The sequence below is a fragment of the Lactuca virosa genome, chromosome 8 (assembly GCF_052849685.1).
Source record: "Lactuca virosa cultivar CGN04683 chromosome 8, Lactuca_virosa_CGN04683_v6, whole genome shotgun sequence".
Taxonomy (NCBI): domain Eukaryota; kingdom Viridiplantae; phylum Streptophyta; class Magnoliopsida; order Asterales; family Asteraceae; genus Lactuca; species Lactuca virosa.
In genome coordinates, this window is record NC_136433.1 from 237,355,774 (window position 1) to 237,427,862 (window position 72,089).

Below are 72,089 nucleotides of genomic sequence, written 5' to 3' on the forward strand. Positions count from 1 at the left end.
ACTCACATATACATGTGAACAAGGAATTAGTCTTAATTTTCCAAAGATGAAAATTCTCGTTTATCATACTATACAACTTGCATGATTCCAAGTTTCTATCCAACTGAAACTTGGGTGATGAGAATCTTTCCTTATTTGGTAAATTTAGACACTACCACAAATGAAAGAATCAAGTCCATTTTTTTCCTTAATATTGCTATCAATGGAATCATATAAACAACGATTTTTCACAAATGCCACTTGTAGGGATATTTAAAATAAATATAAAATTAAAACCTTCTATTTTATTTCAAAACTTTGCGGAAAAAACTTATCCTTACAGTGCAAATGCATATGAAAAACTTGTTGTTATCTATTCCTAAGCAATATATCATAACTCCTAAGTAACAACTTCAAAAATTCTGATCACCAAACCATGTGATCGAAATCCATCTTCGTGATCAGAATCAGCATGTACTTCCTTTAAGTTTCTTCACTTTTCTTTGATTCTTAAAGCATCAACATGTGACCCAGTCACATCATGTAATGAGAATCTCATAATAGAAACTTAACAGAGTTAGATAGTGGACTTTTACCTGAAGAAGAGTCAAACTTCTTAACTTGATCAACCTTATGATCTTTCAGGTAAATAGGCAGCTTCGCAATCAATGCCCCTTCCTTTGGCAAGATAAACATATGGACTCTTTGGTAATGGGACTATCTCAGACTTAGCCTTTCTCTTTACCATTTGGTCAACCGGGTTGACTATGGCCAATCCCTTTCCATTGGGAAGAGAATGCTTTTTCTGGGTATCCAATGTTACCATTGTCAATGTCCATTGAAGGTTTTGGGAAGTTGATCTACTAATCAGATTTGCTTTACTAGCCTTCCAAATCATTGCTGATTCAGTAGTACTAAGCAAATAGATAAGATCATTAAGGGTCTTGTCATAGTCTGTTTCATAGGAGTCCCAAAGGAACTCAATATGTGACTTAGAAAGTGATTGAACCACCAACTTTCTCAAGACTTTGACACCCAACTCTCCCGGCTTGTCAATATGTGACTTCATCTCCAAGATGTGATCACATCTAGACCTTGCCTTGCCAATAGGGTTTGAGTGACCTTGAACTTGTGGGTTAGGGAGAATAATTGGAGGAGGTGGAGGAAGTAAAGTTCCAAGAGATTTGGGAAGATCATAGATGTCTGAGCTAGACATCTTTTGGGAGATATTCAAGATAGTTGATTCAAAGTCCTTAATATAACACCCAATATGAAATATTAAGGCTAGGACCCAACACACTATTTTATAACTGGAAGAGGGATGCCGTAATCCGAGTTATAAAATAGTTGAAGGTAGGTAACTGACGATTTACCAATTTCCACCATGAAAAACGAAATAATGTAATTAGGTTTTTAATTGGATTTGAAACTCCTAGATCTTTTGAGATTCATTGAACTTTTCAATGGCATGTTTCAATCTCGAGTGTGCCCTTCAGGTTTTGTGACTGGGATGCCGAGGATCACAAAACAAGGTGTGAACTAACCATGCAAATATTCTTGGTACCCTTAATATTTACCCCTCAATCGATGTGCCGGTTAACCACACGAGCTCCACTGATACTATGATAAATATTAAGTTACCCTTTGCCTACTTTGTTAAATCCAGGTTAGTGTGCCGGTTAACCACACACGCTCCACTAATGGTTTAAACAAAGTGCAAAGTGTAATTTCATGTATTAGCACCTTATTCACATTTTCCTAAGTAACTAAGATTGGGAATTTATAAGTGTTTAGTTACTTAGTATTTATCATTAATACTTTTAATGAAGGGAGAATTATAGTCCTTGTCCTACCCGTTCGGCTAACGACCCTCCACCAGTCAAGGAAGCGGTGGGTGAGAGTGGACACCCATTAAACTGCCATTTTATAGGCAGTAACCTTATACCCCCCTTATAGACCGGCTTCGTGAATGAGGCCTACTAACGGTAAGACTGACTTGCTCTTATACATATATTTATTATTAACTTATAATACTATAAAGTATAAGGGTTGAATTTTAACTATTAAAATTCTGAGGGCTAACTTGGAATTAAAGTATTCATGGGGAAAACTTTACAAATTCCAAAACTTGAGGGCAAGTTTTGAAACTATTCAAAACTCTTGGATTTTCATAACTTATGAGTTTAATTAAAGTTAAACATTTTATTTAATGAAGAGACTCTTGAACCTCCACAACTTGATGACAAGTTATGGAGTCATAAAACCATTTAATGAGGGCAAAACTCTTCATTTTGTAACATATGACAATTTTTATGAGGTTTAAGATTCATAAATGTGACTTTTCATATAACTTGAGGACAAGTTACAAAAACACATTTTATGAACTATTTCTAGATCAATTTGGATTGAAAACAACTAACACACAATTTTTTTCATTAATCTAAATTAACTCATAAAACAAGGTAACACAAAAAAAACTTTTCATGTTCCATAACTTAAGAACAAGTTATGGAATTCTTTAAAACATTAAGTCCAAGTTTTGTAACTCCATAAAAAACTTTGAATCAATTTTTTTTAAAACCTTTTCATATCCATAACTTCTGGAGGTTTCAAAAAACTCTTTAGATCAAACTTTTAAAACTAATAAAATAATCATATCATTTTATCTTTTACTAAATTTGACCTAATTCAACTCATATAGCAAATGATTCAAATTTTACAAATAATTAGTTTTTCACAAAAACAAGTAATTATCTTAAAATTTGACAAACGTCATGTTTTTTTTTCTTTTTTTCAACTTTGAAAATAAAACATTTGCATCAATATAACAGAAAACAACCAGTCTCTGATACCACTGTTGGGTTTTAGTATACTACAACATCCTATGGTGCACATACAACCCTAAATACATTGGATCTATGTTTTCTCTATTATACATGCAAATATGAAGTTTCCAAGATATTACCCTATACTAGCATACAAATATCATATACTTGGGTAATAAAATAAATAGAATACATACCTTTTTTTTGATGTAACTTGTCTTCATGAAGCTTGAGTGCCTAGTGCCCCAAGTGTGACACCTCAAATGGTTCACACAACACCATGAACACTTGGAATAACCTTGAGAATAAGGATACTTTGGTTCTCTCTAGTGAAATCGGCCTTGCCCTTTTTGTGTACACACACTAATGCCAATTTCACCAACCAAGGACATCTTTATATAGTGTGGAGATTAGGGTTAAACCCATGACCCTTCATTTCATATGATCTATGGGTTCAACACTCCATGGACTATCCATGAAATCTTAGCCCAACCTAAATGAACTTGGCCCATCACACATATATATATAAGAGTCCATATTTAATTAGTTCCTTTTAATCACTTAATTAATTATAAATTAATTCTTGATCAATACTAATTAAATAATATGATTATATATTAATATATTAGAACTTATAATATATTAATATAAATCACTAGTATCCTTTTTTTTCCTCATCTTGTCTATCCAATTGTCCCGATGCCATGCAACCCAAATGGACCATGCCGGGTCGGGTCAAGTACATACCAAATATAGTTATGGACTTAGACATTAATCCAACACTTTGACGAGTCCAATTTCAATGATTGGATCCACAACATCCAAATGGTCACTCGCTACGAGGACAAAGAGTATGTCCTTGATGAGAAGCTGAAGGAAATCAACCTCAACACTGCCACTGCTGAAGAAATCGATGCCTTTGAGGCCCATGAGCGTGATGCCACGAAAGTCCATTGCATCATGCTAGCGACCATGACTGCAGAACTCCAAAAGTCCTATGAGGACATGTATCCCTATGAAATGCATCAAGACTTGATGGATCGGTACCACCAAAGTGCGAGGCAAGAAAGGTATGAGATCATCACTTCGATGATCACTGCCAAAATGGGTAATGGAGAGTCCCTTACCGCTCATCTGCAAAAGATGCAGAGATATGTTGATCGTCTGCTGAAGTTAAATGTTAACTTCGACGAAGAGCTGGAAATTAACATCATCCTTCACTCCTTGCCTCCCTGCTACAACCAGTTCCGCATGACCTACCACATGAACAAGGAAGAGGTCAGCTTGAGCAAGCTTCAAGGCTTGCTAAGGACTGCTGAGAGCAATCTCAAGGATAAGTCTGTTGCACCAAATCCCACTCCCACTGCTGCGCCTGTCTTGGCAATAGGTCAAGGAAAGGGCAAGAAGAGGAAGGCTCCTTCGAAGAGCCACCACAAGGGAAAGTCCCAAGATGGCACCTCTTCTAGTGGAACCAAATTTGGTTCTGCTAAGCCCAACTCCAACCCTAAGGAGGCAGAGTACCACCACTGCCACAAGATAGGGCATTGGAAAAGAAGCTACCTGGAATATCTGCAAGCCATCAAGGATGGGAAGATCAAGCCATCTTTCGCAGGTATTTACACAATTAAATCTAATGATTCATCGCATGCTATTTCTTGGGTTCTTGATACAGGATGTGGTTTTCACATATGTTCTGATTTGCATGGACTAAGAAGAAATAGGGATGTGGAGCAAGGAAGGATAAATCTAACCATGGGAAACAGAAGATCGTCGTCTGTCACCAAGATTGGAGTTTATTCCTTAGTGCTTAGTAATGGATTAGGTTTAGATTTAAACAATTGTTGCTATTCGCCAGATATGGCAAGAAACATCATTTCATTTCATGGTTTATATAGACAAGGTTTTAGATATTCATTTGATAATGAAAAGGGTTCTATTTATGCTTATCTTAATAATGTTTTATATTTTAAACCATTGCCTTGTAATGGAATATATGAGACTGTGATGGTTGTAGATAACTTAGGAAATGATGTGTTGTGTGTCGATTCTTCCAATAGTATGGATAAAGCATGCTTGTGTCATTGTCGTCTTGGACATGTCAACAAGAAACGGATAGCCCAACTCCAAAAGGATGAAGTGTTGGAGTCATTCGACCTTAGGGACGATGACGTGTGCGAATTTACTTGGAAAGATGACCAAGTCACCCTTCACTGGCACTTGTAAGAGGGGTGAGGGTCTATTGGATCTCATACACACCGATGTGTGTGGGCCCTTTATATCCACCACAAGGGATGCGAACCGATTCTATGTGACTTTCACCAATGATTATAGCAGATATGGGTATATCTACTTAATCAAGCACAAGTCGGAAACCTTTGAAAAGTTCAAAGAATTTAAACAAGAAGTGGAGAATCAATTGGGCAGGAAAATCAAGATGCTTCAATCCGATCGAGGAGGAGAGTACCTAAGTCTTGAATTCCATGACTACCTCAAGGAATGCGGAATAGTTTCGCCATTAACGCCACCTAGGACACCGCAGTTGAATGGTGTAGCTAAGAGGCGTAATCGAACCTTGCTAGACATGGTTCGTTCCATGATGAGTCGTGCTTCACTACCTATCTCATTCTGGGGGTATGCCTTAGAGACTACCGCCCATATCCTGAACTTAGTCCCTACGAAGAAGGTTGCCAAAACACCTCACGAAATGTGGACAGGGAAGGCTCCCTCGTTAGCACATATCAAGGTTTGGGGTTGCGAGGCTTTCGTAAGACGAGAGACTCACGACAAGCTCGAACCTCATAGTAAGCTGTGTATTTTCATCGGCTACCCGCAGAAGTCCTTTGGATATCTCTTCTATAGACCGGGTGACAACGTTGTCTTCGTTGCGAGGAGAGGGGTTTTCCGAGAAAGAGAACTCATAAGCCAAGCGGACAGTGGGAGGCAAATCGATCTTGAAGAGATTCATGAGTCGAGCGATGAAGGAACCTCTAACGCTGGCGTTCAACCCGAGGAGGAAACTCCGGTTGAACCAATTGACGAGTCCTTACCTCTTAGATGTTCCGATAGAGTTAGGGTTCAACCCCAGTTTTATGGTTTTCATATTACTACCGAAGGGGATACATTCATTAGTGATAGTACACTAGTGAATTTGGATGAACCTAACAGCTATAAGGAAGCCATGGCAGGCCCAGAGTCTGCGAAGTGGAAAAAGGCGATGGACAGCGAGATTCAGTCAATGTATGACAACCAAGTTTGGAATTTGGTTGATCATGTACCAGGTCGTAAGACGGTCGGTTGCAAATGGATCTTCAAGAAGAAGACTGTGACATCCCCATTTTCACGGCCAGAAAAGACCGATTTTTGTTTATGCTTTATAAAAATCAGAGTACTTCTTTTAACAAAAATGTTGCGAAATTTGTTCCCAGAAAACATGATAAATAGGTTATCAAAGCATTTCCGAGGAAATGTATTATTATTCATTTTCAAAACATTGGGATGTCGTTGTCAATATAGAAACATAAGCATAAACACAACTTACATTATTTACACTAGTGATCTACATCTCTTTTAAATCTCTCAGTGTAAAGTAGCTTCGTATCGACACCTGTGATACAAATAAGCTTGAGTGGGTCAGGTTGGGAAACCTGGTGAGTACATAAGGTTTTCAACCCACAATAATATAATTATTATGTTTAAACATCAAACAATCAACCCAATTACCCATCCCCATTATCTTCCTTACTCTCAAGGGTCTACCCTAAGAGTCATCTATTCGTTCATTCTGAAGTCCCTTGCCTCCTAGGGTTATAAGACAGGCACTAAGTCCATAGCTGCCAATGCTCGTTCGTAAAGCACTAAATCCATAGCTGCTAAAGTTCATTCATCGGGTACTAAATCTATAGCTACCAGTGTTCATCTAATAGGTACTAATTCCATAGCTACCAACGTTTATCAGGTACTAATTCCATAGCTACCAACGTTTATCCATCAGGTACTAAGTCCATAGCTACCAACATTCATCTATCAGGTACTAAGTTCATAACTGCCGATATTATTTAGGCACTAAGACTATAGCTGCCAATGTTCATTCACATCATCTTTCATCCCTCATCATTCATCTACCCATGTTTCACCCAACATATTTGTAGATATAAAATACATATACAGTTTAAATCATATAAAACTTGTATAAAATCGTTCATCCGGCATAGATAGCAAGTATACCGATAATATGCACACATAGCAGGTAGTTTATATAAAATACTTCATATCTATGTGTAAGATGAAAATAACTATGCACTCACCTGATTAGGTGGTGACTTGGCACTTGAACAGCACTTCGTTATCTCAAAACAATTTTTCCTCGACCAAAACCTAGTATAAATACCACTAGGGTTTAGTTTTAACGTTAACCGCGACTAATTAATAGTCTAACTATTATTATTAATATATAAGCGTTAAATAACACTCAATATAACTCATAATAATAGCCCAGATAATTATTTTAAGGACCTAATAACATTACTATAATTATTTAAAAGTTATATTAAAAATTGCGTAGACGTAGCTCACTTACAGCGAATTTTAAGGAAAACCGGGCTTTGCTCGGAGCAGCGTTTCCGAACCGAAAGACCCTTTTTCTCGGGACCCCGGGAGCCTCGGGGCTTCCTTTAGGTGCTAGGGGTTTTTCCTAGAGTTTAGGGGGGTTAGAGGGGTAGTGAGAGAAAGTAGAGAGAGAAAGAGTTGAAGAAATGAGTGAAAAATTCGGGACCCTTCGCAGCCTATTTATAGGGCCGAACTTCGGACCTACGCTGCGCGTACCACTCAACTACGCTGGGCGTAGTTCGGATAAGGTTGCCAGGCGTGTTCCAGCTGGCTCGCATTTGGACAGGACCCGGATAAGACCGAAGGTACGCGGGGCGTAGTGCGAAGCGACATGGCGTTCATCGGATGCGAGGTTGGCCTTCATCGGACGGCTCAGATCGAGCCACGTCATCCATCTCTCATCAGACTTCGTGATTTCGATTCCAAACTTCAGAAATTCGTATCTTCCTCATACGAGATCCGTTTTTGACGTTCTTTATATCCATGCGTAGGCGGGAACGTACTCTACAACTTTTGTTTAGACTCCGTCGGCTAATTTTGACTTTATTTTAAAAGTTATATTTTTAACAGGTCGGGACACGATTGGTCCGTCAAAAATTCATAACTTCTTCATCCGATGTCCGTTTTCGTCTGTGTTTTTATCGCTATGCTACTATTAACGAGATCTTCGATTCTCGTTTAGGTTGTGTTGGCTAAAAACCGCTCGATCTTATATTCGAATTTCGGGCTGTACACTGCTAAGCCGAAACTTCGAAAAATCATAACTTCCTCATACGAAGTCAGATTTGGGCGTTCTTTTTATGGATGCTCGCGGTTTAACGTATTCTACGTCTTTTGTTTAGATCGCTAAGGCTAAAACTCTCTCTATCGTAAATTCACTATTTACGTCTCCCGGTGTCGTGCCGGTTTTGCCGTAAAACTTCGGCGGGTCATAACTTCTTCGTTATAACTCGGATTTCGGCGTTCTTTATATGTACGGAAACCTTGAGACATATTCTACAACTTGGTTAAGATTATTTATTCTAAAAAATCGTTTGTCGAAAAGTCGTTTTCGACCCTTATTATCTCCAGATTGACTAGCCCGGATCTACGGGCGTTACAATTATCTCCCCCTTAGGATGATTACGTCCCAGAATCATCAACAAAACAAGGCTCACATGATGACTCCATCTGGTATCTCTTCATCCTAAGTGATAACCATAACTTTGATGTTTCTTCGAACGAGTATCTAACTCTTAGACTCCTTGACTACAGGCGGTGCTCGATCTTGCACCTGCTCCCTATCTCTCTTTAGACTCCAAATTATGACCTTCAAGTCACAATCTCGATTCTTACTGGAGACTCCTTCTTCTTCTTGACAAACTTAAGAATAAATTCTTTGATTTCTATAATAGATTGACGTGCCTCGTTCTAACGACCTCTCGTCGTATGTTGCAATACTTAGACTCAGGTCTCTTAGAGTCAAATTCCAGAACAGACTATACCTTCCTTCATGTTCTTATCACATCTTAAAAGGTAGCATTTTTAGCTACAAGCAACTGTCGTGATACATGTATTGATCGCTTTGATTATCTTTCATTTAAATCTTTCGGCTTAAGTCAGATGCTACATCGAACTTGGTTCTCTCAACCACGTAACATACTCACCGTAGTCAGACTCAATTCGGTATGACCACTAGGGTCGGAATAACAACAATCTTCTTAGTTATTACTTAATCGATGGTAACAACATGTTTGAATAAAACGGAATCAATTACTAGTTTCTTGGTAACCTTGTGACTTTCCCTGATCCAAGTGTGAGTCCTGTGCTTCCGGTAGTATATGCATCTACTACCTTTTACACCTACTCATACTCGTCCCAAGTATTGTCTCGCAGTCCCCAAGTCACCATACAAAAATCACATAACAATTTAACATACCAGTTAATAAAACGAAGGCTTTATTATTTCTTGAAACTATTACATAGGTGTTCGAGTTCACCCTATACTATGCCTCTAACAGGTTACATCATACGATACTATGGATACTGCATAAGTCAATCTTCATATATGAAGTCCTCATCCTTGATTCCTCGCGTTGTTTTCTGCTTCGTCGAGGATCATGTGGAATGCCCTTGGCCTTGGTGGTGCTTCTGGCCTTGCTGCTTCGTTTTTCCTTGGGCAATTTCTAGACAGGTGCCCCTTGCCTCCACATCCGTACCACACCTTATCATTATGTATACAATCCTTGGAATAGTGACCAGCCCTTCCACACTTGTAACAAGTCACTTCTTCGTTGCATTTCCCACAATGCTTCTTCTTGCATTTATCACACCATCTTGCTTCACCTCTTTCTCCTCCCCCAAGCTTTGAGAATTTGCTCTCCTTGCTGGACCTTGAAGATCCTTCAAACTTCCGCTTTTCTCCTGCCTTATCGTTTTCTAGACCTTTTTCTCTTATTTGGGTCTCTACGTTCTTAGCTGCACTAACGGCTGTTTTCAAAGTAGTTGCCATTTTGACCATTGGGCCAAAGTCTGTGGGCAGTCCGTTAGCAAACCTATCAATCTTGGAGAGTTCAGTAGGAACCAAGTAGGGAAATAGCTTCATCCTCTCGGTGAATGCGGTGTCATACTCATCAACACTCATCTTCCCTTTCTTCAGGTTCTGAAACTCGTTGTTTAGGTCTATCAGATCTATCTCTGAGCAGTACTGCATTTTCAACTGTTCCACGAATGCTTCCCAAGACATTCGCATGGCTTCTCCTCGTGGCATTGTATCTGCCAACAACTTCCACCAACTTAGCACTCCAGTCTTTAGTTGTCTGACTGCAAAGACGGTCTTTTTCTTGTCGTTACAGTCACAGCTCTCAAACACCATCTCCATTTCGGAGATCCAGTCCATAATCTCAACCGGCTTTGGGCTTCCAGAAAGACTTGGTGGCTTGGCACCCAAGAAATTCTTATGCATTCGCCCATCCTTGTTGTTTCCCTTTTTTGGGCCATTTCTTCGTTCTCCTTGAGTCTCAACTTGACTCGTTTGGCGGCTATAGTTCCCTTCCTCCGATTGCTCGGGACTCAGTTCAGGTTGCTCAATGGGCATGGTAGGTTCGTCCCTATTCTCATGCAACATCTACCTCATTTCTTCCCTTTGTTCAGCTAACATAGCCCGAATCATGGCTTGTACTCCAGCCATGGTGATTGGTTCAGGTGCAGCTTCTACTACAACAGGTATTTGCTGAATCACTGGGGGTTGATTCCTATTCCCATTCGTATTCCCAGCTCCACTGCGGGTTCTTGCCATCTTAATCTATACACCAAATACGGTGAATTTAGATCCTTATTTAGGATAGACGTTTATATCATCCTTATCTCTCCAAAACGTTTACATGCTAGTTCTAATATCATAATCGTACGTTTCGAATCCTAAACACATAAGGTTTCCAGATCCGGTCGGCAACAGACCATAGATCCGATCAAACGATAGCATAAAGCATCACAAATCATTTAGCACATAATAGCATGTTAGGCATTTTCCCTAAATAAGCTGGTGCTTGTGTCTATTCAGGTGTATTACCTAAATTTTATTAGACACACTCCTCACAATCATCGCTTAGCATCCTAAGTTTAAGTCTAGAAATTTCCTACAAATTCCTAGTTCGCTTAAATTAATGCTCTGATACCAACTGTGACATCCCCATTTTCACGGCCAGAAAAGACCGATTTTTGTTTATGCTTTATAAAAATCAGAGTACTTCTTTTAACAAAAATGTTGCGGAATTTGTTCCCAGAAAACATGATAAATAGGTTATCAAAGCATTTCCGAGGAAATGTATTATTATTCATTTTCAAAACATTGGGATGTCGTTGTCAATACAGAAACATAAGCATAAACAGAACTTACATTATTTACACTAGTGATCTACATCTCTTTTAAATCTCTCAGTGTAAAGTAGCTTCGTATCGACACCTGTGATACAAATAAGCTTGAGTGGGTCAGGTTGGGAAACCTGGTGAGTACATAAGGTTTTCAACCCACAATAATATAATTATTATGTTTAAACATCAAACAATCAACCCAATTACCCATCCCCATTATCTTCCTTACTCTCAAGGGTCTACCCTAAGAGTCATCTATTCGTTCATTCTGAAGTCCCTTGCCTCCTAGGGTTATAAGACAGGCACTAAGTCCATAGCTGCCAATGCTCGTTCGTAAAGCACTAAATCCATAGCTGCTAAAGTTCATTCATCGGGTACTAAATCTATAGCTACCAGTGTTCATCTAATAGGTACTAAGTCCATAGCTACCAACGTTTATCAGGTACTAATTCTATAGCTACCAACGTTTATCCATCAGGTACTAAGTCCATAGCTACCAACATTTATCTATCAGGTACTAAGTCCATAACTGCCGATATTATTTAGGCACTAAGACTATAGCTGCCAATGTTCATTCACATCATCTTTCATCCCTCATCATTCATCTACCCATGTTTCACCCAACATATTTGTAGATATAAAATACATATACAGTTTAAATCATATAAAACTTGTATAAAATCGTTCATCCGGCATAGATAGCAAGTATACCGATAATATGCACACATAGCAGATAGTTTATATAAAATACTTCATATCTATGTGTAAGATGAAAATAACTATGCACTCACCTGATTAGGTGGTGACTTGGCACTTGAACAGCACTTCGTTATCTCAAAACAATTTTTCCTCGACCAAAACCTAGTATAAATACCACTAGGGTTTAGTTTTATCGTTAACCGCGACTAATTAATAGTCTAGCTATTATTATTATTATATAAGCGTTAAATAACACTCAATATAACTCATAATAATAGCCCAAATAATTATTTTAAGGACCTAATAACATTACTATAATTATTTAAAAGTTATATTAAAAATTGCGTAGGCGTAGCTCACTTACAACGAATTTTAAGGAAAACCGGGCTTTGCTCGGAGCAGCGTTTCCGAACCGAAAGACCCTTTTTCTCGGACCCCGGGAGCCTCGGGGCTTCCTTTAGGTGCTAGGGGTTTTTCCTAGAGTTTAGGGGGGTTAGAGGGGTAGTGAGAGAAAGTAGAGAGAGAAAGAGTTGAAGAAATGAGTGAAAAATTCGGGACCCTTCGCAGCCTATTTATAGGGCCGAACTTCGGACCTACGCTGCGCGTACCACTCAACTATGTTGGGCGTAGTTCGGATAAGTTTGCCAGGCGTGTTCCAGCTGGCTCGCATTTGGACAGGACCCGGATAAGACCGAAGGTACGCGGGGCGTAGTGCGAAGCGACATGGCGTTCATCGGATGCGAGGCTGGCCTTCATCGGACGGCCTTCATCAGACGGCTTAGATCGAGCCACGTCATCCATCTCTCATCAGGCTTCGTGATTTCGATTCCAAACTTCAGAAATTCGTATCTTCCTCATACGAGATCTGTTTTTGATGTTCTTTATATCCACGCGTAGGCGGGAACGTACTCTACAACTTTCGTTTAGACTCCGTCGGCTAATTTTGACTTTATTTTAAAAGTTATATTTTTAATAGGCCGGGACACGATTGGTCCGTCAAAAATTCATAACTTCTTCATCCGATGTCCGTTTTCGTCTGTGTTTTTATCGTTATGCTACTATTAACGAGATATTCGATTCTCTTTTAGGTTGTGTTGGCTAAAAACCGCTCGATCTTATATTCGAATTTCGGGTTGTACACTGCTAAGCCGAAACTTCGAAAAATCATAACTTCCTCATACGAAGTCAGATTTGGGCGTTCTTTTTATGGATGCTCTCGGTTTAACGTATTCTACGTCTTTCGTTTAGATCGCTAAGGCTAAAACTCTCTCTATCATAAATTCACTATTTACGTCTCCTGGTGCCGTGCCGGTTTTGCCGTAAAACTTCGGCGGGTCATAACTTCTTCGTTATAACTCGGATTTCGGCGTTCTTTATATGTACGGAAACCTTGAGACATATTCTACAACTTGGTTAAGATTATTTATTCTAAATAATATTTTGTCAAAAAGTCGTTTTCGACCCTTATTATCTCCAGATTGAGTAGCCCGAATCTACGGGCGTTACAAAGACCGACATGGATGGGAATGTGCACACATATAAGGCGCGATTGGTCGCGAAGGGTTTCACTCAAACTCCCGGAGTTGACTATGATGAAACCTTCTCACTGGTTGCCAAGATAAAGTCTATTAGGGTGATGCTGGCCATTGCTGCATTTCATGATTATGAAATATGGCAAATGGATGTCAAAACCGCTTTCCTTAATGGGAAGTTGGCTGAGGATGTTTACATGGCTCAGCCAGAGGATTTTGTCAATGCGAAGCATCCCAATAGAGTGTGTAAGCTTGAGAAGTCCATTTATGGACTTAAGCAAGCATCCCGCAGATGAAATCTTTGTTTCGACGAGAAAGTCAAAGAGTTTGGGTTTTTGCGAAGCGAGGATGAATCATGTGTATATGTCAAAGCCAGTGGGAGTATAGTGAGCTTCCTCGTACTGTATGTGGATGACATACTACTCATAGGAAACGACATCCCGACACTTCATGAAGTTAAGTACTGGATCGGGAAGCTTCGCTATGAAGGACCTCGGAGAGGCTGCCTATATTTTAGGAATAAGGATAGTGAGAAACAGGAGTAAAAGACTAATAGGACTTAGTCAGAATACTTACTTGGACAAGGTACTAAAACGCTTTAGTATGGAGAATTCCAAGAAAGGGGAGTTACCGATGCAAAGTAATGCCAAGTTGAGTAAGACTCAAAGTCCGAGTATCGAAGCCGAGATAGCAGAGATGAGCCGAGTACCTTACGCTTCCGCAGTTGGCTCGATCATGTATGCTATGACTTGTACTCGCCCTGATGTGGCCTTCGCTTTGAGCATGGTCAGCAGATATCAAGGGAACCCTGGCAAATCACATTAGACCGCAGTCAAGAATATTCTTAAGTACCTTCGAAGGACCAAGGAATGGTTTCTAGTCCTCGGTGGGAGTGATGACTTAAAGGTGCAAGGGTACAGTGACGCCAGTTTTCAGACCGACAGGGACAACTACCATTCGTAGTCGGCTTGGGTCTTTACCCTTAATGGAGGAGCAGTGACTTGGAAAAGTTCCAAGCAAGAGACCGTAGCTGATTCAACGTGAGAGTCAGAGTACATTGCAGTGAGCGAAGCATCAAAAGAGGCAATATGGATAAAGAATTTCATTGGAGACCTTGGAGTTGTGCCAGCCATACAGGAGCCTATGGAAATTTTCTGTGATAACGAAGGGGCGGTTGCCTTGACCAAGGAACCGAGGGATCACGGTAGATCTCGACATATCGACAGAAAATCTCACTTTATTCGACATCGGGTAGAAGAATGACTCCTCGTAGTAAAGAGGATATCGTCGGAGGATAACCCAGCAGATCCGCTTACGAAGGGACGGAGTAGGGTTAAACACTTGCAGCATGCTAGGAGCATTGGGCTGAAGGACGATGTTAGTTTGGATTAGATAGTTTAGAAACGTGTAATAGATAAATGTAAATTAACATTTGATGATTAAATAAATGAGTATTATTTATTAGTAAAGTTACTGTCTTATGTTGATTGTTTACCTATTGTTTCATTTTGCATGTTTTGACTTCCTGAATAATACGATTATTCGAACGGTCCACAGTTGTTCATATGTTGGAAGTAGGTATGAATGAAGACTGTCATGAATTGGTGTGTAGATTGTCTGAAAGGTATTAGACATAGCAAAGGTTTGCTACAACGTTCATGAGTGCTTATGAATAAGTTTTGAGCATTGGAATAAACCCACGCTTGCTGGAATCACTTCATGGAATTTATCACGAGTGATCGCAAGACGATAATATCATATGGTCTTAAAACCTAGATATATGGTTTATTGTTTGCTGATTGGTTGTGCATTGATAATGCGAAAACGCATCAGTAATTTGATGTTATAAAACGCATTGTTGTGTATGATTTAATTAGTGAATATTAAATGCATAAAAGTCGAATTTTATCTGTTCCTTTTATCCTAAGAGGGTAAAAGCGATATCAGGGCCCCTCGATGATTTGGTTTGACTTATGTATCGGGGCCGGTCAGGACTAAATTGATGTGTTCAATTAAGTTCTATGTCAAACGAATCTGAGATCGGAAAACAAATTGTTGGACAATAAGTATGACTATGTTTCATGTGATTGTCCACACGATATCTAGAACAGAGGATCATACGATCCCTTATCTAAAGGACATGTTGCTGATAAGATCAGAGTTCGACAGCGTCTTTGAGAGCTACGATTGCAAATCGGATTCTACTTGCATTTATGGTTACTAGACTTATCCAAGTGGGAGACTGTTGGATTAGTGTCTAAGCTCGTAACCATATTTGGTAAGTACTTGACCCAGTTGTGCATGGTCCTTTTGGGTTGCCTTCACCAAAGCAACTTGACTGGAGAAATAATAGAGAAAGAGGTTATTATGGTTTATTAATATATTATAAGAATAATATATTAAAAGAGAAATCATATTTGTTTATTTAACATTGGTCAAGAATTAATTAAGAATTAATTTTGTGATCAAAAGAAGTTAACTGAACTATGGGGACTAAACTGTAATTATGTGATAGTTACAAAGTAGGGCAAAGGATGCCCTATATGATAGGGTGGACGAATTCAAGGGGATAAGGCCTTACAATTCGTCCATGATAAGGTTTCTAGGGTTATCCTTTGGACTGCTTGGTGGGCAAGTAATCAGATAAGGATAAGGACTGAAACCCTAATCCCTACACCTATAAAAGAACCCCTTGGCATAGGAAAATCGGCCACTTGATCCCTAGAGTCCCTAGAGCCGATTTTCTACCTCTCCCATCTCTCTCTCTTGCCTCTCCATTTGCTCTTGGTGTTTGTGAGCCATTAGAGGTACTACACTTGTGGTACTTGCTTTCAAAGACAAGAAGATTCGAGATACAAGTTGTTATTACAACATAACAACAAGAGGTATGTAATCCTTTTCTCCTTCATGAATTTCGAAATTACTAGGAGCATGCTAGGGTTCTTCATGTGTTCATAATGTTGTGTAACTAATAGTGAAAACATAGATCCATATCTAGGGTTGCATGCACACATAGGATTGTTTGTATAAAACCCATCATAAACCACAAATAGGAATAAAAGAATCGTCTCCCATTTTCAGCACCGACTCATCTTCAAGCGGAGTTAATGTTTCAAACATCTGTTTATCCACTGGAGTCTATCCACCAAGCAACATCATCATCCTGCACATAGAATGATTCAGGGATAAATGAAACATAATAAACATAATTCTGATTAGAATTATCAAAATTAGTAAAAAACCTACCTCCTTTAACTTGGGTCGAAGACCCGTTCACTTTCCCATTGGCTCCACTGTTTCCAGCACCATTGTTGCCCAAATTCACACGACAATCACGCTTGCAATGCCCAACTTGATTGCACCTCCAACAAACCAGATCCTTTATCTTTTTGTTGGAGTTGCTTGGGACATATTCCTGCTTACGTTTGCCATGTCCTTTGTGGTTCTGGTTCCTTGGTTTGTTTTCAACCATATAAACCGAGGACTGCCCAGGTTAAACTTTTCCTTTGGGTTTTTCAGATTTGTCACTTTCCTTCGCACGAAGAGATTCTTCAATACGAATGTGACTAGCAAGTTGAACCAATGAAAGTTCCTCCTTTTGATGTTTCAAGTTATGTTTGAAGTCTTTCCAGGATGGAGGCAGTTTGTCAATGATAGTGGACACATCAATGGATTCATCTATATTCATACGGTGCAGTTTAAACTGACCGTATATGCCAAGGAGTTCATTGTACTGTTCAGTGACAGACCTTGAATCTTCCATCTTATAATTATTAAAGTCACTGACCAGAAACTTCTTGCTAGAAGCATCCTCAGTAATGTATTTCAGTTCAAGGGTGTCCCATAACTCCTTGGCACACAAGGCTTCACTATGGATATTAAATAATGCATCAGACATACCGTTCAGAATGTGACCTTTGCAGATGTAGTCATCATTATCCTACTTCTGTCTCTTTCTTGTCTCTTCAGCCGTCTCAACAACACCTTCTGCAGGCTCTGCTGGTCTTAGAGTAGTCAGCACGTATGCTGCTTTCAGAGTAGTCAGCATGAAGTGCATCTTCTTCTTCGAACGCCTGAAGTCGACACCTTCGAACTTCTCCAGTTTGGCAAACTTGGTTGTCATCTCGCGCATTGAGTCACCCATCTCCAGGAACAGAAAATATCAGTTTGATTGTAGGTAATTAGGGTTTGTTGTGGAGATCTGGATACCGACTTGGATCGTGATATCACTTTCCGAACTGATATTTCTACCCTATGCCTGGGTTACAAGAAATTCATCCTAGGATAATCCAAGTGGACACTTACGATTCTAGGCACAGAAATCGTAAGCCAAAATGCTAGAGGATTATGTGAAAGTGTGATGAAAAACGAGAGCTTAAGATCGTAACCCTCTTCTGAAAAGAAGAGCTGTTTATATAATAAACGATATTAAGGTTTCATTAGGTTGGGCCGTCATTAGTTGCTTTAGAAGCAAGTAATAGTAATCCGGATTTAATGAGGATTTAGGGTCACCAAAACTAACGAGTTTCGTTAGTTTTACCATAAACACCCTCAAGAAATTGAATTTTCCACGAGTTTCGGGACCCCAGCCAGGGGCTCTGCCCCTTAGACCCCGCTAGGGGCGCTGCCCCTAGACCCCACCAAAGGAGCGCTGCCCCTTTGGAAACCCCGGACACGGGGGCACTGCCCCCGGACCCCCAACTAGTCGTCGAACCGGCTTCTAATTCGATCTTATACATGCGTGCACTCCGCACAACCCCGTACATATAATAGAGTACAAATTATGAAGCCCCTTAGCTCACATGTTAGTTCCAGTTACTTAAAATGACATGGTGACACTAAAATCACCAACATTTTTTTGCATGTTTCATATCAAACTCCATTTTTAAGCAACTGTAAACATCAATGATATAAATTTTTATCAACAAGTGCTCTTTAGTCTTTTACAGATTAAAAGGAATCCTACTATAAAAAATAACAACATTTTTAGTATTTATCATGAAAAGACCATGCATTTTGCGGAAAATAATTTCCCAATTTGCAAAAAGGGACATTAATGGTCCCTATATATGTAAACGAACGATTTTGTTGTTGATTGACACCATTATCCGAAATTTGTTCGAATCCCTCCCAAATTTCTCTAGAGTCCACTATATCTCCATGTTCACAAAACTTTCTGCGAATTATTTGCATAACGAAATATCAACATATCAAGAAGACAAGTAACAAATAATTTCTTGAAATTCTCTTAGATTTTGTTGTAGATATTTGTTCCTAATGAAACCTTAAACCCTTCACGAAATGACATTTTTACATTTTTCAAGTTATGCTTGGTTTTTAAGGAAATATGTGGAAAAATCCCAAAGTTTTCGAGAAGTTTATGATTTAGTCCCAAATAAAATTTTATTAACGAAAAAAGATATGAAACCGACTATTGTAATCACTTTAACCTTTACTAACTTGTCGAGGTGGCATGCAAAGTGGACGAACGTGGCATGCCTTCCTTTACAATTTAAAAATAAGCCCTCTACTAAACCAAGTTCTTAATACATTTCCTCCTTCACATTTATATATAATGTATTAAATACTTAAGTCAAATTAAAACATTTCCTCATTCTCATTTATATATAATGTATTAAATGTTGAAACAAAATTTAATAAAAGACGAGGACGAGGACTCAAACTAATGGCCTCCCTCAAAAAAAAAAAAAAAAAAAAACTCTGAACAAGTTAGGCTATAAGAGTTTCACTCATTACCTTCTTCACATTTATATATAATATATGAAAAGTTAAAGATCTAAATATTGTTGTTGTTGTTGCTGTTATTTATTATTTTAATTTTTTTTGGTAGTAAAAAAGGAAATACATGAAAGCCTTGTAGCCCAATTGGTTACGAGTTTGGTTTTTGAAGAGCGAGGTTATGGCTTCGAGTCCCCCTCCTCCTATTTTATTTAAATTGACTTCAACATTTAGTACATTATATATAAATATGAGCAAGGAAATGCATGAAATTCTTGTAGTCCAATTAGTTAAGAGCTTGGTTTTAGACAGGGAGGTCACATGTTTGAGTCCCCCTCCCCTTATTTTCTCCTCTAAATTTGATCATTTAAATTATAAAGGAAGGGCATATCACATCATTTTATATCATTTAAATTGTTAACTGTAGTCCAATAATGCACTTGGTTCCCACCTTAGCAGGTAACCTGCTGAAAAGGTAAAAAAAATGGTTAAAGTTATTACAATAGCCAAGTTCTTATCATTTTTCGTTAATGAAATTTAATTTGGGATTAAATCATAAACATACCCAAAACTTTGAGACTTTTCCACACGCTTCCCCTTTTTCGTACAACAGTTTGTGCCAATATGGTCGTGTCTTTATTAAAAAAATGTTGGTTTAGAACATTTTTGGAGTGTTTTTTACCAAGGTATAATACTTTGAAAAAGTATATTTTACCAAAGTATTGTATTTTGAAACTTAATTTCCAAAAGATTGTAATTTAAAGCTTTATGGGGTTTTTATTATAAATTTTTAAAAACTTATTACTCATATAACTTCATTACGATCGCCAACATTGATGTCGGTTACCATAATTTTTTCCCGTAACCATCTTTTTGGGGCATTCACAATGTATTGAACTCCCTATGGTTTAATGGATTATCACATCATCTTTCTATTCATACAACTTCATGAAATTTTTCCTACAATGTAGTGAACTCTATAATTATTATTTTTATAGTGACATATAAAATGTTCCACAAAAAACATAATATAATGGCACAAAACGAATATGCCACTAAAAATTTGTGCTACTAAATGTTATTTTGTATGTAGTAAAAGTTCAATAGAACATTACAAAAACTAATCTTTATCATACATACTTATAAAGCTAGCATTTTTCCTTGAACCTCATGCATTTGAAACCCCCATAAAAATTTGCAAACACCTCATGCATTTGAAACCTCCTATTTTAATGAATATCACTCAAAAGTCTCTTAATAATGATTAACAATTCAAAGGTTTATAACTTATATAATATATTTAATAAACAATTAATGGATACTCTACTATAAAAAGGTCAATCTTTTTTAGTAGACACACAAATACAAATCACATACAAAATTCACAAAGAAAACAAGTTTAAAGTTTTTTGTGTTGGTTTGAGGGCTTTGAACAACTTTTCGAGCCATGTTATTATGTTGAAGTTTTTAATTTGTAAGTTTGTTATATACAAATTCTTTTTTGTATTTTCTTGATTTAAGTATTCTTTTAAAAATATCATTGTATGTTGTGGTTGAAATTTTAATGTAAATTAGATTAGATTCATGTTATCGATCATATGTTATGGAAGATGATATATATATAATGTTTAATTAACTATTGTATACATGTTTGTATGTTCATGTTGCTTCAAAACAATAGTTAATTAAAAATCATGGATATTTCATATTATCCATATTATCCGTGTAAGCATTTTTTAAAATGCAAATTGTCTATCTTATCATTTTATATTTTAGTATGTTTAATATTTTAATTATAACAATAAATGTTTTTTAAAAGTTTCTTTCACTTATTAATAATAACAAGTGGTTTTAAAATTCATAAACAATAATTATAAATAAGAAAATCAAATTACATGGATATGTCATATTATCCATGCAAGCCTCTTTTGATATATATAAATTGTCTATCTTATCACTTTATTATTTAGTGTATGTTTCACATTTTAATAATAATATTAAGTGTTTCTTAAAAGTCTTCTTTCACTTTTATTAATAATAAGTGGTTTAAAACTAATGAATAACAATTTTAAATGATAATAACATCAAATTATAAATTACATTTAGCTATAAATAAATTGTATTTTAAATGAACATCATTATTGAAATTAGAAAATGATCGCATAAGTAAAAATATAATTAATCAATAATAATAATTGTTAAAAATAATACTAAATAGATAATTATATTTAATTCTATTAATGAGGAATGTGGGTTCATGTCAATGAATATTATTCTTCAAAATAATAGAGATTATATATATATATATATATATATATATATATGTATATTAGTGTAAAAATATTATCTCAAACTTAATGTCAATAACATAACCATTTTAAACATATATCTTTCAATATTTTAACAATATATTTTTAATCTTCGCTGCGCAACGCGCGGGAATTCGTCTAGTATACTTATAAAGGAAACATTTTTCCTTTCACCACATTCATTTGAAACTCCCATGATACATTTTACTCAAACTATATTCATTTGAAACCTCTTATTTGAATGAATATCACTCAAAAGTCTCTTAATAATGATTAACCATTCAAAGGTTTTATAACTTATATAATATGTTTAATAAGCAATTAATTGATAGTCTACTATAAAAGGGCAATTTCTTTGAGTAGACACACAAATATCAATCACATATAAAATTCACAAAGAAAACAAGTCTAAAGGTTTTTATGTTGGTTTGAGGGTTTTTGACCAGCCATGTTATTATGTTAAAGTTTTTAATTTGTAAGTTTGTTATATACTAATTCTTTTTTTTTTCTTGGTTTAAGTATTCTTTTAAGACAATCATTGTATGTTGTGGTTGAAATTTTAATTTAAATTAGATTAGATTCATGTTAGCGATCATATGTTATGGAATGTGATATAGATAATATTTAATTAAATATTGTATATATGTTTATATGTTTGTGTTGCTTCAAAACAATAATTAATTAAAAATCATGGATATGTCATATTATCCATATTATTCATGTAAGTCTCTTTTAAAATGCAAATTGTCTATCTTATCACTTTATATTTTATTATATGTTTAACATTTTAAGTATAATAATAAGAGCTTTTTAAATGTTTTATTTCACTTATTAATAATAATAAGTGGTTTTAAAACTAACGAACAATAGTTATAAATAATAAAATCAAATTATAAAAATCATGGATATGTCATATTATCCATGCAAGTCTCCTTTGAAATGCAAATTGTCAATCTTATCACTTTATTATTTAGTATATGTTTCATATTTGATTAATAATATTAAGTGTTTCTTAAAAGTATTCTTTAACTTATTATTAATAATAAGTGGTTTAAAATTAATGAACAATAATTTTAAATGATAATAACATCAAATTATAAATTACATAACGTTAGTTACAAATAAATTGTATTTTAAATGAACATCATTAATGAAATTAGAAAATAATTGCATAAGTAAAAAATTAAATTAATAAATCATAACAATTATTAAAAATAATACTACATAGATAATTATATTTAATTCTATTAATGAGGAAGGTGGGTTGATATCAATGAATATTATTGTTCAAAATAATTGAGATTATATATATATATATATATATATATATATATATATATATATATATATATATATTAGTGTAAAAAATATTATGTCAAAGTTAATGTCAATAACATAACCATTATAAACATATATATTTTCAATATTCTAATAATATATTTTTAACCTGCGTCGCGTACCGCGCTTGAATTCGTCTAGTTTATAATATGTATTTAAGAAATAGAAAACTTTTTTTTTTCAATCGAAAAGTTCAATGACCATTGAACTCCAAATCCATTGAATTTCAATGTGACATACTACAATGATAGAATTTATCCATTAAATGACAATTATACTTGTCATCTCATTCAACTCTTTCATTAAACTCACCATTGTGGATGCTCTTATGTTTATTAAACCCACAAAAAAATCAAATCAACAATAAAAAATAAACCAAAAGCAAATCCAACTTGAAACTGCTAAACCTAGTGGAACGGGGTTGATTATTGATGCTATCGGGCGAACTAAGAATGGGTCAATAATGATCAAGGGAGTTGAGCATTTTTTTATTAGAATACGAACAAATATAGGGAAAAGATTGATTTGAGATGAATTATTTTTTCATAGCATATAATGGGCTTCTTGTATGTAATTTGTAGCTTCTTCGTTGCTATCGGGTTAAGCTTGTTGTTGAATTTTAGTGGGCATTATCTGTATGATGCTCCGACTCTTCCAATGTATGAATTGTCATTTCAAAAGAAAACTAGATGAATATGTCTACAAAATCAAAATCAAAAGTTGTGTTTACTATACATCTCAATATTCATAAAATGACTATATTAATTGTCATAACTATATCAAGGTTGTCTAGATCGGGATCCTATGTAAGATCGTTTTTGGGTTTACAATATCAGGATAAGGATCCTAAGATCCTAAAAAACATAATTTTAACTTATAAGTTTAAAAATATCTCCAATATTTAGTTTTCCATTCAAAACCTATAAAAACTTCTAAACATTAGTCACAACAATAAAAGTAAACGGCAAATCGGTAAAGAGTAAAAGTCATAAAGTGGTAAAATTGAATTTTTATAGATTTTTTATACTTTTTTGTAATTTTTTTATAATTGTTTTTTGATTTTTTAATTTAAAAAAAATCAAGGGAGGTAGGGCTCGGATTGGATCTCAATTCTACTATCCTACCTACAATCACACAATCTTACTTTCGATCCTACCTCGGATACGATCAATATTCGTCCCAACTTGTTTTTCATACTTAGGATCGTACGATCGTACGATCCTATGATCAAAATCACAATTTTGAAAGCCTTGGCCTATACCTTTAAAATCTTTCACCATTTTGTACATTTTAATGGAGCTTATTAGATGTAGATTCATTTCATATGTCATTCACAATCTTTCACCTTTCTTTCCTCATTATAAGTTCCTTCATCTTTTTTCTTCAAAAGTCAAAGTTCCTTCAACACTTGGTTATAAGGTATGTATTTTTTGTTTAAAAATCTTTGCATAAATTCATTTTAAATATTATATATGGCATTATATATATATATATATATATATATATATATATATATATATATATATATATATATATATATATATATATAGAAGTAAGTTCAAATAAAAACAGTAAATAGTGTGAGAACGTAAAAACACTATGTTTATGTTATTATTCTGTAATGAATTTTGTATATGTGTATTGTTGAAGTAGTTCTAATATAAATATTAACTTTCGATTAGTCATATATTCATTACAATGTTATTATTCTATTATAAACTTATGTATGTGCATTTTTGTAGTAAATTCTAATTTTAATTTTAACCTTTGAATATTCATTTGTTCTTTGCTGAATAATGACATAAAGTTGTCGATACAAAATTCATTGCAGAATAATAACATAGAAAAGTGTTTTTACGTTCTCACACTATTTACTGTTTTTTATTTGAAGTTCAAATAAAAACAGAAAATAGTGTGAGAACGTAAAAACACTATGTTTATGTTATTATTCTGTAATGAATTTTGTATATGTGTATTGTTGAAGTAATTTTAATATAAATATTAACTTTCGATTAGTTATATATTCATTACAATGTTATTATTCTATTATAAACTTATATATGTGCATTTTTGTAGTAAATTCTAATTTTAATTTTAACCTTTAACTATTCATTTTTTCTTTGCTGAATAATGACATAAAGTTGTCGATACAAAATTCATTGCAGAATAATAACATAAAAAACTGTTTTTACGTTCTCACACTATTTACTGTTTTTATTTGAACTGTCCCCTATATATATATATATATATATATATATATATATATATATATATATATATATAATATCTTATGATTTTTTGTGTAATGCCATTTTCATATATATTATCATTATGAGTCTAAATCGTTCGTTTTTTATCGATTTATATTGGGATGGTCAGATTGAATATGATAATGGGTTCATAAAGGGCGATCAATCAACTTTGACCACTTCAAATATGGTTAGACATAAAATAGGCTATGAAAAAAATTAAAGATTTGATTTATGCACATGCTGGAGTTGACAATATAACTTAAGTTGTATCTTACTATGTTACAAATTTAGTTGCATATATAATACTTCACAAGTCATAAATGATTCAAGTTTAGAGGTGATGTACTATTTGACTGAGAATGAGCAGATATTGTAGGAAAGTTATTGTTAAAGCTAAACAAATATCTCATGAACAATCAAGGATGCATATAAATACCGATTTTGTAGATCTTCTTCGAAATTTTGATGCATCACAACCGGTACAGTCACAAGTGACCAACTCCTCAAATATATCATTTTCTTTTCCCAATGATGATAGATTTGAGGCGGGAGATCACTTTGGGCTTGATGAATCCAACTCACAAGATAATGAAGATAATGTAAATGAGTCACAAAGAAATTTTGAGGATGAGTTAGATGATGTGTGTGAAACACTAGTTGTGAATTTTATGAATGGTATTAGATGTAGGAGATGATGTCATAGAAACTTCTCAAGACATATAGATGTTTGGAAAGAATCGGAAACCGAAATAAGGTTAGGAATGCAATTTGAAGTAGGGTGGAAGTAGAAAGACAGTAACGCTTTGGTTGATCTCCCAAAACAGAGAGTTCAAACTGTACGGAAGGAAAATTAATTTATAGATAGAAAAATGCAAGACTCTAGGAAATGAAGGAAAAAGTTCTGGTGTCACGTCCTATACACCAGGTTATGTATGGTATTTTAGTACAGTTAAGAAGAAAAATTATCATATGTGGAAGATTAAACGTTTGGTGGGTGCACATAATTGTTTTGGATCATGTATAGGTAACAGTAACAGAAATTTAAACTTTGCAACTAGTGTTAAATGGTTTCATAATACAAATGGCTCATCAGATGTAGTGACATTTAAATACGTTTTTTGGGCTTTGGCTCACTCAAAACTTTTTGTTAGCCGAGATTGAAGGCGTTCAAATCGAATACGCAACGAGATGGATGTTCTTCATCCTAATGAAACTCAAAGATATGGGCTATGTCATCAAGCTGATCATAACTGAAGAAATTGTTTAAATTTTCAACCAAGATTTAATGCAATGTGAATCATGTTTTTTTTAATTAGTCTTTTCATTTCCTCTTCAATTTGTATGATATTTCTTTTATAATTTTGTGTTCGTTTTTTCTTGTAATTTAATGTTTGGTTGAAACTTGTCTTTTCGTATCATTGTAATATATTTGATATAGTATCAATTTGAAGGTATTTCATGAAATAATTTTAATTATATATTTATAGTTTACATAGTTGTTATATCAAAAGTAAAAAATAAATACTTAGAAGTAAAATATATAAAGGAAAAAGACATTTTAAGTTAAAGGACCAAAAATATTATTTAAAAAATGTAAAAACTGTAAATTTTAATAAGACTAATCTATGCCAATTCAAACAACTTTATTTTTAAAAGGCATTTTGCAAAATAAAGTAGAAACTAAAAAAATGGTAGGAACCGCGAGTATAATTTTTGGTCTTAAGATTGAAAAAATAAATGACCAGAATTTGATTTTATTTACCGTAAAAGTCTCGCGAGATGATATGTCATTTTGGTAATTAGTTGCGAAATTTTGATAATTTTCAGGGAATGTTAACTGTTTGGATGGCACAAGTGACAAAAACAAAAAGATTAAAAAAAACAAAAAAAAAAAAGAAATAAATTTTGGCCCATATGGCCTCTCTGGAAGCTAACACATGCCCCACCCCACAGCATGACAAGTGTCTAGCATTTTTTGGCTGGTGAGTTTTTTTTCCACTCGCTTAGTTTTTCGACAATAACTTTTTTTTATTTAAAAAAATATTTTGAAAAAAACCAAAGTTCTTAAAATTTATTTCTCTATAAAATGAGCATAATTATGACAATTTGAAAATTTGACTTTTTTTATATTTATAAAGAAATCCAGAAAAAAATAATTCTCCAAAAATTATAAAAATTTAAGGAATACTTCTACTCACTATTCTAATGACTTTGTAAATTTTTTTTTTAAAAAAAAATAAGGTGTTTTAGATACCAAACTTGATTTTGAAAGATTAAAATTTTTTAAAAAAATATTGAACATAATATGATCAAAATAGAGATCATTCTAAATATTTATGATTCAAAAATATTATGATCCAATATGTTTATAATTTTTAACTTGTTTTGATTTAAAAATATTTTGATTCAAATATTGAATGATCCTTAATTATTATATTTTTTATGATTCAAAAAATATAATGATTCAAATGTTGTATTGAACAAAATGTTAGTTAATTCAATATATTATGATCTAAAATAATATAATTAATATGATCCAAAATTTTATGATTCAAAATGATATGATTCAAAAATATATGATGCATAATATTGTTATGATTCAAATTTTTTTATAATGGTTAAACATCATAAACTTGAACCGATATTTAATTCAAAAAAAATTAAAAAGAAAAAAGAAAAGAAACGAAAAAAATAGAAAAACTGAAAAACTGACTATATATTGATAAAAAAAAGTTAATTTTTTTAAATAAAAGATAAATAAGAAAACGAATAAAATGAAAAAAAAATAACTTAGAAACCAAATATAGTATTACCTTAAAAACTTTTTTTTTCAAAAAAAAATAATAAAAAAAATAATAAATAATAATAAATAACCGAAAAAGAAAAGAAAAACACATTTAAATGACGTTCTATGGACATTCGTCGCACATGATTATTCCTCGATACCGTATTAAGTTACATGGACGTGTGTCGCGTGCGAACGCGTCACAACCAAATAAATGAATTTGATGTTTGTGTCATTGACGAAATAGTTGGTAGAGAATAGTAATCGGCTCATCGCGGTTTCTACCAATTTTTGGCTTTTTATCAGATCCAGACCCTTTTGCAAAATGCCATTTTATATAAGGAAAAAAAATCTTAAAAACTCTTCCTAAGTTGCTTGCATCACGTCTTTTTAAACACTGCTCTTTTTTTTTGAACCGGCAAATACAAATATATAATCTACTCCTCCTAAACTAATACCGATCCAGACCCTTTTGCAAAATGCCAATTTATATAAGGAAAATAAAATCTTAAAAACTCTTCCTAAGTTGCTTGCATCACGTCTTTTTAAACACTGCTCTTTTTTTTGAACCGGCAAATACAAATATATAATCTACTCCTTCTAAATTAATACCTAAGTTCACCTATGTCCACGACGGGACTTGAACCCTCAACCTCAAAGAAGGAGGGCACCACCGATACCGCTGGGCTAGAAGCCCTTTGTTGAACCCTCAAACTCTTCCTAAGTTGCTTCCATGGTCGATTTTAGCTATAGAGTCGACGCCTATCAACTATCACCAAAACACATAAGGGGCAAATTTATCTAAATGCATAAAGTTGGGGTCATTATTGCCCAAATGCATAACACTAGGTCATTTCTAGTAATTTTGTTAATCTTTTGGGTTTGTTTGTGCAAAGGAATGATGTAATCGGGTCCACTGGGGTCATATTTGAAAATCTGCTTAAATATCGAACGGATTCATCTTCCCCAAACCGCCACAATTCCATAATCAAACTACTTCCGGCGGGGGTTCTTCTCTGAATTTCCTCTCTGCAATCGGCTATCGTCATCTTTCTCCTCTTCTCTTCATATCAGGTAACATTTAATCTGTACTACTATTTCTATAATGCAATCACTTGTTATGTTCTTGTTCATCGATCTCCGATTTATCATTTTTGTTCGATTTTCAGCTAGTTGCTTCAGTTCTGACGAGTTTTCGTCTCCTGTGTATAATGATTTGAACTAATAAAATAGGATAAATTCTCTATGTAGTAATTAGGTCTGTCGTGCCATAAGTATCTACGATCTTAAGTAGCACTACGATAAAAGGATTTGCAGTAAATGTGTCGTTCGTTTATGCACTCATTTTCACAAAGCTGTTTGATGGATCGAGGCATATTGCATACCATTGGTGAAGAATGTATCAGGTTTACACAAATGTCTGTTTCTGGGGAAGTTTTAGCTCATTAAAACCTGGAAGCTAACTGGTACGAGTAACTACTTAGTTTTGATTGAATGGATTCATGGAATTGAAATCTGAATTTCTGTTGCTTATGGATTCCTGAGATTCAATTTGATTTATATGTTTACATTTGTGGGAGATTTTAGCTTGAAAGCTAGTTTGCAGACTCTTCGTAATCATAACTACTAACCTAGTGATCCGGATCATGGATTGGAACATTGAATTAATATGTTAATGAGCATTTTTACAAATTGTTTTGGCTTCTTCTCACTATTTTGATCCTAAATAATCAGAAATTAGAATCATAAATATGTTAGTGTATATTGGTTATCATGTTAGCAGTAAATTAAATTGAGCTTGTATAATACACAGTAATGGAATCACAAGGAGCAGCAGGAAAACCATGGACCCCTAAGCTGACTCTTGAATGTTACCTAAATTTGAATAATTTGGACTCCATTTCTTCTACTACTCTTCGAAAGGTGAGATTCTTCTTGAGCATTTTCTCCAGCAATTTTGTATGATTTCAATTGGTATTAATGAGCTATTTTTGTAAACAGATAATCACCATGCATGGATTCAATAGCATCAAAGTTCCAAAGGTTATTCATGCGATTTAAATGCTATTAGTTAAAACAGTTCTGAATTCTTTTATTTGTTATTTACAAAACTAAAAAATATATATTTGCAGAATGATTTAATGGATGCAGTGGGGTCCATCGAGCTGATGGATGCACATCACTCGACACTAGAAAACGACTTTGTGTCTTCAGACGCATACTTAAGTCTGAATGATGTGATTGAGGATCTTTCAGATATTCATTGGCAAGAATGTTGCATCACTTCTATTCAGACTATCAATTCCACCATTGATTTTAGCTCCAAGGATATTGATGACGTGGCAGCATGCTCCTCAATTGTGATTGACAATGGAAACAAAAAGAAGAAAAGTAAGCTCACTGATAAAACCCCTGTATTGTTCACCTATGCTCGTAGAGGTGCGAAATAAAATAATAGTAAATAAAAGTGAAATAGATAAAAGGGCATTATAGTAATATTAAATATGTTTGTGTTGAACTTTCTAGAGACTAGCTTTAAAACATAACAATATAACTTTGACAATATGGGGTTTTTGTTATGCAAAATGTAAGGGTGTAAAAGGGTTATCAACATATGGTTGTTGAAGGGTTACATGGAAATTCAAACTCCTTGTGGAAAGAGTGTAAAATGAAACCTACAATATGATTTTCTTATGGAGTTTTGAAATGCATGAAGAACAATCATAAAGAACGCCCATTAGAAAACCTACACAACACCTGTAAAATGACTTACCGAAATGTAGTTGGTAAATTTTCATTTTAAATTATATATGACCGAAACTAAAAAAAAAAAAAAAAAGATGAAGTTTCATAAGAAATGTAACAAATTTAGAAGTTAGAGTGGTTAAATCTCTTCACAAAGTTTGAGGTATCAGAAAAAATTCGAAATGTGGTAATAAGTCATGGTTTCACTATTTTTTTGTACACCTAAATTCTCGAAAATTCTATTTGGTGTTTTAATATTGTGAAAAAAAAAAGGTTAAACTCATTATCGTCAATGGTCATTATTTAAACATCCATTAATGATTAAAAGCTAAATATTGCTGAACGATCCCAATTCTTAAAAATATTAAACTTTAAGTTGTACAAGGAAGCATTCAATTCATAAAGATCAAAGGTGTAAGTAATTATTACAAGTCAGTAGCCTTCTAAACGTTCCTCAAAATTAAGCTTCAATTCTTCATCATATCTCATATTTTATTCTGGATATACATCAAAATTAGACAATTAACGCCTAATGAGTTAATCTCGTAGTTGACCTTTGAAAGGAACAAGGATAAATCAACTACCCAAATTCCAAGATCAACTCCAAAAAATATTTTGAATTCATCAATAATTAAATCCTTGCATTTCACTCATTTGAAAGTCAATCAAAATTCATATCACAATAAATTTTATACAAATAAGGAATGCATTGCATGGATGAATTTAATCTTGTCTCAAATCAATCTCATAGTCCAACTCATAGTATTAGTGACACATGGGCTTGAATGTGGGATATACCAACGTCCTCTTGCCAAAATGAATGGTAAACAACATTCTCTTGCCCAAACCAAATGAGCTCAACAACATATTAAACGACTAACATACTTGTCATATTGCTCATTAAATACCAGGCTCTAGTATTTTACCCGTGAGAGGTAGTTTGATGAATTTCAGACTTGATATTTAAACAATCCAATTATTAATATGATGAACTAATCATAAATTATTTAGAATAGACAAACAAACGAATGGACAGATTTATAATTAAATATCCAAAATGTTTTCACAAACAACCAACGATTAATAGGGAAGATTAAACGTTGATATGTCGCAAGACAATAAATCCAATTATATTATTATTGTTACCAAGTTTCTTCTAGAAATCAGATTGATCATTCACGATCAGATCTAATTATAAGAAAGGAATAGAAACATGTTGTCATGTTATTGGATAACAATAAAGTAAACTGACCTGTTTGTAGTTGATCTCAATTTGTAGAAACCTATGGAGCTGACACTTGTCCTTAAAGGTTTTTACTTCGTTTCTATTGGTTGTAAGTAACAGAATAAAACCCTAGGATTTAATGCAGACTTATCGATTTTCCAACAGCAATGGAAAACGATAAACGCAAAGTGAATACTCAGAAATTGAGGGAGAGAGAGAGGGAGATTAATTTTCATGTGTGGAATACGGCTCCTAGGAGTTGCATTTATAGGTTTCGCAACCCTAGAAGGCAGCAAAAAGCCTTCATAGGCTGGACCCTAGAAATCCTAGGGTGACGCTTTGCTCTCCAAGCAAGCCAGTTTTTGGGTCTTCCAAAATATTCCGACGCGATTCCATGAACCCTATTCGGTCCAACTCAACCGATCCCGAAAACTGCTAAAAATAAAAGCTCCTCGAAACCCTAGAAAGCAGCAAAAGGCCCTCATAGACCGGACCCTAGAAACCCTAAGGTAACGCCTTGCTCTCCAAACAAGGCATTTTGTGGGCCTTCCAGAATATTCTGACACGATTTCCACAAACTCGGTTCCATCAAACTCTACCAATCCCGGAAATTGCTAAAAATAAAAGCTCTTCAGCTCCATTAAAGTCTTTGATCCACTCATGGCATTGGCTAGGGGCTAGACGTGCATGTGTTATTTGGTCCATCCCTTGATCCTTAGCCTTTGAAAGTCTATCAAGAGAAAAAAATTACAAACCCACTAAATGTTTCTTCCTCATCAATGTGGGATAATGTTTATAAACAACATAGACTTAACATAAACGTGTAGAGGTTTTGATAAATGTCTTTATGTTTTTTGTAAACCAAAAATACGAAGTTATGAATGATGAAATTTTGTCTTTTTTTTTAAAGAATAGTAGTTGTTCGAAACATATTATATTTTAAAATCGAAGAAAAATAGATATGAAAAAACTAGAATGTGCATCGTATAAAAAATGTGTTAAAAACCAGCCGACACATTTGATATTTTAAAATTAACAAATATATATATATATATATATATATATATATATATATATATATATATATATATATATATATATATATATATATATATATATATATATAGAGAGAGAGAGAGAGAGCTAGGTTCAAATGTTTTTAGCAACTATTGTGTGCATGAATGCACCAATAGGAAATTAGGAAAAAATAAATCATTAAATAAATCATTTAAGGGTATTATAATAATCTTTGCATAGTTATTTATGGTAGATTAACAACAATTCCTTATATCACGCAAGAAGCAAAGATAAATATAGAACATTAGCCCTAAATCTATTTCAATCGGTGCCCTGCACTGCGCATCTATCTTCCTCCTCAACTACCCCATTACAAAATTTCTTCTTTCATTTCAACAGGCAAAGGGCATCTTGACTGGAAACGGAATTCACGTCACTCACTTTCCTGGGCCTTCGATCGAAAACCCATTCCGACTCAACCCTCTACTCTTCCCCAAAATCAAGCAATCAAGCGAGATGAAATGGCGAAGATTTGTATCGTTCCCTATTCTAGCAGTTTTGGTACTAATGGAAATGGTCTATTATGGTACGGTTTTCGTATTTCTTGACGATTGGTTAGGGTTACAGAGCCCAGCAGGTTGGATAAACGTCGTGATCTTCACTTCGTTGGCATCGTTCACTCTTTTCTCGTTTTTCGTCTCCGTTCTCACTGATCCTGGTGGTGTCCCATCTGGGTATTTCCCTGATATTGAGGACAATGATGGCTCAGATCAAGAATCGAGAGACGCTGTAAGATTCACGTTTTATTCATATCCCCTTCGAATTATTCATACATATTTTGATCAGACCCATATCGGTTTTCTCTTTAGAACAGCTTATGTTAATTGAATTGGGTGATTATTTGTGTTTAAATTGACCCAAAGGGTGATGATCAAGGTTAAAAACTTTGTTCAAGATAACGAATCAACCTAATCAAAATCACAAGGAATTCAACCAAATAAATACTTCATATCGATTTCATATTGTTTACACTTGAAATCACTTATATCTTTTTCTTGATAAATACGATGCATATTTCAGGAAGCACTTAAAAAAAGATGTGACAAATGTCCTCCATACAAGCCTCCAAGAGCACACCATTGTCGAGTTTGCAGAAGGTGTGTCTTAAAAATGGTGGGTATGAAAGATTGAAATTACAATAACATAATCTATGTTTTGACCTAAAAAGTCAAATATTTGTTTTCATCATGTTATCTTCTCATTCTTTAACTTTTGTTTAGGATCATCATTGCACATGGATAAACAATTGAATTAATTTTGTTTGATTTCATATACCAACATAGTAAAGGCTTAATATCATATGCCAATATAGATTGGTGAAAGCTACTCATCTTGTTCTAGAAAATTGTTTAAAAAGGTAAGTAATTTGTTTGTGTATTATTTTGGTTCAATTTGTGATATTGAATTCCAATTTCTACTCTCCCTTTGTTATTGTGTATTTGGAATCTAAAATTATATTAGCAGTAAATACGATACTTTTTAATGTATTCTAGCTATTCTGTCAGAATATATTCTGCCAGAATAAAATCTATGTATTCTGCCAGAATATATTCTATGTATTCTATCAGAATATATAAAGTGATAGTTAATTGCAAGCAACATGTTTTTAACCATTATTAGTTTTTGTTGTATTCGTGATAGGAATGGCTGGAAGAATGTGTTGAAGACCTAATAGGAATAACTTGAAGAATGAATAAAGTTTGATCATACTCACATTTTAATAATGTTGTTATTTTTTAAGAATTTTATTCATTTTTGTTAATATTCTTTTAGAATATGTATAATTATATTAAAATGTATAAGACTTTTAGTCTGTAAGAATATGTATGAATTTGTATTTAAGTTTGGATGTATAAGAATATATATTAGAATGTTGTTATTTTTCAACCTCGGATTCAAGAACTTTGTTATTCTTCAATAATATTCTAATAGAATAAAATTCTGAAAGAGCATCATTCTAAATAAAAAAATATTATGACAGAATAAAATCGGTTATGTTTACAAATTATGTTATAATTAAAATTGAATTAATTAAAAAAATTCATATTTTTAAAATTAGGAGAATTAATTATCCATAAATATCCGAAAATTTCCTTTAATAATTCTAGTTAATTGTCCAAAATACCCTTTTGCTAAAATTTGTATGATTATATGGTACATGCTATCCCATTGTAATATCATACACTCTCAAATCATGTCCATTGATGAATTCCATCCGTTGGTCCAGATTTGTGCATTCTGGCACACAATAGTTAGTAAAAACAAAATAACCTAACCCTATATATATATATATATATATATATATATATATATATATATATATATATATATATATATATATATATATGGAAAATGAATAATTAGGGCAACACATATTTGAACCAATGAAAATATGACAACACATCACTTTAGGGTAACTACATAAATAACTTCCACAATACATTACTTGTGAATAAAGAAATGTACACGTGTCATTTGATTATTGGTTCCAGCATATGTTGCCCTAGTTATTTGTTTTCCATAGAACTCATATATATATATATATATATATATATATATATATATATATATATATATATATATATATATATATATATATATATATATATATATAAATCTCGAAAATACTTACCAAAATCTAAGGATGATGCTTAGGGAAAGTTGAACTTGGAAAATCCTAGATTTGTTCTTTGAGAGAATAAGGAGAGACTTAACAGAAAGTAGAATGGGAGAATGGTGGGGCTTGTGGAAGGAATTCGTCCAAATATAGGGAGTGGAACTTGATGTGATATTTACTTGGAAATCTGTTGGTTATTACATGGATGTATGTTGGTTATTGCGTGGGTTACTGTAACCTTGCATGGGAAAAGGAATGAGACATCACATCTTAAAGTCAACTACTCTTATCTTAGTCCTAAAATAATATCTACTGGAAACTCAATAGGAATCATCCAAAGCTATGAGATTTCAGCCATACATAACCGAAATCTCCTCATTCCCTTTGAGATTTCGGTCCTAATTCCTTCACACAAGTAGTTTTTGGCCTTATTGGATCCTAGTATGTGTTTTCGGCCTTAGTGGGCTTGTAGGATGTTGATTTCGGTCTTGTGGTTTCCTATTCATTGTGATTTCGGTCTTGTTGTTTTCTATTCATTGTGATTTCGGTCTTGGTGTTTCCAAATCACTAAATGAGTGGAGTCCTATACTTAAGATTACAAGGCAAGACATTAATTCATGGTTTTAGTTTTTTTTTTTTAAATAAACTCATGTAAATCATGAGTCAGATACCTAATATATTATATACATAATTTGACCTTTCTTTTACTACCCTTTCTCTCCTCGCCCTTCAGCTTCCGGAGTTGCGGTGCCCCTACAATTGAAACCCCAACAAATAACAGAAACAAACAAATAACCATTTATACCGGCGGCTTCTCCGTCGTGAAACTAAGTTTTACTCAACGGCGGCGGTGTAGCCTTTCTCATAACAATCAATCAACCGGAGCCACAAATTTTATCAGTAACGAGTAAGAAAAGATGTCGTTGAGGATAAAGACAGTGGTCGAGAAATTCGTTGAGGAATTGAAAGAAGCTCTCGATGCAGACATACAAGATAGAAACATGAAGGAGAGAGAGATGCAGAGTTATATCGAAGAGCGCGAACGTGAGGTAGCCGAGCGTGAAGCTGCCTGGAAAGCCGAACTTTCTCGTCGAGAGGTCCGCTCAATTTCTTCCTTAATCATCTGTTTATAATCAGTTGTGTGAACTCTTGTATATATGAACTTTAGTTACTTCTACCATTTTATTACCTTTGGATTGATCCTGTAGAATAGATGAAAGGACACCATTCTCTCCTCAATCATACATTATTCCAGCTTTGCAATGATGTATGTATGAAAGGACACTATTTGGATGCTTTAAAATCAGTCATTAGTTTTGATATGCTAATGATCTTTCAAAAGGCTTACATTTCAACGAAATGCACATATGTAGTTGTAACCATTGAAGACAGATGTTATTTAGATTTTGATGCTAACTATGGTGATTATACCATGGATCTTGCATCTAAGGGCTAAAGTACTCTAGGATCTTGATCTTCTCCCCCCTTTAGACATCTATTTGCATTCGTTATAGCTTTAAAAACCCAATATGGGAAAATTTTAAGGGGTGATTCAAGATGTTCAATCTGTGATCTTCAAGTATTTTAACCCTTTAGACATCTATTTTTTTTTCAATTAGCATTATTTTTATTTATTGTTTCAGGCAGAGATTGTGAGGCAAGAAGTAAAATTGAAGATGGAAAGGGAAAACCTTGAGAAAGAAAAGAGTGTGTTAATGGGAACTGCATCGAATCAAGATAATCTTGATGGGGCTCTTGAAATTACTGTAAGTGGTGAAAAATACCGATGCCTCAGGTTCTCAAAGGCCAAAAAATAAGGGGGAAGATTTCCTTTTTAATCGATTGGATGGACATTCTGATATTCTTTAACGAATTTATTTTATTGGCATTAGTTGGTATGTATGTGTAGATAACTTATTGTTTATAATTCTAGTAGTCTCAATCGAATGCATGCCAAAAGCAATGTTGTTTGTTTTGTTATGTCATGTGATGTGTATGTAACAAATGGGGTCTTATAGTGACCGATTCTTGATTTTCGAAGAAAATTGATTTGATTTTTAACATTTTCTGTAAATTTATTTCGATTACAACATTGTCTTTTGAAAAACCCACCAAGTTATGGAAATGTCATCTAAATTCTGTCAGTGTTGTAAACTCGACATACTCACCCGATTACTAAGATGGCCATGAGTCGAGGCGCTTTTCTGAAAATCTATTAAAAAACTCGGAATCAATCAAACTTGGGTCAAAATCAGAGAAAATCGGTCTACTTGGAGAAAAACGTTCCAACTCAGCCACCTTGGACAACTCGGACAAACTGTGAAAAACTCGGTGAAACTCGAGATTTTTAACTTTTTTTTTTCAAATAAACAACTATAATTGTTAAGTAATTATTTTAACATATAGCATATATTATTAAACATTTTCGTGTTTTGTTTTAAATTTTAATAAATTATGATATTTGTTATATAGATAATTTTTTCAAAATTAATTTCTTTATAAATACCCAATCTGAGTACTCCCTGTCTAGGACGAGTACTTGCTACTCGCTAGTCAACCATCCTAGAAGGGCTCAACGATTTTTGCAATACTGATAATGTTATAATTGGTTAGATTTTTTTTAACATATAATGTCGTAATAACAAAAGATTGAAAGTACAATACTATTATGGCGTAGAATTTTTAATAGCGAGAAAAAAATTACGAGTATGTGTATGTAATAGAACAAAACAAAAGTAGGATGCTATAATACATAAATAAACGAAATATGTTGTTATTTCTTACATTTAGTCTTAACAAGATCATTTATCAATTTCCAAACTTTAAAAATCAAAAAAAAATTTACATACCGCAAACTTTTGGTCAACATCTTAGTCTGCAAATAAAAAACAATACATGTATTTTGCCTCTTAAAAATCAAACATCTTATTTTTGGTCTCGGCACAAACATTAATTACTTCATTTTAGGTGTCCAAATTGTAAAAAAAACAAATTAATTTTATATTTTTTTAGAAAGCATAAAAGCACAAGTGTTTTGGAATCAAATTCGTTTATTCCACTTGTCATTTTGAACAATACAAAAACGAAATGAAGGGTTGATAATGATTATACGAATGCAATGATAAGTTTGAGGGGCGTATCCGTTATTATTTAACAGTATGAGGGGTATTCATGTAATTTACCGAAACTGAAAGTCTGAAACCGATCGATCGGAAAAGCCACGCCACCATTTCCATTCAGACTTCATCACTGATTCATTCACTGCTTCTGAGTTTTTGGTTGGTGGAAACGAAGGCAAGAAGAAAGATCGAAGAAATGGAGAGCTCGGGAGAGATGGTGGCGTTCCCCTTGTTGATTACGCCGATCGAGACCAATTACAGGGCATGCACAATCCCCTACAGGTTCCCCTCTGATAACCCCAAGAAACCAACTCCCACTGAGCTCTCTTGGATCAACCTCTTCGCCAATTCGATTCCCTCTTTCAAGTATGCACTTCTCATTGAACTCCTGATGCGCACTTTGGTTATTTCAGTCGTGATCGTGGTTGTGGTAACTGGAATTCGATTAGATTCTGGTTCTGCAACTAGATCTCTATTACTGACACCTGTTCAATAAGAACTTTCACTTCATTATTCAATTTTATGCCTTCTGAATATACAAGTAAAGTTTCTTAAATGTTGTTTGCGATTGAGATTTCGTTTTTCTTAGTAAATCTAAGAATCCTAGAAAGGAAGGGGTATAAGGTGTGCAAGTGATTTCTCTAACCTAATTTGATTTCGCATGAATCCCTCATACGTGTTTGTTATGTTTTCTCTGTGTGACAGGAAGAGAGCAGAAAGCGATGATACTGTCTCCGATGCTCCTGCAAAAGCTGAAAAGTTTGCTCAAAGGTATTAATATCTTCCTTTAGCCTCTGGATTAAAGTTCAGTTCAATTGCACATAATTAGCTTTTCTGGATATCGAACTCACTGGCAAAAACGCACTGTTAAACCATGTAAGGTATACTGAAATACTAGAGGACTTCAAAAAAGATCCTGAAAGCCATGGTGGACCACCTGATTGCATAGTAAGCAAAATCTTCTTCTCTTCTATATACTTGATGAAATTTGAAATGCCATTAAGAACCAAAATGTTTTCATGGTTTTAAATTATTGCAGCATCTTTGTCGTATGCGTGAGCTTATCCTCAGAGAGGTTGGTTTCAGAGACATATTCAAGAAAGTTAAGGTGATAATATGTTTAAGGGAGTTCCTTTTTCATTAATTTGTTGTAAGTTTTAATCTCAAACCTGGAAATTGTAATTGATTGAGTTCTTTTTTTAAATTTGATGCTCTAGGAAGAAGAAAATGCTAAAGCAATAACCTTATTTAAGGAAGTTGTTGAGTTGAATGATGCTATTGAAGATGAATCAAAGCGAATGGAGAATTTGGTCAGAGGAATATTTGCAGGGAACATATTTGATCTAGGTTCTGCACAGGTATGCAGCCATCCCTCATGGAAATGCATATCACTATACCAATACATAAGGCATACAAAAGACATAACTACCCTTGTCATTTATTTATACAACTCCTCCTGTAACTAGCTTCCCAATCCCATCTAACTAATTGTAACTAACTTCCTGCACGTAGTTAAAGAAGTGCAAAGATAGAACTACAATTGTTGTTTCTTAAAGAAGTGCAAAGACTGAATTACCCTTACTAATTCTTCTCTCTAGAACTGTAACAATTTCTTCCTATTACAGCATTGTATCTTGAAAAAAAACTACCCAATTACAGCAATGCTAATCAAATATAAAACAATTTCACATCTATAATTAGGTAGATTTTTCAAAGTTTAATGCCCATAAACAAAATCTTCATTACTTACAGTGCAAAATTTTCGTGACTCTTGAAGCTTGCAGAGTTATTCTCAAAAGATGGAATGTCCTTTTTGGCCAGTTGTCAAAATATTGTTCCTCGACCTTGGGTTATTGATGATTTGGATACTTTCATTTCAAAATGGAGCAAGAAACCATGGAAAAAGGCAACTTCTTCTTCAAATAGTTTTCTTCTTTATGGATGTTTGTTTTTTAGTTAAGACATGTAACTAACTTGTTACATTTTTATCATAAAAAAAACAGGCTGTGATATTTGTGGATAATTCAGGTGCAGATATTGTTTTGGGTATATTGCCTTTTGCTAGAGAATTACTTCGTCATGGGACAAAGGTTGGATCTCATAACTTTATACTTCCATAGATAGGGGTAAAATGGTCATTTTCAATCATCTAGAACACTCATGTATTACATATACAGGTTGTATTGGCAGCTAATGACCTGCCTTCTATCAATGATGTAACTTATCATGAGCTACTGGAGATCATCTCAAAGGTACTACCAATTAACTAATAGATATTTGATTAATTAATATTCTAATAAATGTTGATGTGTGATTAGTTCATAGTTGATGATCTTAATTCTTAATGTGGTTTTCTATCAGTTGAAGGATGAAAATGGAAAGCTTTTGGGTGTTGATATTCAGAATCTTTTGATTGCCAATTCTGGTAATGATTTACCGGTAAGACACTGAAATGAGTTTTTCTTATTTATTTATTTATTTATATTTTTTAAATCTTTTGATTAGTTGGTTCATGGTTGGATTATGTGGTTGTTAATTTTTTGAGTATAATTGATAATTTGATATGACAGGTAATTGATCTTGCCAGCGTGTCACAAGAGCTTGCATACCTGGCAAGTGATGCTGACCTGGTAATTTGTGAAGGAATGGTGAGTCCTTTTCTATTATTTTTAACCATACACAGATAATGACCTTTTTATCCCTATGAAGTCCGTAACATATGCCAATGATAGTGTCCAAATTTTGTCCTAATTTGAATCAGAAAGGTGGAAGTAATTCAATTCCAGCCTTTCTTTTTTCATTAAAAGACAAGAATAGGAATACCCTCATTATATACGTATGTATAATACTGATACATAAAGACCAAAATACCCTCATTCATCCTTTTGCAGAAGGCTTGTGATTATGATTAGCAATGTTGTTAATTATTGTATAATGTTGTGGTTTGGCAGGGTCGTGGAATCGAGACAAATCTTTATGCTCAATTTAAGTGTGATTCCCTCAAGATTGGAATGGTAATACTAATTATTAATTAGTTAGATTCTTGATTCTTGTGTTCTTCAATTCCTTTTTCCTTTTAGTTTTGGTTATTAATTAATATTAATAGTCGAAATGTTGGAATGAATGAATGAAACAGGTGAAGCATCAAGAGGTTGCCCAGTTCCTTGGTGGGAGGCTGTACGATTGTGTATTCAAGTTCAATGAAGTTGCAACTTGTTGATTTAATTCTTTCTAAAAACTATAAAATATATATAACTTCAGGAGGAAGTGTAGTAGTCTGTACTCTGTAGATGATGACACACACACAATGAATCTCGTGTCTTTTGTTTTTTGCCTAACCACTTTCTTAAGTCCAAAGAATATTTTGATAAGTGGGAAGTGTAGGTGATGTGAAAATTAAATTGGTTCTTACTTAATCCTCTTACGTATTCAATAATTGTCATGTGTAAAATACTAATTCTTTTTCCTCATCTTATCTTTTGATTTTGACACTTGTGATGATCTTGTAAGCAAGAGGATAAGTAAGAACATTTAGTAGGATGATATTTCCTCTCATAATGATATATTAAAATAAAAAGTATTATAATTTAGAAGAGAAATTAAATTGTCTTCTATCTTTTATGCCTACAAAATATTCCTACCCACTAAAATTATGACAAATGTCATCATTTCACAATTTTTTTTAATTATCTCTTTAAGGGTATATTAGTGTAACACTGTGTTTCGGATGTTTCTTAAATTCAGGGTTTGTGGGTCGTAACTCAATCATGTAAAGGATTTGGGCTTTAAGGAAGTAAAGTTTAGACCTTAGTAAATATTGATAATATTGGTTGTGAGATCTAAGTTCTTGATTTCCATGCTGGAACCAAAGGGTAGAAAGGGAAAAGTTGTAGGTCGGGTTTCTTGTGGATTATCGTTTTAGTTCAACATGTGTTAAGCCAAAGGTAACTAGATAGGATTGTGGGGTTCATCAATATCTTTCCGTACATATAAAGAACGCCGAAATCGGAGTTGAAACGAAGAAGTTATGGCTGGTTGAAGTTGAGCAGGAAGATGGAAGTTTTGCCCTACGCAAGGCGTAGTGTAGCTACGCATGGCGTAGTGGCTGATGGAGGAATGTGTCTTTAATGATCTACGCATGGCGTAAATCTTGCTACGCAGGGTGTAGTTGCTGCTGACCAAAACCCTAATTAAGGAGTTGTGAACCGTATTTAAAGGCTTTAATCCCTTACGAGCCTTCCTATGCTCAGCTTCCACCCTCTTTGACACCCAACTCGAAAACCTAATCCTCTTGAGGTAGATTTGAGTCTCTTAGGTGTTTTGTGGTGCATTTTGAAGAAGGAGAAGCCCATCTTTGAAGCTTGGTGAAGCTCAAGCTTGTAGATTCTGAGCCTTCATTTCATTTGCTAACTCCAGAAGGTATAAAGCTTTCACATTGATGGTTCATTGAGTTAGATCTTGTTAGCTTCTTGGTTTTCATGCTTATTGTCCCATGATTTTGGTTCTTGTGAGTATGAGCTACTCCGGACCTTAAGGTTGTTATTTCTTGATGTTTGTGAGGTTGATATCTCATAAAAATGGGATCTTGGTTGTTATCTTTCACATATGCAAGAGTTTGTAGTCATTAGAGGATGTTATGGGACTAGTATTTGATCTTGAGCTTCATTTAGCCATGCAAAGGCATAAAGTCGGAGACTTTATTACTTAAGATGTTTATTAGGACCAGATCCGAGCAATAAATGGTTGGTTTTTATGGATTAAGAGCTAAAAAAGGAAATGACTTAACAACATACTACACATGGCGTAAATTGGGCTACGCCCAACGTAGCCTAATGGTTCCCCGGTCTTTCCACCTAAGACTCTACGCAACGTGTAGAGCATGGTGTGCGCAAGGCGTACCACCAGAGAGTGTAATTGGTCAAAATTGGACTTTTGGTCAAGATGAGTGGGGTGTAGCCTTGAAAGGGTAAAATGGTCTTTTACCCTAGAAAGAGAAAATTTAATTAGGACCCCTGATTATGGATTACCACCTTAATTGTTAATTAGGGTTAGGTTTTGGATATGCTTAGTGGGATGGATTTTAGCACCGAAAGCTCGTGTGTGAGATCCATTCGTTAACCGATCGAGGTGAGTCTTCTCATTGCACTGTAGGACACTAGGTGTCGTCATGTGCTTGTTGTCTTTGTGACTCTTGCTTGTATGCTTGTATGCTATATGTATGTGGGTGAAACAGAGCCAGGGGTGTAATAGACCCATTTGGTTGAAAAACACCAACTGAGTTGAAATAGACTCGGGGTGAAATAGACCTAGGGGTGAAATAGACCCGTTCGGTTGAAAAACACCGATTGAGTTGAAATAGATTTTGGGGTGAAATAGACTCGAGGGTGAAATAGACCCGTTACAGCTTCAAGATAATATGTATGTATAGTATGCGGTATTTTGGTGAACTCACTGAGCTTTGTGCTTACGATTTCATTTTTATGTTTCAGGTACTTTCGGTTCCAAGGGAAGAGCTAGACGTGATTGCATAACATCCACCAGTGTTCTGCATTATATGACTTGTTTTGTACTCTGATAACTATTTGATACATTTTTTTTTACTTTGATTGGGTTATTGGAATGAATGAATGGTGATTTTGGTTGACTTAAAGAAAAATTTTCACTTAGGAATGAATGTATAAGAGCATTGGTTTGAAGTATTCGGGCACACAATCGGGTGTGTCTGAACTCATACTGAGGAATTGGTAACCTTTTAAAAGGAAATTAGTTTTTCTAAAAATACTTTTATAAAGAAAGGGGTGCGATGAGTGTAATCAGCTGAGCTCAAGTAAGTGATTCCCAAAATATCCATACATGTTGATACGTTATATGTGTTATGGAATGTTTAGTATGCAAAGGTTAGGATAAGGATATGTTTAGGATTGCATGCTAGAATGCCTATTAGGAGAGATGCCTATTAGGTGGGATGTATGTTGATGTTTTGTGGCCTGTAGAGTTTTACTGCTCGAATGCTGTTTGCTTTGTGCTTTATAGGACTCATATTGTTGTGAGTTAATTATTTCATGAATATGTTAAGTTACATGATGTGATGTTTAATAATCTCATAGTGATTGATTTGGCCATATTGCGCAGCTCTCGTTTGAGTCTAACCGTTGTAGGATTGAGTCTTTTAGTCGAAGGATTATCTAAGCTTTGTTGCATGTAATTGTATTCATGAAGTAATTAGCTAGCATTAATGGGAGTTCTTCAGCAGCTGTTGGCAGGGAGAGGTGGGGGATCCTATGAGAGCCTAGGAAGTGCTTTAGTGCGAGAGGTGCACTGTTTAGCGGGTATTGGGAGTATCAGTATGAGGAGGTGATTTAGAGGATTTAGGATTGTTCCTGAGGAAAGTATGGATATGTGTTGAAGGTAGTATTGGGCTCGTACTACTGAAAACACAAGATCTGTACTCGAATCAAGGGAAGTCACAAGGATACTAAGGAGATTATAGAGTGTAGAGTTCTCCGAGTATTCTCTAATGGTTTGCATTGTTTATTTTTAGTATGGTGGTCACTCGGGGAGGTGCTTCTGGTTCAGGTTCTGGTGATGGATTGGGTTCAGGCTCTGGGGCTGTACTCGTGGATGATCAGATGCAAGAGTTCATTTCATCAAAGATCACTCGCAGTATTTTGGAGCAGACTCCTCTGATCTTTGATACAATTAAGTAGGGTATCATGGATATTTTGGATGAGTGTCTGGGCGCATTCTGTGCTGAGATTTTGGCTACAGTGGGTGCACGCACCCTGACTTTCCTAGAGTTTCGTGCATGTGGAGCTCCTGAGTTCTTCGAGAGGAAGGACACCATAAATGCCAGGCGTTGGTTGGCGAACATTGTGAATGCGTTTCGGACGAGCTTTTAACTCGAGGGGTCGAAGGTCAGATTCACATCCTGTCTACTGAACGGCAGAGCCCGAGATTGTGGGAGGAGGTAGACTATCCCTTGGGAGATGAAGTTGTTGAGACGATGTCTAGGGATGATTTAGTGACGAGGTTCAGAGTGGATTTTGCACCGACCATTGAGGTGCAACAGTTGGCGAGGGAGTTTTAAGACCTTCGTCAGACGACGAAGACTGTGGCGAAGATCACCGCCAAGTTCAGGGAGAGGGGTTTGCTGGTTCTGCAGTACGCTGCAGATGAGGAGATGAAGAATATAAGGTATCATGATGTTACACTCGAGTCCTGGTAAGTTTCCTTTCTAACCCCTTTAAATTGTAATTTTTTCACTTTGGCCCTTATGCGGGGCGTACCTGGATGGTACGCTGGGCGTAAGGGGTTAAAGGTGAAGCGGTGACGTTTTGGGAGTACGTTGGGCGTACTCTGAGTACGCAGGGCGTACTCCTACTGGACTTAAACCTTAATCTTTAGGTTTTAGGCCCTATATATTAAACCTTAAGTCCCATTTACCCATCCCATTTCTAGCCTCCATCACTAGAAACGTTCCCCCTTGCAAACCCTAGCCTCGTTGTTGCATTTTGAAGCTTTAAAGTGTATTTTTGTGTATTTCAAAGGAAAGAGAAGGTGGTGGTGAAGCTTGGAAGCTAAAAGCAATCTTAGATTGGGAAGTCTTGCATTATCCTCAATCTCCAGAAGGTATAAAGTTCATACCTTGGTGATTAACTCGATAGATCTTGTTGGTATGATGATATTATGAGTTTTTTCCACAAATATTAATTTCTTGGGCATGGCAAGCTATAGAGCATATAGGTTGTCCTTTTTGGACGTTTTTCTATGTCTAAAGTAATAAAAAATAGGATCTTGGATATTTCTTCTTCCCCATGCATGAGTTTAGTTGTCTTAATGGCTTGAGATGTTGGGGTTTTTAGTGTTAAGAACTTTATGACCATGCAAGACCATAAAGTTCAAAACTTTATGGTCAAGGACGACATTTTGGGCATAGATATGGTTTTGAACGAAAAGTCTTGATACATTAAGCACTTATTTAGAAGGTTGGCTAACCAGGTGCGCATGCTGGGCGTACCAAATGATACGTTGCGCGTACGGGATCCACGTCCCGACTTCTTGGTCAAACGATGTACGCCTCACGTACATCTGAGTACACCCTGCGTACGAGGATGGGTCGAATCGGCTGGGTTGACTCGACTGGTTTGTTGAGTTTGACCAATTTTGACCAAAGGGTATTTTGGGTATTTGATATTAATTTTTAAGATGGGATATATTTTGTATAATAGGTGTCGAGTAGAGCCGGTTTTCGGAGCAGGGATTTATTCAATTTTGTTCGGACTGAGAGGTGAGTTTTCCTCATTGTATTTTGCGGGTCGAAGGCACCAAGGCCGACCCATTGGTTTGGTAACCTGTTTTATACTATTTGTTGATATGTTGAGCACACGGTAGTTCTATATGACTATATGATAACTGCTAATAGGTGTTAGACTAGTAGACCTGTAGGACTACCTGTGATTATTGGCTGTATGATTATTTGCTTGTTGAGTATGCTTGTTGTCTATTATATATTTACATGTTATGTGGGTTGAGACTGTTGGATTAGGTGTCTAAGCTCATAACTATAATTGGTATGTACTTAACCTGATAGTAGCATGGTCCGTTTCGAGTTGCCTTCACCAGAACAATTTGGTAGATGGATATTTGAGTAAGAGGTTATTTATGATTTATTAATATATTATAAGTATAATATATTAATTGAGGAATCATATTATTTAATTAGTATTGATCAAGAATTAGTTAAGAATTAATTTAGTGATCAAAAGAGACTAATTAAATTGATACATATGAGTTGGGCTAATGATCCATGGTTTGATTTGTGATGGGCTTATGGGTTAATCCATGAAGTATTTATCCAAATCAAATGGATGGATCATGGGCTAATGTGTATGGATTAGGGTTACACATGACCATTGATATTCTACATATATATATATATATATATATATATATATATATATATATATATATATATATATATATATATATATGTTGTGCTAAGCCCTAAAATCGACGACTACTTGTATTCCAAGAAGAGAAATCAGTTTTTAGTCTCCATAGCCTCTCTCATATCCATCTAGTTGTTTATTTGGTGTTTGTGACTTGTTTGAGGCACAACACTTGGGGTGCTAAGTTCTCTCAAGGCCAAAGTATTACTAGCTACATCAAGAGGTAACTTTCTAACTTATTTTATGATTCATATGTTAAATTTTGTATGCTAGTTTAGGCTTCATGCTTTGGAAACCAATGTTGCATGTATAATTAGAGAAAACGTAGATCCAAATCATTAGGGTTGTATGTGCACCATAGGAATGTTAGAGTACATAAAACCCAACAAAGACTACTACTTTTTGCTGTCAGTCAACATATCGGGGCATTCCAACCGAGAGGTTGTGGGCCAAGGTAATCCAACCAGGAGGTTATGGACCTAGTATGTGGTATGCAGGGAAATCCAACCGGGAGGTTGTGGGTCAGGTTAATCCAACTGGGAGGTTGTGGACCCAACATGCTAATCTATGTATTTTATATGTTGTTTCATGGTACTTTGGGGAAACTCACTAAGCTTTGGCTTACAGTTTCAGTTTATTGTTTCTGGTACTTCTGATGATTGCGGAAAAGCGAAGGCATGATCGTGCACATCTTCCTGTTTTGTGCTATTGGGTCTTGGGAAAACACTGATTTTGAATAATACTTTTGAATCAATGGTTCTTTTGTGAACAATGTTGGTTTATGGTTGTTTTTAAAAAGTTTTAAATTTTTATATTTTTTGGGGTGTTACAAGTTGGTATCAGAGCCTTGGTTTGAGAGAACTAGATGAACATTTGTGTGAATCCAGACTCAAACTAGGGAACTACAAAAGTTTTGAAAATGGTTTTGAAAATTGTTTTCAAAAGTAACCAAGGAAGGATGCGATGTGTACGATCAGCCGGAGCAGGAAAGTATACCCCAAGTTACCCACATTGTTATTTGATATTATATTTATGGTAGAATAGCATGCTAGTGGTAGGATAGGGATCTTCAGGAATTGCATGATAGAATTGTCTGATATGTGATGCCTGATAGCCTAGGATAATTTCTTGTATGAAATTGACATCATTACTATAGTTGATTAGTTTATGCATCATAGTTGTACATAACTATGATTCTATAGCCTGAGAATGTATGGTTTGGCCTTATTTCTTGTTCATGTTTGATGAAGGGATTAGGGTAGAATCAAGTATTCGACTGTCTATAGGATCCAATGTTATGTATGATTAGCATACGCGAGTGCTGTAGGGTTGGTGGAAGTTTCATAGAGGAGTTTATGTGTGAGTAGCCGACCAGTTGAGGAATGTCTAGCCGTTTCCTAGGGAGTGAGGATAGGATGTGTGCATATCCTAGTGTGTGCTATTAGGGCGGTTGTGACGATCCTCTGAGACAAATACGGATAGGTGTGGAAGGTAGTATAGGCACGTACTACCGGAAGCACAGGACCCGTACGCCTAGCAAGGAAGTCACAACCCATAGGGTTTCGTTTATTAGGATAGCCTGTATGATATGAAATATGTCTTATCTGATAGATTCTTGTTTATTTTCAGTATGGTGCTCACGAGGGGTTCAGGTTCAGGAGCCGGAGCAGGCGGCCAGGATAGGCCAAGGTTGACCGAGGATCAAATTCAGGAGATGATTTCTGCTGAGGTGTTTACTGCTGTCTGGGGATCAAATCCGGAGTTGTTTGGGTCTATCAAGACTGCCATGATTGAGATTTTTGACGATCGTTATGCTTCACTTTTTGAGGCTGCTGTTGCTACAGCTACCACGGTTGTTGCAGCCGTTGGGGTCGTGGAGAGAGAGCCTTCCAGTACCAGGACATCGATAATATGAAGCTCCCAGAGTTCGATGGAGTTTAGGACCCGATCATTTCTATGAGGTGGTTATCCGATGTTGAGGTGCATTTCTTTACATGCTCCTGCCCTGATGAACAGAAGGTCAAGTGCGCCGCGAGCCTTCTCCGGTCAGGGGCAAAAGATTGGTGGAGATTGGTGACTGGCTCGTACACTGCTGAGCAGAGGGCTACTGTGACTTGGGAGCGGTTCTCTGAGATGTTTCACATGAGGTATGTTCAGTTGGTTGATAGGGAGAGACTGGCTCAGGAGTATCTGGATCTAAGGTAGGGGACTGAGACGGTGATTGAGATCACCAAGATGTTTACAGAGAGGGCTCTACTCTGTCCTGAGTTTGTTGATTTTGAGCAAGCTCAGATGAACTCGTTACTTGAGCATGCTCAAGACGTATATCCTGTTGGGTTTTGAGCATTCTAACACTCCTATGGTGTACATGCAACCCTATAAACCTTGGATCTATGTTTTCTCTATTATACATGCAAATATTAACTATTCCAAGGTTTCATCCTAACTAGCATATTATGAAGCACCTATACTACAAAGTTCTAGTTAGATGACATACCTTTTGATGTAGCTTGATGTCTTCAAGCTTTAAGAGCTTAGCCCCAATAGTGTGGAAGCCTCAAATGCAATCACAAATCACCAAAACACCTTGGAAGAACTTGAGAGAATATGTATGCACACTAAAATCGGCCCACTCTTATTTTCACACACTTGTGCCAATTTTGTGAGCCAAGGACCCCTTTATATATTATGGAGGATTAGGGTTACATCCATGTAAACCCTAATACCCATGACCTTTCATTTACATAGGATCCATGGGTTAAAAGCTCCATGGACCATCCATGAAAGCTTAGCCCAACCTAAATGAACTTGGCCCATTCCATATATATAAGAGTCCATATTTAATTAGTTCTTTTTGATCACTTAATTAATTCTAAATTAATTCTTGATCAATACTAATTAAATAATATGATTCCATATTAATATATTAGAACTTATAATATATTAATATAAATCATAAATATACTATTCTCAAAAGACTATCCATATAAATTGTGCCGGTGAAGTGCAACCCAAATGGACCATGCCGGGTCGGGTCAAGTACATACCAAATATAGTTATGGACTTAGACATTAATCCAACAGTCTCCCACTTGGATAAGTCTAAAACTATTATTGAGTATGACTTCAAAACCTAACTGGCAATCGTAGCTCTTAAAGCCGCTGTCGAACTCTGACCTTGTCAATGACTTGTCCATTAGATAAGGGATTATATATTCCTCCATTCTAGATATCATATGGACTGAGACATGGATTATAATCATTCTCTCTGTCCATTTGTTGTTTCCCGATTTTCGATTTATGATGACTGACTGATTGAACAAATCAAATCAGTCCTGGCTTGGCCAAGCACTCACATGTGTCATCGCTAAATCATCGAGGGGCCCACATATATCGCTTTTATCCCGAAGGTAAAAGGAATGGATAAACTTCGACTCATATGGCTTGTTCTACTACTTGTTGAATCATACACAAAGGCACGTTTTATAACATCGAGTTACCAATGCGTTTTCGTGCAATCAATGTATAACCAACTCATAGTAACAACTCATATCTCTAGGTTTTAAGAATATAAGATATTATCGTCTCATGATCACTCGTGATAAAATCCATGAAGTGATTCAAATGAGCGTGGGTTGAATCCAATACTCAGAACTTATGAGCACTCATGAGTGTTGTAGCACCACTTTGTCCACCAACTTGGACCTCTACAAACCAACCCATGACAGTCTTGATTCATATCTACTTCCAACATATGACCGACTGTGGATGGTTTGAATAACTTAATCATTCAGGAAGAGCGACTTAGTTATTCTGGAAGTCAAAACATGCAAAGTGAAACACAAGAATAAATGAATCAAATATGGTATCAAACCCTATGAATATAAATAAACACTTTTATTTATCACCATACTGATTACTCATTATTCATTGTTTCGGTTTTATCAACTTTATACTTGAATTAAAAACACTAGTTGTCCCATGCTCCAAGCATGTACACTATGTTTTTCTTAAACAATAGCTTTGCCATACACCAAGTATGCACTCTATGTTTGTCTATGATCCTTACTTTGTGAAATAAACCAATTGAACATAATTTCAATGATTCTAATTTCACACTCCCAAATCCTTATCCAAAAATGTGAGAATTTCAAATTCCTATCATTTATCGAAATCTGTTTAGATTTTAAACTTATATGCACTGACCCTCCTGTAATGAATATGTACAAAGTCACAAAGACTTGTCAACAGTCATTATAAGGTATTCCAATGGAGATCAACTCCATGGAAACTAAGTCTCATATTCAAAGTACATTGCTTTGGACATGCTTCTTGCATTAAGTTTTCTAATCTTACACAGATAACTTCCACCTATGGAGACAACTCCATATTCTCATTTTGACTATTACTTCTGAATAAGAGATGCCTCTTTTCAGAATATGTCAATATGGTCCTTCCAAAATTAGCACTATACTTCCAACTGTCCCTGAGCAACCAATCTTTGGTAAACCTCAGATTGTCCTCGACAATTGCTTAATCATTTTAGTCATATCCAATTCTAGACCTTTTCCCTTCTTAATGCCTCTGGGCATTTGGAAAAATTTAGAAATGACAAATATTATAGCACATGCAATCGAACCTGTACCCAAAGCAAATGGTACACGATTCATGATGTCTCACATAAAGACATGATTCTAGACCAGTCTTTTGCTACAATATTTTTATTTGCCATGTTTTCAAAATTTGACTATGAAGAGGGATGCCGTAATCATAATCGAATTTTGAGAACGCAATATATAGAATTTCCTTAAGTTGAACCAATCCAACATGAAATTCATATATATATATATATATATATTCTTGACTAAAGATGATTAAGGTCTCAATCTAAGCTTTTAGAACTGAAATGAAGTATATCCTCTCCCTTAATTATAGCAAAACAACTTTTTCAATCCCTGCAGCCTCACGAATTGAAACTTTTGTTTTCTATAATTAACATTGCTAACTTGCAACACTAACAATAATTATCATGCTCCCACTAACATGATGATTATTAGCATAACACTTATGCTCCCACTAGCTTTGACATGTACTCAGAAATCAGCTGGACTTCTAGAAATCAATACTTTATTGACTTTCTTACCAAAGTTCAGATTTCTGATACGAGATGCTTTGATAAAACTTTATCAAAATCATACACCTTTCCTTAGATAGCATACATGTGTGTCTAAACAATTTCAGAACTATGAAAAGGGATGCCGTAATCATAGTCTCAATTGTTTAGACCTTTTGCCATCTGCTTCAAATCTACTTGGTGGAAGTGTTTCCTCACCATCATTTTCATGAATCGGAGAGAAACCTTATGACCCTTAGATTTTATGGTGTATGTGTTCTTATCCATGTGAATCGTCAAAACCATAGTCACAAGACAAGGATAATGACAAATCCAAACTCATATGGACTGAACTTATGCAATCTTAACTTCTTGCCACCTGGCAGTACAGGGCCTGCCATTGCTTCCAAGTTGTTATGCAACCAATTGAGAACTTTCAGAACTCCAATGCAAAGCCAACTTTAACTGGAATGGGCACAGAATATGTCAACATGATAGGTTATAAACCTCAAGTCGTGTGCTAGTGAAGAACCTCAGGTTTTATTCTTGATTAGTTCTTGAAATTCTTTTTAGGATCTTTAAGACTCCCACTGTCCTCTTGACATATAAGACTATCTTGCCAAATATTCAAGAGATAGTGCGGATTCTTTATCAAGACAAACACTTCACACAATTGGCCTTAGTTGGTCTTTGTTTTATCCAAAACATCACAACTTACCAATTTCAAATGTACAAGAGTAGGACACTTTTACTCTTACATTTGACAAGTGTTTTAAACCTTTCTTTAAGATATGTCACTCAAGTTACAATCTTGGAGTATGACTCTAAGAATTGTTTTGGAACGAAATATGACTCATCTTCCTGATCTAACCATTTCAACAATTCATGACTCCTCTTCTTAGTCATAAGAATGCACTAAGATGACCTTTAGAGGACTAATTGTGATATGATTTCTAAATCATTAAGATGATCACAAACATGATACTAAAGTACTCTCCCATATTTTCAGATTTGAGAAAACTTTTATCTTTCTACCTAATTTGATTCTTCTCATTCGTTCTGCCATACATTGAGACTTTTCCAATGTTTCAGAATTATACTTAAACTTGTAAGTATAACCATATTTACTAAACTTTAGTAAATCAAATAGTCTTAACGAGCTTTGTGGTGGACATGACCAGTGCACAAGAATGTGTACTCGATCCCTTTAGTCCTTCACTTGACTCACACATCCATGTGAACAAGTAATTAGTCTTGATTTTCCAATGCTTGAAAGTTCTCATTCATCATACTATTCAACTTGCATGATTCCAAGTTTCGGTCCAATTGAAACTTGGGCGATGATGAACTTTCCTGATTTGGTAAATTTAGACACTACCACAAATGAAAGAATCAAATCCATTTTCCAATATTGCTGTCAGTGGAATCATATAAGTAACAATTTTCCACAAATGCCATTATAAGGATACTTCAAATAAATAAAATTAAACAATTTTCTTTTATTTTAAAACTTTGCGGAAAAACTTATCCTTACAATCCACATGGAAAATTGTTGTTATCTATTCCTTAGCAATATATCATAACTTCTTAAGCAACTGCTCAAAATTCTGATGCGATCGAAATCCACCTTCGCGATCAGAATCAGCATATACTTCCTTTAAGATTTCTCTCTATTCTTTGATTCTTAAAACATCAACATGTGACCCAGTCACATCATGTAATGAGGATCTCAGAATAGAACTTAACAGAGTTAGATAATGGGCTCTACCTGATGTAGAGTCAAACTTATTGACTTTAACATCCTTAGGTAAATTTGGCAGCTTTGTAATCAACGCCCCTTCCTTTGGCAAAATAAACATATGGACCCTTTGGTAATGTGACTATCTCAGACTTAGCCTTTCTCTTTACCATTTGGTCAACCGGGTTGACTATGGCCAATCCCTTTCCATTAGGAAGAGAATGCTTTTTCTGGATTTCCAGTGTCACCATTGTCACCGTCCATAAAGTTTTTGGGAAGTTGATCTTCTAATCAAATTTGCTTTACTATCGTTCCAAATCATTGCTGATTCAGCAGCACCAAGCAAATAGATATGATCATTAAGGTTCATGTCATAGTCTGTTTCATAGTAGTCCTAAAGGAACTCACTATGTGACTTAGAAAGTGATTGAACATCCAACTTTCTCAAGACTTTGACACCCAACTCTCCCAGCTTGTCCATATGTGACTTCATCTCTAAGATGTGATCACACATAGACCTTGCTTGCCATTAGGGCTTGAGTGACCTTGAGCTTGTGGGTTAGGGAGAATAATTGGAGGAGGTGGAGGAAGTAAAGTTCCAAGAGATTTGGGAAGATCATAGATGCCTGAACTAGACATCTTTTGGGAGATATTCAAGATAGTTGATCTAAAGTCCTTAATATAACACCCAATATGAAATATTAAGGCTAGGATCCAACAACCTATTTATAACTGGAAGAGGGATGCCGTAATCCGAGTTATGAAATAGTTGAAGGTAGGTAACTGACGATTTACCAATTTCCACCATGAAAAACGAAATAATGTAATTAGGTTTTTAATTGGATTTGAAACTCCTAGATCTTTTGAGATTCATTGAACTTTTCAATGGCATGTTTCAATCTCGAGTGTGCCCTTCAGGTTTTGTGACTGGGATGCCGAGGATCACAAAACAAGGTGTGAACTAACCATGCAAATATTCTTGGTACCCTTAATATTTACCCCTCAATCGATGTGCCGGTTAACCACACGAGCTCCACTGATACTATGATAAATATTAAGTTACCCTTTGCCTACTTTGTTAAATCCAGGTTAGTGTGCCGGTTAACCACACACGCTCCACTAACGGTTTAAACAAAGTGCAAAGTGTAATTTCATGTATTAACACCTTATTCACATTTTCCTAAGTAACTAAGATTGGGAATTTATAAGTGTTTAGTTACTTAGTATTTATCATTAATACTTTTAATGAAGGGAGAATTATAGTCCTTGTCCTACCCGTTCGGCTAACGACCCTCCACCAGTCAAGGAAGCGGTGGGTGAGAGTGGACACCCATTAAACTGCCATTTTATAGGCAGTAACCTTATACCCCCCTTATAGACCGGCTTCGTGAATGAGGCCTACTAACGGTAAGACTGACTTGCTCTTATACATATATTTATTATTAACTTATAATACTATAAAGTATAAGGGTTGAATTTTAACTTTTAAAATTCTAAGGGCTAACTTGGAATTAAAGTATTCATGGGGAAAACTTTACAAATTCCAAAACTTGAGGGCAAGTTTTGAAAATATTCAAAACTAATTAATTCCATAACTTATGTGTTTAAAGTAGTTTTAATTAAAAAAACTCTTCAAGTTCCATAACTTGAGGACAAGTTACGGAAGACTTTAAACTAATAAAAGAATGTAACTTTTCTTTATTTTTGTAACTTATGGAACTAATTAAGGTTACACATTTTATCATTTAATGAAGTGACTCTTGAACCTCCATAACTTGAGGATAAGTTATGGAGTCATAAAACCATTTAATGAGGACAAGACTCTTCATTTTTGTAACCATTGTCAACTTTTTATGAGTTTTATGAAACTTAAATGTGACTTTTCATATAACTTGAGGACAAGTTACAAAAACACATTTTAGAATCAACTCTTAGATTAAAATGGATTGAAAACACATAATCAATTAACTTTTCTATTAATCTAAGAAACTCATATGAACAAAGATAATTCACATCAATTTTTTTTTCAAGTAATTAGCATAACTTTTAAACTAATACAAAACATGAATCTATTGACAATTATCTTTGAAATTGAATTAGCATGAACATTACCACATCAAAAACAAGTTTATAAGTCCAAAAACATCTAATGTTCCTAGTCCATTTCTAGCCAAAACAGTCGAATATATGCTGTCAGGGGTTCCAAAATTCGATTTTTCAGCTAATTTTGCAAGTATAACAATAAAACAAGCCTTGGATCTGATACCATTGATGGGTTTTGAGCATTCTAACACTCCTATGGTGTACATGCAACCCTATAAACCTTGGATCTATGTTTTCTCTATTATACATGCAAATATTAACTATTCCAAGGTTTCATCCTAACTAGCATATTATGAAGCACCTATACTACAAAGTTCTAGTTAGATGACATACCTTTTGATGTAGCTTGATGTCTTCAAGCTTTAAGAGCTTAGCCCCAATAGTGTGGAAGCCTCAAATGGAATCACAAATCACCAAAACACCTTGGAAGAACTTGAGAGAATATGTATGCACACTAAAATCGGCCCACTCTTATTTTCACACACTTGTGCCAATTTTGTGAGCCAAGGACCCCTTTATATATTATGGAGGATTAGGGTTACATCCATGTAAACCCTAATACCCATGACCTTTCATTTACATAGGATCCATGGGTTAAAAGCTCCATGGACCATCCATGAAAGCTTAGCCCAACCTAAATGAACTTGGCCCATTCCATATATATAAGAGTCCATATTTAATTAGTTCTTTTTGATCACTTAATTAATTCTAAATTAATTCTTGATCAATACTAATTAAATAATATGATTCCATATTAATATATTAGAACTTATAATATATTAATATAAATCATAAATATACTATTCTCAAAAGACTATCCATATAAATTGTGCCGGTGAAGTGCAACCCAAATGGACCATGCCGGGTCGGGTCAAGTACATACCAAATATAGTTATGGACTTAGACATTAATCCAACATATCCGCCAGTTTGTGTCTACCCAACGATATGGTACACTTATTGAGCTATAGGAGGCCGCAAGGAGGCGGGAGATTGAGATGGAGATCCAGGAAAGGAGCTGAGGCAGGATCTTGTGCAGTCATAACCTGCGGAAAAGTGGTTCAAGCCCGCTGATTCGAGATTTGGAGGACAAAGGGGATTCACTTGTGGAAAGTGCGGTGAGTTTCATGAGGGTGTTTGTCGGTCTCTTCCGCATGCCGCAACTGTGGTCGAGAGAGACATTTTGTGAAGAACTGTCGTCAACAAGCTCTGTTGGGTTTAAAGGGTTGTGCCAGTGGGCCTTAGTAGTTCGGTCCATTTTGTATTCTCGGTGTGGGCCTGTCCAACCGTGCTTATCTTTCTAGGGTTTAGTATATAAGCTGCATGCATGTAATCTTATCATTAACGCTTTCATTATTATTTTATCGAGTGTACTGTAAACCCTAGTGCACCTCTACAGTGGAAGTTCTTAATCGAGCTCTGCTGAGGTGTGACTACATTTTAATCATTCGACATACGGATTGATTCATTGTGTGTTCTAGTATTTATTGTTCTGGCTTATTTACGTGTTAAAGATCTATCGATCTAAAGAGTTTTTAAATCTACAATTGGTATCAGAGCCGGAGACTGTGTAATCTATACGCATCTCTTCTGTCGAAGAAGGTTTCAGGGTTTTCCGCTAATATTGATCTCTGTTAGAAGCCGTCATCTTGTTGTTGACGTAGTTCTTGGATTTCGATTTAACCCTGACTTTGTTTACAAGTCTGATCTTGAACAGGTTTTTCGCAAATATCATCATGTCACTCGACGATTCCCATTCTATATACTCAGGATTACGAAGTATGGACGCATCACTTTGAAGATTATGTGATCGGTTCTGAAGACAATGGGTATTTAATCTGGGAAGCGATCACCGTAGGTCCGTTCGTTCACACTGGCACAAACCGAATCATAAACACTCAAAAGGAGTATAACCAACTTGTGGTTGATGTTAAAGATCTTCCTCAAGATGAAAAGGAGAAGTTTGTATGCAATATTAAAGCACTAAGAATGATCAAATTTGCATTACAGTCTGACACCTTTCGGTTGGTTAGTTCATGCACGACGGCGAAAGAGTTTTGGGACAGGTTGAAAGAGCCGTATTCTACCGATGAGGATCTTGAGCATTCGATCCAGACTCTATTGCTTTCTGAATTATGAGACTTCAAGCAGAAACCTGAAGAGAAGCTTATCCAAGCCTTTGATCGCTTTAATCATCTTCTTAGCAAAATGATAAAGCATGGCATAGAGAGGAAAGTTATTGAGCAGAAGGTTGATGGGTTTTGAGCATTCTAACACTTCCTAAGTGTACATGCAACCCTAATAACCTTGGATCTATGTTTGTCTAATAATCATGCAAAGTTGAATTCCAAGGTTATATTCCTATCTAGCATACATGGGGAACATTTTTAACTTGAATGAAATATAGAATAACTTACCTTGTTGTTGATTATGATCCTTGAAACCTTGTGAGCCTAGCACCCCAAGTGTGATGCCTCAAATGCTTCACACAACACCAAATGCAAAGGAGTAAACTTTGAGAGAATCTTACACTTGCAAAATCGGCTCTAGCCCTCTTGTTTCTTATGTGTAGCCAATTTTGGTGGAGAATGGGTTTCTTATATAGTGTTGACACATCTAGGGTTACACCATGTAAACCCTAATGTGTCATGACTCTTCATTTCCATGACCCATGGGTTTGTAACTCCCATGGAGAATCCATGGAGCATCCTATGGGTGGAACCCAACTTGATAATCCATGGAGCCTCTTAGCCCACTATATAAGATATGGAAGATTTACATAATCTACCCATATATTTAATTAGTTATCTTTTGATCACTTAATTAATTCTAAATTAATTCTTGATCAAACTAATTAAATAATATTATTAATATATTAGAACTTATAATATATTAATAAACCATAAGTGTTATTTCTCTCATTTTAGTTTATCCAATTGCATGGTGCCATGCAACCCAAATGGACCATGCCGGGTCGGGTCAAGTACATACCAGAAATAGTTATGGACTTAGACACCTTATCCAACAGTCTCCTACTTGGATAAGTCTAATAACTATAACTGCAATACTTCAGGAACCGATCGGCAATCGTAGCTCTTTTAAGGTCTCTCGGAACTGAGAAGATGATGATACGCCATTTAAGATAAGTGATCATATAATCCTCTGTTCTAGATATCAGCCGGACAAATACATGGAACAGTGTCTTACTTTGTGTCCAGCAGTTTGTTTCCCGATTTCCGATTTGTTTGACATAGAACTCAATTGAACACATCAACTTAGTTCTGACCGGGCCCGGTACATAGGTCAAAACAAAATCATCGAGGGGCCCAGATATCAGCTTCTAATCCAAGAAGGAACAGATAAACTTCGACTCATATGTTTGTTCTACTACTCATTGAATTATACACAAGAGCACGTTTTATAACATCGAGTTACCAATGCGTTTTCGTACAATCAATGCATAACCAACTCATAAGTAACAAATCATATATCTAGGTTTGAAGACTTATATGATATTACCGTCTCACGATCACTCGAGATAAATTCCATGAAGTGATTCCAGTGAGCGTGGGTTGAGTCCAATGCTCAGAACTTATGAGCACTCATGAGTGTTGTAGCCATGACCAACAACTTAGACCTCTGCAACCAATCATGACAGTCTTGATTCATACCTACTTCCGACATATGATCGACTGTGGAGGTTCGAATAATATGATATACCAAACATAATTATTCTGGAAGTCAAAACATGCAAAAGAAATATAGTAAACGATCGACAAGAGATAGCAACACTTTACTCATAAATAAAACACCTTTTATTCATCATCTAATGTCAATTACACTTTACAAATTTCAAGGTTATCTAACTACTAAATCTAATATCATCCTTCAGCCCTATGCTCCGAGCATGCTGGAGATGCTTAACCCGAGTCAGTCCCTTCGTGAGGGGATCTGCTGGATTCTCATCCGATGATACCCTCTTTGCCACGAGGAGTCCTTCTTCTATTCGATGTCTGATGAAATGGTATTTTCTGTTGATGTGTCTGGATCTCCCGTGATCCCTTGGTTCCTTGGCTAAGGCAACTGCACTTTCACTATCACAAAAAATTTCCATTGGCTCTTTAATAGCTGGTATAACTCCAAGGTCTCCAATGAAGTTCTTCAGCCATATCGCCTCCTTTGCTGCCTCGCTAGCTGCTATATACTCTGATTCGCAAGTTGAATCAGCCACTGTCTCTTGCTTGGAACTCTTCCAAGAAATTGCTCCTCCATTTAAGGTAAAGACCCAGCCTGACTGAGAGCAGAAATTATCCCTATCAGTCTGAAAGCTAGCATCACTATACCCTACAACTCTCAAGTCTTCACTCCCACCGAGGGTAAGGACCCAGTCCTTAGTCCTCCGTAGGTACTTGAGGATATTCTTTACCGCAGTCCAGTGTGCCTTGCCAGGGTTCCCCTGATACCTGCTAACCATGCTCAAAGAAAAGGCTACATCAGGTCGAGTACACGTCATAGCATACATGATCGATCCTACAGCCGAAGCATAAGGTATTCGACTCATTTCTGCTATCTCAGCCTCAGTACTAGGGCTTTGTGTCTTACTTAATCTGGCGTTACTCTGGATGGGTAACTCTCCTTTCTTGGAGTCCTGCATGCCGAATCTCTTCAACACCTTATCCAAGTAGGTACTCTGACTAAGTCCAATTAGTCTTTTACTCCGGTCTCTCAAGATACTTATCCCTAGAATATAGGCAGCTTCTCCTAGGTCCTTCATAGAGAAACACTTCCCAAGCCAGGACTTAACTTCCTGCAGAGTTGGGATGTCATTTCCTATGAGTAGTATGTCATCCACATATAATACCAAAAAGCTAACTATACTCCCACTAGCCTTGACATATACACAAGATTCATCTTCACTCCTAGAAAAGCCAAATTGTTTGACTTTCTCATCAAAGCAAAGATTCCATCTACGAGGTGCTTGCTTTAACCCATAAATGGATTTCTCAAGCTTACACACTTTATTAGGGTACTCTGTATTGAAAAAACCCTTTGGCTGACTCATGTAAACATCCTCAGCCAAAGTTCCATTAAGGAAAGCGGTTTTGACATCCATTGCCATATTTCATAGTCATGAAATGCAGCTATGGCTAACAGAACCCTAATAGACTTAATCTTGGCCAATGGAGAAAAGGTCTCATCATAATCAACTCCCGGAGTTTGTGAGAAACCCTTTGCAACCAGTTGTGCCTTATAAGTGTGTACATTACCATCCATTTCGGTCTTCTTCTTAAAGATCCATTTGCACCCTATAGTCTTACGACCTGGTACATTCTCAACCAAGTTCCAAACTTGATTGTCATACATGGACTGTTTCTCGCTGTCCATTGCCTCTTTCCACTTGGCTGACTCGGGGCCTGCCATGGCTTCCGCGTAACTGTTAGGTTCATCCAGACCTATCAGTGTCTCATCACTGATAAGTGTATCACCTTCCGCAGTAATATGGAATCCATAGTAATGCTCAGGTGCATTCCTAACCCTTGTGGAACGCCTCAGAGGTACAGACTTGTCAATTGGCTCAACAGAAGTTTCCTCCTCATGTTGAGTGCTAGGGTTTGAAGTTCCTTCACCACTTGACTCTTGAATTTCTTCAAGGTCAACTTGCCTCCCACTGTCTCCTTGGCTTATGAAATCTCTCTCTCTCGAAAGAAAGCCCTCCTCGCTACAAAGACCACATTCTCACTAGGTCTGTAGAAGAGGTAACCAAAGGATTTCTGTGGGTAGCCGATGAAAATACACCTCTCACTTCGAGGTTCGAGCTTATCATGAGTCTCGCGTCTCACGAAAGCCTCGCAACCCCAAATCTTAATGTGGTCTAGTTTGGGTACTTTACCAGTCCACATCTCATGAGGAGTTTTGGCAACTTTCTTTGTGGGAACTAGATTAAGGATATGGGCGGCAGTCTCTAAGGCATACCCCCAAAATGAGATTGGTAGCGAAGCTCGACTCATCATGGAACGAACCATATCCAACAAGGTTCGATTACGCCTCTCAGCTACACCATTCAACCGCGGTGTCCTGGGAGGTGTCAATTGTGAGACAATCCCACATTCCCTAAGATAGTCGAGGAACTCTGAACTAAGATACTCACCACCTCGATCGGATCGAAGCATCTTAATGTTCCTGCCCAATTGATTCTCAACTTCCTGTTTAAACTCTTTAAACCTCTCAAAAGTCTCTGACTTATGCTTGATTAAGTAGACATATCCATATCTACTGTAATCATCAGTAAAAGTCAAATAATAACGATTAGCATCCCTTGTGGCATGTTTGAAGGGCCCACACACATCTGTGTGTATAAGATCCAACAAACCTTCACCCCTCTCACAAGAACCTGTGAAGGGTGACTTTGTCATTTTTCCAAGTAAGCATGATTCACAACTATCATCTGACTTTAGGTCAAATGACTCCAATACTCCATCCTTTTGGAGTTGGCCTATGCGTTTCTTGCTTATATGTCCAAGACGACAATGCCATAATGATGCTTTATCTAATTTATTATCATTAACATAATCAATACACAATACATTATTTCCTAAGTTATCAACCACAGATACAGTTTCATACACACCATCACAAGGTAATGCTTTAAAATAAAGAACATTATTAAAGAAAGCATTAATCGAACCAACTTCATTATCAAATGAAAAGGTGAAACCTTGTTTATACAATGCATGAAAGGAAATAATATTTCTTGCCATTTCTGGCGAATAACAACATTTATTCAAATCTAAACTAAACCCACTACTTAGCGATAAAGTATAAACTCCAATCTTGGTGACAGGTAAAGCTTTCCTATTCCCCATGATTAAGTTTATTCTTCCATGCTCCACATTCTCACTTCTTCTTAGTCCCTGCAAATCAGAACATATATGAATACCACAACCGGTATCAAGGACCCAAGAGTTATAATGGGGTGAGTTATTAGATAAGATAGTGTAAATACCTGCATGGTTGGGTTTAACTTTCCCATCCTTCACATCTTGCTGGTATTTTGGGCAGTTCCGCTTCCAATGTGATTTTTCATGGCAATAGAAGCATTCAACCTCTTTAGGGTCAGAAGAAGGAGTGACAAAACCTTTCTTGGTTCCACTTGAAGAAGAGCCATTAAGGGTCCTAGCCTTGGTACCCTTCGAAGAGCTCTTCCTCTTCTTCCCTCTACCTTTCCCGATTGCCAAAACCGGGGCGGAGTTTGGAGTAGGAGTGTTAAGAACCGACTTACCCTTAAGACCTGTTTCTGCGGTCTTGAGGAGTCCCTGAAGTTTGCTGAGTGTGACCTCTTCCTTATTCATGTGATATGTCATGCGGAATTGATCATATCACGATGGTAAGGAGTGCAAAATGATATCTATTGCAAGCTCCTCAGGGAAGTTCACATTAAGCTTTAGAAACCGATCCACATACCTTTGCATTTTCTGCATGTGACTCGTGACGGATTCCCCGTCCTTCATCATGGTTGTTATGATAGAGCATATGATTTCATACCTCTCTTGTCGTGCACTTTGATGGTATCTTTCCATCAGATCTTGGTGCATTTCAAAAGGGTAGAAGTCCTCATAGGACTTTTGGAGTTCCGCTGTCATGGTGGCCAACATGATGCATGCCACTTTTGTAGCATCCCTTTCATGTGCCCGGAAGTCAGCGATCTCCTGGGGAGTTGCAGTGGTCTCATCAATCTCCTTAATCTCCTTATCAAGGACATATTCTTTGTCCTCGTAGCGGGTAATCATCCTGATGTTTCTGATCCATTCATTGAAGTTGGATCCATCAAAAGTGACTTTCCCACACAAGTTCATAAGGGTAAAGGAGTCATTAGGATTAGAGCCAGAAGCAGCATTGTTTGAAGACATCTGAAAGAAGAGAACAAGATTAGTTTAGATATTAAGAGAGTCCTTAATAAAACACCCAAATGTAATATTAAGGCTAGGATCCAATCACAATATATTATAACTTAGAAGAGGTATGTCGTAATCCAAGCTATAACATATTTGAAAGGTAGGTGAATGACGATTCACCAATTTCCACCATGAAAAACGAAATATAAATATTAGGTTTTTAATTGGTTCTTAGAAATTCCTAGATTCTTTTGAGATTCAATGAACTTTTCAAAGGCATGTTTCAATCTCGAGTGTGCCCTCCAAGTTTTGTGACTGGGATACCGAGGATCACAAAACGAGGTGTGAAGTAACCATGCAAATCACTTGGTACCCTCAAGGTTTATCACTCAATCGATGTGCCGGTAAAACACACACGCTCCACCGATGCTATGGTAAACCTTAAGTCACCCTTTACCTACCATGTTAAGTCCAAGTTAGTGTGCCGGTTAACCACACACGCTCCACCAACGACTTAAACAAAGTGTAAAGTGTAATTTCATGGATTAGCACCTAATTCACATTTTCCTAAAGTAACTAAGATTGGGAATTTAATAAAAGCATTTAGTTACTTTATAATATTCATCATACTTTTAGTGAGAATTTATTAGTCCTTGTCTTACCCGTTCGGCTAACGACCCTCCACCGATCAAGGAAGCGGTGGGTGAGAGTGGACACCCATTAAGTTGCCATTTTATAGGCAACAACCTTATACCCCCCTTATAGACCGGCTTTGTGAATGAGGCGTACTAGCGGTAAGACGACTTGACGTTATACATATATATATTAGTAACTTATAATATTATAAAGTATAAGGGTTGAATTTTAACTTTTAAAATTCTAAGGGTTGGAACTAAAGTTTTAATCAAGACTTTACATGTTCCAAAACTTGAGGGCAAGTTTTGTAAACTTCCAAAACTTTTCATTTCTTATAACTTATGAATTAATTGAGTAATAAAAATGAAGACTCTTCATTTTTATAACTCTTGTGTTCTTTTAATGGCTTTAATAAAAGTGAGACTTTTGGTTTTCCATGAGGACAAGTTATGGACTCCATTAAAACACATTATGATCATGAATTAAACTACCATGAAGGTTACAAACAATTCCTATGATCATCTAATCTTCATAAGTTCAAGAACATGAATATGAACACTTTCAAGAATAAAAAAATTACACTTAAAAAAACTTGTAGTTTTAATAATTGCCATTGTAAATGGATTAGCATAAACATTACACCATCTAAAACAAGCTTTAAAACATCAAAACAGTTTAGGGTAATGTTTCTAGTCCATTTCCAGCAACAAATGTGCAAACTTTCATACGAGCAGAAAACAGAAAAACGATTTTTTTTTTCAAGCTGTTTGCACACAAAAAACAACAAACAAACCTAGGCTTTGATACCACTGATGGGTTTTGAGCATTCTAACACTTCCTAAGTGTACATGCAACCCTAATAACCTTGGATCTATGTTTGTCTAATAATCATGCAAAGTTGAATTCCAAGGTTATATTCCTATCTAGCATACATGGGGAACATTTTTAACTTGAATGAAAGATAGAATAACTTACCTTGTTGTTGATTATGATCCTTGAAGCCTTGTGAGCCTAGCACCCTAAGTGTGATGCCTCAAATGCTTCACACAACACCAAATGCAAAGGAGTAAACTTTGAGAGAATCTTACACTTGCAAAATCGGCTCTAGCCCTCTTGTTTCTTATGTGTAGCCAATTTTGGTGGAGAATGGGTTTCTTATATAGTGTTGACACATCTAGGGTTACACCATGTAAACCCTAATGTGTCATGACTCTTCATTTCCATGACCCATGGGTTTGTAACTCCCATGGAGCATCCATGGAGCATCCTATGGGTGGAACCCAACTTGATAATCCATGGAGCCTCTTAGCCCACTATATAAGATATGGAAGATTTACATAATCTACCCATATATTTAATTAGTTATATTTTGATCACTTAATTAATTCTAAATTAATTCTTGATCAAACTAATTAAATAATATTATTAATATATTAGAACTTATAATATATTAATAAACCATAAGTGTTATTTCTCTCATTTTAGTTTATCCAATTGCATGGTGCCATGCAACCCAAATGGACCATGCCGGGTCGGGTCAAGTACATACCAGAAATAGTTATGGACTTAGACACCTTATCCAACAAAGGTCACATTCATGAATGGCCTAAGATCCGAATGGATGGCTGTTGTGTCTACTGTAAAGGCCCATGAATAATTCAAGTCTTACTCTTTGGCGTAGCTAGTGGGTATACTAAAGTCACATGAAGGTGCAGTGACTAAAGAAACGAATGTGGTTTCTAGCATGGGTTCTTTGGCCCTAATTTCCAAAGGAAAGAATGCAGTTGAAGAAGAAGAAGATTTAGATCTCTCTGAATTTGATATGACCAATGAAGAATATGCTTTGATGGTTTCAAACCCAAAGAAGTTCATTCACAGAAAGTTTCCCACCAATAAGAACCGAAACTGGCAAGGAAACTACAGTTCAGAAAAGGCAAAGGAGGAACCGAAGATCACTCCCCAACAAGAAGAACCGAAGAAGGAGAGAAAGATGTCAAGCGACTCAGGATTTAATTGTCACTTTTGTGGAGGCAAAAACCACTTTGCCAAGGACTGTATGTTGAGGAAGATGACTGAGAAAAATGAGAGTGAAGACGATGAAGCATACCACCTGCGAAAGCTAGAAGAGATTAAGAAGAAGAAAGCTGATATAAATAACACTATGAATGTTCTTATTGTGCAGGAAAATGTTGCAGATGATGAATTTGGTGGTGTTGAAGTCTGGTCTATTGACTCAGAGGATGAAGAAGTGAGAAGGCCTACACATGGCAGAGCTTTCGTGGCAAAAGAAAATGAGTATGCTGCTGAAGGAAAGTGTTTGATGGTGACAGCTGGAGTGTCACAGATGAGGGGTTACACCACTGATGGGGGAGAAAATGAAGCGAAGGAACGAGAAGACAGGTGCTTCGCTGCCAAGCCTGTTGGTGAGCAAATCAATGAGTGCGACCAATTGATCAAGAAGGTACAATCTATTCTCGAATCACTAAAAATCCCTGTCACAAACTATGAAATGGAATTGAACGGATTAAAATCTAAATTTTCTAGTTTAAGTGGTAGTTTAACCCAAAATCGCCTCACAAATTCTAACCTCACTGATCAACTCAGTAGGGTGTCTTTGAAGAGTGAGGATAGGCGAATGTGGATTGAGCAAAAGGAGAAAGAGTTAATGAAAATTAAGGATGAGACAATTTATTTGCAAAGGGATAATTTGAAGCTTTTGAAACAGAGAAATGTTTTTTGTTTAATTGCTAAACGTTTATATTCCAATATCACTCAATTGCATCTGGATTATGAAATAGGCAGGAAAATTCACAGTATGATTCTTCCTTTCCTTGAATTAAAGGAGGACGTAAAGGAGGACATAATTGATGCTGAAGTTTCTCCTGGCTATAAAATTGGTCTTGACAAAATTGAATCTTTTATCCAGTCCAAAGACCACAGGACATGCTTAAGAATTTATTGGACGAAAATGATAAATTGAAAATTAAAACCGAAACTATGCAGAAATTTGATTCATTGAATGCCAAGTTGAGTTCAGAAACAAAAATTAATGCTGAAAATACTTCTGAATTTGATGAGGATGATGATATGAGTGAAATGCCTGTAGAAGATGTGGTAGACTGTTCTGAATTTGTCAAGAGCGAACCCGAACCCACCAAAAATCTCATTTCTGAAAACTCGGTTGAATTTGCTCGTTTGTCCCAAAATAAGTCCAAAGTTATGAAAGAAAAGGCTGTGGTGTATCAGAAGGTCCAAACCATGCCAAATCAAGTTTATGCAGTTACCGGCGTTACACAGAAGCAAACAACCGAACTCACAACATTAGTGAATGAAGATAATGCTGATGGATGTGATGAATTCTTCTGGTCGGCACCAATAGACAATGCTGATGAAACAATCGGTCTATCTGAGAAAACATCATGGAGGGTTAAAGGCAGATATGTGGCTGAACCACTCAACAAGCCTGCACACTTTGATTTGCCAACAACCAGTGGCACCAAAAAGATTCCAAGCGAATCAGTTAAGGTGACAAGCGAAACCTCCTCGTTAAAGAGCGAAACTCATGATAAAAGATCGAAACCGAAGGCCAACATCCATAAATCACCCAAAACAGGCGTCTGAAAAGAAAGATCAACGTAACAGGAGATACAAGAAGAATCTCGCTGAAAGGAAACAGTTTTGGCGGTCTCAAAACCCAAATTATGTTCAATCAGACAAAAGTCCAACCGCTAAGGATAAAGGAGTGTCAAAGAATCAAGCTACTTCCTGTTCTCAATGCTATTCATGTAGCCAAGCAAACCGAAAGGGAAGTTTCGGTCCCCAAAATAGAAGCGAAAGAAACCGAAAGAGTGGTTTCGTCTCTCCACTCAATAACCGAAAGGGAAGTTTCGATTCCTCATCCACAAGTGAAAGGACCCGAAAGCAAGGTTTCGCTTCTAAAACACATTCCTCTCACTCAAAGCACAATCCTAAAGAAGATGTGAAGGGAAAAGGGAAGATCGTCTCAGGAGATGAAAATAAGATGAATACTAATCTAAGGAAACAAAAATAAAAGTTAGAAAACAATAAATATCCAATTCCTAGACCTAAGGTTGAAGCATCAAAAGATAATAAAATCAAAGTTTTTACAATCAAAAGAAAAGATGAAACAACCCTAATCAAACGAACTTACTTGGTTGACTCTTCTATTGTTATTTCCTGTTCTGTAAAAGGCTCACATGGACCCAAGAAACTTTGGGTTCCTAAATCTGCTTTATTTTTGCAGGTTATGCGTGACGAGCATTTCGACGACGAATGGTACATTGATAGTGGCTGCTCACGTCACATGACAGGGAGAAAGGAAGAGCTTTGGGAGTTTCGAGCTATTAAGGATGGTGGATGTGTCAAATATGGAAACAACTCATTTGGCACAATAAAAGGCTATGGAATGATCACAAATGGCGAATTCTCGATCAAAAAAGTAGCATACGTAGAGGGCTTACAACACAATCTCATCAGTGTTTCACAACTGGTGGTGGGAACTGGACTGAAGGTTTCGTTCGATGATGAAGGATCTGAAATAGTAAAGAAGAAGACCAAATCAGTTCTATTAAAATCCAAAAGAAAAGGTGACATGTACCCACTGAATCTCAATCCCATTCGAGGGAAGCCAGCTGTGTGTCTGCTAACTAAAGCACACTCAGACGAAAGTTGGTTATGGCACCGAAGGCTCTCGCACCTCAACTTCAAAGACATCAACAAGCTAGTTCTTGGTGATCATGTGAGAGGAATTCCAATACTCAAGTTTGATAAAGAACATCTATGTGCTGCATGTGAAATGGGAAAGCAAAGCAGGAAAAGTCATCCAACACGTGTCAACACGAAGATCGTTGAACCACTTGAGCTTCTGCATATAGATTTATGTGGACCTTCGGCTATTGAAAGCATTGGTGGTAACAAATATATACTAGTAATAGTAGATGACTTTTCTCATTTCACCTGGGTATTTTTTCTTAAACAGAAATCAGAGGCTACACCAAAGCTCAAGGTATTTGTCAAGCAAATAGAGCTTCAACTGAGAAAGCTGGTAAGAAATATTCGAAGTGACAATGGGCTGGAGTTCAAAACAATGAATTTGAAGACTTTCTTGCTGAAAAGGGAGTATCTCACAACTTTTCTGCTCCCTACACTCCACAACAAAATGGTGTCGTTGAAAAGCGAAACCTCTCGTTGTGTGAAGCAGCCGGAACCATGCTCATTTTCGCTTCATTGCCTTTATATTTCTGGGTTGATGCTATTGCTGCTGCCTGCTACACACAGAACATATCTCTTCTCAACAAGCGCTTTTCTATTACTCCATATGAGATCTTGAACAGTCGTAAGCCAAATGTCAAGTTCTTCCATGTGTTCGGTTCCAGATGCTTTATTTTCAATTCAAAGGAGCACCGAAACAAGTTTGATGTCAAAGCTGACGAAGGGATTTTTCTTGGCTACTCCTTAAACTCCAAGGCATATAGGGTTCTGAACAAACGTTCCAAGAAGATCGAAGAAACCTATTATGTCACCTTCGATGACAACTACGTCAAAAAGCTTCAAACAAACGAAGGTTCATTGGAGGAAATCTTTCCAACGTCTGGTCAAGTCACTGTTTCCATTTCGAATTTTTTGAGCAATATATGTCATTGTTCGATGAACCAGAGAAAGCCATTCACTGTGAAGCAAAGGATGCTGACAATAAGATTGATTCCTTGAAGCAAATCATTGATGATGCAACGAAGGTTATGGAAAAAGAACAACTGGGAACTACCGAACAGCCTAGTCCAAGCAAACCTCCAAAAGAAAATTGTACATTTCAGGGGGAGGGTTCATCTTCATCTGATAAACCTGAATTATCATTCCAGGGGGAGAACCCATCAACCGAACGTCCAGTTGAGGGGGAGAATTCAATGCCTGAAGGCGAAACTGTCTCATCATTTGAGGGGGAGAATGCAAATACAAATGATGATGATACTCAGTCAGAATTCGAAGAAGAAGTAAATGTTGAGTTGGATCTCTCCTATGATCCAAATTACCCACCTCTCACCAAATGGACAAAAGATCATCCAAAAACCCAAATCATTGGTGATTCATCAGAAAGAGTTCTTACTCGTTCTCAACTGAAAGCGAAGCAAACAACATTATTCTCTCAAGTGGAATTTTGCATGTTTAATTCGTTTGTCTCCAAAATTTAACCGAAGACTGTCAACGCTGCACTCGATCACTCAGATTGGGTACAGGCAATGCAAGACGAACTCAACGAGTTTGAGCGAAACAAGGTATGGAGACTGATTCCTACGCCAAAGGATGTATCTGTAGTTGGACTAAAATGGGTATTTCGAAACAAAATGGACAAAGAAGGGAATGTAATTCGTAACAAAGCAAGACTGGTTGTGAAGGGATATTGTCAAGAAGAAGGGATAGACTACGAAGAGACCTTCGCTCCAGTAGCCAGGTTAGAATCAGTAAGAATCTTTCTGGCCTATGCTGCTCACAAGAACTTTGAAGTATATCAAATGGACGTCAAGTGTGCATTTCTAAATGGAGAATTAGAAGAAATGGTGTATATAGAGCAACCACCAGGATTTGTGAACGAGAAGTATCTGGATCATTGCTACATTTTGGATAAAGCAGTCTACGGTTTGAAACAAGCCCCGAGAACATGGTATGAAACTTTAACACGCTTTCTTAAGTTGTCCAAATTCAAGACCCATCCTTCTTTCGCAAGAAAGAAGGCGAACATTTAATGATAGTTCAAATTTACGTTGATGACATCATCTTCGGTTCCACGAATCCTAGCTTAACAACCGAATTCAGGAAGTTGATGGAGACTAAATTTGAATTGAGCGCAATGGGTCCGATTAACTTTTTCCTTGGACTGAACATTAGACAGGGACCAGAAGGCATTTTTATTAATCAGGTGGCTTACACGAAGACTCTACTAGCGAA

General features: G+C 35.8%; 3 protein-coding genes and 1 pseudogene across 3 annotated transcripts; all 4 read left to right on the plus strand.

Moving 5' to 3' along the window:
- Positions 1–28,898: 28,898 nt before the first annotated feature.
- LOC145134544 (uncharacterized) lies at positions 28,899–30,573 on the plus strand. Its single transcript, XM_079069382.1, has 4 exons — positions 28,899–28,989; positions 29,729–29,838; positions 29,917–29,958; positions 30,048–30,573. Exons 2-4 carry the CDS (start codon positions 29,731–29,733, stop codon positions 30,363–30,365), a joined length of 468 nt encoding a protein of 155 aa, XP_078925508.1. The 5' UTR covers positions 28,899–28,989; positions 29,729–29,730; the 3' UTR covers positions 30,366–30,573.
- A 2,896-nt stretch (positions 30,574–33,469) lies between these two features.
- LOC145131342 (putative protein S-acyltransferase 15 pseudogene) lies at positions 33,470–34,204 on the plus strand (annotated as a pseudogene).
- Positions 34,205–36,284: 2,080 nt separating this feature from the next.
- LOC145132870 (uncharacterized) lies at positions 36,285–37,559 on the plus strand. The gene is made up of 2 exons (XM_079067813.1): positions 36,285–36,676; positions 37,223–37,559. Exons 1-2 carry the CDS (start codon positions 36,497–36,499, stop codon positions 37,394–37,396), a joined length of 354 nt encoding a protein of 117 aa, XP_078923939.1. The 5' UTR covers positions 36,285–36,496; the 3' UTR covers positions 37,397–37,559.
- A 1,183-nt stretch (positions 37,560–38,742) lies between these two features.
- Positions 38,743–42,134, plus strand: LOC145132831 (damage-control phosphatase At2g17340-like). The gene is made up of 12 exons (XM_079067760.1): positions 38,743–39,064; positions 39,404–39,469; positions 39,580–39,646; positions 39,738–39,806; positions 39,916–40,056; positions 40,476–40,604; positions 40,702–40,788; positions 40,876–40,950; positions 41,060–41,137; positions 41,269–41,346; positions 41,650–41,712; positions 41,835–42,134. Exons 1-12 carry the CDS (start codon positions 38,895–38,897, stop codon positions 41,916–41,918), a joined length of 1,107 nt encoding a protein of 368 aa, XP_078923886.1. The 5' UTR covers positions 38,743–38,894; the 3' UTR covers positions 41,919–42,134.
- Positions 42,135–72,089: the final 29,955 nt, after the last annotated feature.

Coding starts and splice junctions, on each gene's coding strand:
- LOC145134544 (XM_079069382.1), top strand. CDS start 29,731: ATGGAATCACAAGGAGCAGCAGGAAAACCATGGACCCCTAAGCTGACT. Junction 29,839..29,916: donor CTTCTACTACTCTTCGAAAG/GTGAGATTCTTC, acceptor TTTTGTAAACAG/ATAATCACCATGCATGGATT. Junction 29,959..30,047: donor ATAGCATCAAAGTTCCAAAG/GTTATTCATGCG, acceptor ATATATTTGCAG/AATGATTTAATGGATGCAGT.
- LOC145132870 (XM_079067813.1), top strand. CDS start 36,497: ATGTCGTTGAGGATAAAGACAGTGGTCGAGAAATTCGTTGAGGAATTG. Junction 36,677..37,222: donor CCGAACTTTCTCGTCGAGAG/GTCCGCTCAATT, acceptor TTATTGTTTCAG/GCAGAGATTGTGAGGCAAGA.
- LOC145132831 (XM_079067760.1), top strand. CDS start 38,895: ATGGAGAGCTCGGGAGAGATGGTGGCGTTCCCCTTGTTGATTACGCCG. Junction 39,065..39,403: donor AATTCGATTCCCTCTTTCAA/GTATGCACTTCT, acceptor TCTGTGTGACAG/GAAGAGAGCAGAAAGCGATG. Junction 40,951..41,059: donor TACTGGAGATCATCTCAAAG/GTACTACCAATT, acceptor GTTTTCTATCAG/TTGAAGGATGAAAATGGAAA.